At 32.1% G+C, this 72089-nt stretch overlaps 4 protein-coding genes across 6 annotated transcripts in view; 1 reads left to right on the top strand and 3 right to left on the bottom strand.

Moving 5' to 3' along the window:
- The window catches only part of LOC130825466 (phototropin-2), a 17178-nt gene extending 14484 nt beyond the window's left edge, over nucleotides 1-2694 (top strand). The window contains exons 20-24 of one of the 2 annotated variants that reach the window (XM_057690713.1): nucleotides 327-378; nucleotides 1340-1452; nucleotides 1594-1734; nucleotides 1841-1951; nucleotides 2439-2694. In XM_057690713.1, the coding sequence (XP_057546696.1) occupies nucleotides 327-378; nucleotides 1340-1452; nucleotides 1594-1734; nucleotides 1841-1951 (417 nt within the window). In that variant the 3' untranslated portion in view covers nucleotides 2439-2694. The remainder of the gene's footprint in view (nucleotides 1-326; nucleotides 379-1339; nucleotides 1453-1593; nucleotides 1735-1840; nucleotides 1952-2438) is intronic. The other variant, XM_057690721.1, reaches the window with a different exon arrangement.
- Nucleotides 2695-6202: 3508 nt separating this feature from the next.
- On the bottom strand, nucleotides 6203-11307 carry LOC130825481 (AP-1 complex subunit sigma-2-like). Its single transcript, XM_057690733.1, has 7 exons — nucleotides 11116-11307; nucleotides 10565-10651; nucleotides 10307-10398; nucleotides 7464-7572; nucleotides 7341-7376; nucleotides 7165-7251; nucleotides 6203-6529 (listed from the first exon to the last, which is right to left on the bottom strand). Exons 1-7 carry the CDS (start codon nucleotides 11116-11118, stop codon nucleotides 6458-6460), a joined length of 486 nt encoding a protein of 161 aa, XP_057546716.1. The 5' UTR covers nucleotides 11119-11307; the 3' UTR covers nucleotides 6203-6457.
- A 3342-nt stretch (nucleotides 11308-14649) lies between these two features.
- On the bottom strand, nucleotides 14650-23190 carry LOC130825488 (pentatricopeptide repeat-containing protein At4g38150-like). Of its 2 annotated transcripts, none has more exons than XM_057690745.1 (2): nucleotides 21794-23190; nucleotides 14650-19553 (listed from the first exon to the last, which is right to left on the bottom strand). In XM_057690745.1, the coding sequence occupies exon 1, from the start codon at nucleotides 23026-23028 to the stop codon at nucleotides 21805-21807; it is 1224 nt and encodes a 407-aa protein (XP_057546728.1). In that variant the 5' UTR covers nucleotides 23029-23190; the 3' UTR covers nucleotides 14650-19553; nucleotides 21794-21804. The 2 variants fall into 2 exon arrangements, with proteins under 2 accessions (XP_057546728.1, XP_057546736.1); XM_057690753.1 differs by lacking the exon at nucleotides 14650-19553 and having other exon boundaries at nucleotides 19565-22592; nucleotides 23010-23168.
- A 19983-nt stretch (nucleotides 23191-43173) lies between these two features.
- Nucleotides 43174-47604, bottom strand: LOC130825503 (protein FAR1-RELATED SEQUENCE 5). Its single transcript, XM_057690764.1, has 2 exons — nucleotides 45262-47604; nucleotides 43174-43791 (listed from the first exon to the last, which is right to left on the bottom strand). Exons 1-2 carry the CDS (start codon nucleotides 47329-47331, stop codon nucleotides 43618-43620), a joined length of 2244 nt encoding a protein of 747 aa, XP_057546747.1. The 5' UTR covers nucleotides 47332-47604; the 3' UTR covers nucleotides 43174-43617.
- Nucleotides 47605-72089: the final 24485 nt, after the last annotated feature.

Below are 72089 nucleotides of genomic sequence, written 5' to 3' on the forward strand. Positions count from 1 at the left end.
GGTCAATCAAAAATAATCTTTTTGTTTTTACGTGGGTAAGCATATATTCGCCCCCAAACCCTGTTGTGTTGGGAGCCACTTGTGGCATCGTGAAACTTGGGATAACGGAATTTAGCACCTTTTCTATAAAAGAAAATTAAGCAATCTGTCGTCGTTTGTTCTGTTATAATTTATACATGCTCGAATTGGTGGATGATGTTGAATCATCTACTAGTGATGTCGTCTACACTAATTTTCTGTTATAGCTTCAGGATGTTGCTTACACATTCTAATAGCCGACTTATTTTATTTCAAAAAGGAGCTCTTACACGTTTTCTGTATTTTAGGAAGTTATTACTGGAGCAAGCCATACTAGCGCTATCGACTGGTGGGCTTTAGGTGAGTAACTTCAACCTTGAGTAGTTTAATTTCCTATAAACAAACTATTATAAAACATCCTTCTACTTTTAATACACTCCAATTTGCGTCACCATGGAGCTCAACTCGGGTCTTCTAGGAAGGTTCGGTAGCATTCCACTCGTTCACAGGTTCTTGAATAGTTATAACCTCAGTGCACCTAAACCAAGAAAGCTTTCTCATTAATCAAGCTTAAACAGTATACCGACTGCTCGTATGATTCTATACATGATGAAATTTCTCCAAAATAAAACACAACTTGGATGTAGATATATTGACATGAAAGGAGACGTCTTGTGACCATTAGAGCTGGGATTCTTTGTTGAACCCTTGGTCATGTCAAGGTGCACCTTGTATGGTAGAGACGTCATATCTGTATAATGTTATTGTTGCTGTCATTTCTTCCCTGCCTTTGGCCATCAAATTTGATCTAGATGTATTAACCGAATAAACCAAGAAGACCACAGCTTTTGTGATTAACTCTGGAGGGGTCAGTGGGTCATTGCCAGTGGCGGTCTGGCGGATACAGGAAAAAAGAAGTGATGTCAAAAAAGTTTTCAAGTATAACGCACTTCATGGGTTTCGAACCCTGGTCACTCATGTGGAAAACAATAAACTAACAAATTCATCTATGATATATTTACATATACTGCTTGATTTTATTTTGGATTTAAGTGATGTCAATTGACCTCAATGACTACACACTAGATCCGCACATGGTCACTGCTGAGGCCTTGGCAAATTTGTCAAAGGTTTACATCTTGTGTTTGAAAGATTTCCGATTCACTTACCTTTATCATCCATCTACCTCTTTTGATAATTCATATCTGATGTACCACTGTCGGAGCCTATATTTTTGCGCTATTGCTTATTACTTTCAACTTTAGTGGCTTTTCTTTCTAAGGTGCTCGACCATAAATCTAGCTGTTTTTGCTCCTCTCAGGCATATTGTTGTATGAGATGCTTTATGGACGTACTCCTTTCCGAGGGAAGAACAGACAAAAGACATTTGCGAACATCTTGCACAAAGACCTCACTTTTCCAAGTAGCATTCCGGTAAAAAAAATTGTTCCAGGCTTGTTTGTCGTTATTCATGATTTCTTTGTCTTCAGCTATATTTCAGGGGGTGTTACTAGGACCAAAAATTAGAGGAAGCCAGATTCTTAAGACAACTTATGTTTTTTTTCGATATTTCAGGTAAGCCTCCAAGCAAGACAGTTAATCTATGCCCTATTAAGTAGGGATCCTGCTACCAGGTTGGGATCCCAAGGGGGAGCCACTGAAATAAAAGAGCATCCTTTTTTCCGTGGAATAAACTGGCCTCTGATTCGTTGCATGGTAACACTTTTCACATCACTTTTTTGATCTCGAAAATACTCTGTTCTTGCTCTTTAATGGTTGAAAGCTGAAGACTTGGTGTTAACATTTCATGTCTTGCTTATAGGATCCACCGTCCTTGGATGCGCCTCTTCAACTAATTAAAAAAGATCCAAATGCGAAGGAAGTTAAATGGGATGACGATGGAGTCCTTGCTTCTCCAATGGACTTATTCTAGGTATTTTTTCGTCAAGTAATGACTTCGTTATTACAAGGGTGAAACTGCGTACATATGACCTTCCCTAATTTCTCCTAGATGGAATTGATTTGCACCGAGCATTTGTTATTGTTAGAGTATATAACATCCTAGGGATTCAACTATAAGCTTAAGCTTTTGGTTGAGTTTGGTCCCTCGACAAGGTATCAGAAGCCAGCATGACAAATAAATCATGTGTTCAAATCTCAATTACCTCTCATTTAAAGTGGAATATTCAACATTAGGTTTGAGGAGGGCCTGTGTTGCATCCACAATTCTAGCCTAAAGGCTCTCGTGTGAGGGGGCATGTTAGAGTATATAATATATTCTGGAGCCTCAACCACAACTTTTGGTTGAGTTGGTTTCTTGACAGTTATATCCCTAATTGTATCTCATTCATCATTGCCCGCAATCGCATGTTGTGTAGACTTTATCGAAGTAGGTTGATGTGTGTTTCATATGTTTATAGCAGGCACATCGGAGAAGCTCATGTCATAGGAGAAGAAATCGTACGATTGAATAAAAGTTTTGAGATAATGTACATAGAGGAAGAGGTACATACTGAAGTAGGATGTTTAGTGTTGTTTTTATTTCCAGTTAATCATACTTTTGTATATGTATATTCATATTCATTTCTGTTCAAAAACAATCTAACATTGTAAACTCAAAGATCTCCTCTTCCAAGTTCCATGTAAGTTATGATGTAGAATTTTTTCATCTCCTAAGTTAGCTTGGCTTATATTCACCATCGACAAATGATTTATCATATGGATGAGTTGTGTTCCTCGGATCTTTTTTTAATCATTACATTTCTTTCTTTTATGTGAAAACATCCTGAGAGAACCGTAAGGATTAGAACAAAACAAAGAATAGTATCAGGATCCAACTCATGTCATAAGGTGTCTTTGCCTTTGCCTTCGCCTTTTACATATCATTAATTACGGTTTTTATCTAGTTATTTTTACATTATTTTATTTTATTTTATTTGTATATATTTTATTAATTTTTTTATTGTAAGTTTAAGGGCCAAGCTTGGTTTCAATTTCACTCAATATTTTTAGTTGGAAGATCCTGTCTTTCTGAGAATCTTTCTTGAGCCAATGGACTTTTTAGCCGCATTTTCCTTTATGGGTATGAGTTATCGCCTTCTTTTTCTACCCAATTTCCTATGAATGGGATACACATGGTACGATGATGATGATGATATGATTAACTAACCACAACCATGGATCTTAATATCTCAATATTGTGATCCTAAAGAGTATTATAAAAATTTCTTTCCAAAACAGAATAACCAACAAAAATATACATTTCCCCTTTTTTTCACTCCTCTTACAAAGCCTCCATTTTGATGCTTCTAAAATAAAAAAACATCATTACATTATACTGTAAAAGAGATGAATACTCGATCCTCAACCCAAACAATGTACTATAAACAAAGAATGATCTTCTTGTTCCTTCTCCTTGCCTTCATCAATGACGGCTATAGATGCAGCGCGAGGCGAACCGTTCATGTAACGGTCACAAATATGTTAAGATGTTATATGAACATTCGAATGCATTGCAAATGAAAGGATGATGATTTAGGGGACCAACTGATCCCTTATGAAGAATACTTTGGGTTTAAGTTTGTACCCAATATCTTCTTCACTACTTTATTTCATTGTGGATTATTTGTTTAATAAAAATTTTAATAATATTGAATTATGTAACATATAAAATATATAAATAAAATATATAAATAGTAATAGAGCTAATTAATAGGATAGATAGTGTGTATCATTTGTTTGCAACTTTTAATCTATGTGCATACTTTAGTTTTTAAGGCAACACCAAAAACTTAATGGGTATGTGTGCAAATAGTTGTTGGATGATTTTATTTAAGTCGGATTTTATCACGAGACAATCTTAAATTAGCCTAATAGTCCAACTAATTCAATTAATTAAAATTGACACTTTAAGTATAAAAAAGATGCTCTCAAATAAGGCGATGTCATAGTGTTACCATTCTTATTGGGCTAAACCAGTGTATTAAAGCGATTACTTATAACATGTGAGTGAGCGCTTACAATCTTAAAGTGACTAGTTATAACCTTAAAATAATCATTAACAATGTTAAAGTGATCACTTTTTTAAGTCATAAAGTGATCACCTATAAAGTAATTATTTACATTTTAAAAATGATCGATTAGAGAAATAAGTTGATCGTATGGGACCAGTCTCATGTTAAATCGATCCTCATAGTAATACAATCTCATACAAAATTTAGAGCATATTATACGATTCATTTTTTTTTTGAATTTGGGCCTATTTGTATGAATATATCTCACATGTGAGATAGTCTCACACAAAAATTGCTAAAAATAGTTGGCTTAGCTAACAAATTGACTAGAGGGTGTTCTGATATCTGGTAGCTGATAACTAGTTAGTGGTTGATTTGACCAGTTGATTTTATTAGATTGTTTGACTAACTGATTTTGAACCCGCTACTGTAAGCAGCTTGTTCCAAAACAGCTTATTCGTATCGATAAGCTGTTTCAATCAGCTAATTCACCAAACGCTACCATTAGTTGGTTTGATCACTTAATCCTCTATTTATATTAAAATAAGATAAAACTACTCAATAAACTAATTTGCCAAACACTCTATTCAACTACTATTTACCAAATAAATCGGAAGACATAAATTTTCACTCAAATTTTGCCACTGGACCGGTGGTGAGTATAAAAAATCATCATACCACCTCAGTGAAGCTTTTATTTTATTTATTTATTTATTTATTTTTAATCATTGTAGTATTTTTCGATAGAGTTAAAAGTCTTTAAGATGGTTAAATCCATCCAAACTGAATGCATTTTGAGGAGCATTTATCCAGCATTACGTATCCCATCCAACAACAAGTTTGCACTTTCTTTTCATGCTTCCAAAACCAACTCCAAAATTTCAAAACGAAACATCATTCCTTGGAACAACATTCATATATAACTTAAAATTTCATGTATTATTTAAGAACAACAAATGAACACCTATAAAATACATAAACGAGGCACACTCATCGTCTTCATCCTCGTCCTCTTCGCATTAATCCAACACACTATCAGGTGCCAAGCCCACAAAACGATTCATATAACAATAATAAATCATCTGAGTGAAAGAAAAAATCTCCAAATTCACTGCAAATCCAAAAACGACGATCTAGGAGTGCATATTCTCCAATACGATGAAGAATATAAATTCGGATTCAAGCCCAATTATTGGCTCACAACATTGTTTTACTGTGAATTTGTATGTATTGTAGAGCATATATTAAGTGCTGCCAGTGGAACCAGGACACTAGTAGTAGTCCTCCACGAATTGAAGGTTTTGGGAGCTATATCAACAATGACCCTATATGCTAAGTTCTTGCAGAACATGTTAAGAACAATTGTTATAATTTTATTGATTGACCAACTTAGGGTAAGTTTTAACTCATTTGTTGATATTGTAATGTTTTTTGGGTACATGGTAGACTTAAGGAAGGAAAGACATGAAAGGAAAAATGAGAATCAATCTGAGATTCCTCATAGAAAAACAATACATGTTCAATTGAAATAAAATTTGATTCTCGTTATTCTAATGTTTTGAATTTTTAAAAGTGTTAATTTTGTTAGTGATAAAATTCACCATAATATAAAGAATTTTTTTGCGATTTATGGACCTTTTAATAAATCAACAGTCAATTTTAAACATAATCAGTGAATCCAATCCTCTAAACAATTCATAATCTCATTTATAAATCAACAAATTTAAGGACCACCACCAATATTAAATATATGTCACAATTAAATAATACTCGTTCTGTTTCAAGATGTTGTTCACATAAGGAATATTCCCAAGAATTGAAAAAGATAAAATCTTTGTGATTAAAGTAATGATATAATGGATAATAGAAATATATTATATTAATTTAATTGTAATTGGAAAATATATAGGACCAGATAAATAAAATAAAATAGAATTAAAATAGATAAACATAAATACAATTCTTTGTAAATTAGATATTTCATATTGGTTTTAATTATAACATGTAGAAAAGGAAACCACTAGAATAGTATTTTGAGATTTATTAAAAAAAAAGGACAATTTTGTCCAACCAATGTAAAAAAAGAGTTAACTATGACCAAAAATATGAAATTAAAATAGAAAGTTTATTTTAATAGAAATAATAAATAAAACTGGCAATTGAGAACATGATTTAGAAAAGGAGGGAGTAGAACAGAAGCCAAACTGCCTCAAATTCGAAGCCAAAAGAACATTCTAAAAACAAATGAATAAATGACAAAGCAAATTATAATCACAAAGAAATCATCGACTCAGAGCAAAAAACAATAATTATTATTACAATTATACTCTAAAAAAAGGAGAAACTTTTAGAAATTGACAACTGCGCAGGAGATTAACCTTGGTATATCTGATCACATGATAATCAAACATAGAGGTGATTGCAACCTACTTGGTAGCCTGTGCAATTATATTACTGATTGAGCTTTCTTGTTCTTTAGCGGCCTCGACCAGTGAATCCTATAAATCAAATGCTCAATAATATCATTATATCACACATTGAAAAATCACCAACAATAATTCAATCTTTTCATGATTTTCCTACAATAATCTCATTTATTGATTAACCATGAATAATCTCAACTTTAGAGAATATTTGCATAGAGTGAACTTGGGTAATCTGATAATAGGTAATTCATCAAAAAAATAAACTAAAAATTAATTTAAAATTAGGAAAAAATTTTGAAAATTTACATTAAAATTTCTAAATAATTAAAAAAAATCATAAATTTTTTTTGAGCATTTTTTTCAATATCTTATTTTAAAAAAATAAAACTTGCTATAGCAAGTCATCCGATTTACTCTAGGAAAAATACTCCTCAAAGTTGAGATTTTTCATGGTTAATCAATAGGTGGGATTATTGTAGGGAAATTATGAATAGGTTGGATTATCCTAGATAATTTTTCCTCATATTTATCAACATTTTGCATTATACGGTCTTACCGTGAGACATTTCTCATAAATGGGTTGAACCTAACTAAGAGAATTATTAACATATGGACTCTTTATTTTGAGGTTATCTCATTGAGAAACAGCCTCTCACTAGTCACAAGAGTAGCTCATAGGAGTTCGTGCATAAAGGTAAAAATTGTACCTGTGCAGCAATTAACCGCGCAACTGTTTTCTTGCTTGATTCTTGCAGCTCACCAGCAATTAAAATTTCGTCAAGTATGTAGTATGCCTTTCATAGTCATAACAGAAAACATATCACAATAGTGTCTTTAAAAATAGAATACTATGGGAAAGATTATGTTTAGGACATTCTCTTACTTTGTGAAAATTGAAAATCAAATCCAATTCACAAACCTGAAATGGAATTCAATCAGCTCTTAGAGATATATCTGAAGGAACCGAAATGAAAAATGTTACCAAGAGATAAGTCAAATAACTTACACTGCCAAAATAGCGGTCTAGAACCTCAACAAAGTGATGAATGATTTCAAGGACCTCTAATTCATTGTCTACCTGATCAATGCACATGCAGAAGTACAAACTAGCATACCTGCATACGTAAGACAAATATAAACAAGAGTCTTAGTGCAGCTGAAGGATCCAAAGCTAGTATATGGGTTCATTAATAAGAAAATCAACACAATTGAGCATATTTAACATGTATTCAGATAGACGATACAAGATGGCAAGAGTAGATACTAGATACTAAACAGCTTCCGAAAGTCAAAAAGCACACGTATCAAATCTCAATGATAAGATGAAGATAACTTAATGATACGGGTTTTGTAAGCCGAAAGGAAACAAGAGATCAATTATGCCACCTATTCGAGAGTTTTTTTTTTTTTGTAGTGAAAGTTGAGCTTATTATTAAGTAGAATCGGCCAACACAAGGTCAGAATTCCAAACTGGACCTCCATCATCCCACCCATCGTCTCCAAAGACATTAATAGAGCCCACTTAACTAATCTATGGGCAACTGAGTTACATTCGGGAAAAGTTAAAAATCAAAACAGTTCTTTGAAGAAACAGTATTCTTAATGATGACTTGGAAGTGCAAGGACATTCTACTGTGGTTGTTGAGAGCCTCAATAACCATTATTATATCACCTTCACAAATGATTTTCTTCCAATTTCGGTGCTTTGCAAGTGACAATGACGGATCTAACTTAAGGATGAATGAGGCCCGGCCCCCTTAAATTTTTTCGGTCATTAGATAAAAGCAAAGTGTTGTATATTACCATTACAACAAAAATATGTGGCTTAGTGATTGAGACCTTAGTTTTTAAACTAGAGGTTGAGGGTCCAAATCTTAGCTCCCCTTTTTTTTTTGTTTAAATACTGATTTTAGCCCCCGCCCCGTTGACAAGTGACACAGCCCATTCAGCCACATGAGCTCCAGCAAGTTCAGAAGTACCATCTATGAAGCAAGTCAAAAATCACAACCCTGAGAATATGAGGTCAACTTGATTTTGACCCACACAACCCGTTTAAACTTTTCTAATTCTATTTTGGGAATTTTAACATTGACTACATCTTATTTTTTAGGCCTCAATGTTAAACTTTTAGTTTATGAGTTGTTTACTTTGTATTTACTATGAAAAATAGGAAAATGTTAAATGAATTAAGTTCATGTTATACTGATTTGACTTGAAATTAACTCGTTTAGTAAGTGGCTTGTACAAATTTGTTTAAGGTTTAAAATTTCAACCTTCACCTAACCCATTTAATAAACTTATTTCCATTTAATTAGTTAGGTAAAAAGTCTCAACCCAAACCCACTTATTTCGGGTTAGTTCAGTCGGATTAGCAGGTGTGGTCACTGCCTAATTGAAACATTCCCCCTTAGGTCTCTGGCTACAACACCCAATCCTCTTCTCTTTTCGAATAACATGCTGCATCAATTTAGTTTAACCCAACCCTCTTTTGGTGGCTGCAATAATAATAAGTAAACAACAGAAAAGAGGAATTTACCACTTGCAATAACAAAATGTTTTCATGATTTCATGAGGAGGCCACATCAAAGAATAGGTACATATGAATGAGATCCTATTCAACTTAAAGCAAGTTCCTACGTTTGGGAAATTTTAAATAAAAAGGCAAAGAAATGTGAAAATCACAGAACCAACGTTTTTTATCTCCAATTGCCAGGAGCATTGCCCTAATTGAGACCCTCATCAAAGGAAATGTACGTCTTTTTTGTATTCCTGAGTATAGTAGCACACTCAAGGTGATTTAAAAGATTTAGGACAAAACTGAGGGTTCAAATAAATCTAAACAGAAACAGAAGAGCTCCCTAAGCCAAACCGGTTCCCCAAAAAACTGATAAAATGATAGGCAAAAAGTGACAGGAGCTCAACTGCTCAAGGCTGGAATTTAATTCAGACGGAACTTTCAGCATATAGTTTGACCCTTATCTCCTTAAACTCAGTCACTCATGTATGACACATTCATGTATCTAGGATCAAAAATTAGCCATTTCAGTAAAAAAATATGTTATATGTCCAATTCAAAGTACTCAAACTCATGTCAACATGTAAAAAGGTTCAACACAAGTACTTATAATATGAAAAATCCAGACAAGGAAGGTCAAACCTAGAACAAAATCTTTGTAGTTCAAATAGAAAGGCAAAGACAAATGAAAATCACAGAATCAACGTATTTTGTCTCCAATTGCCAGGAACATTGCCCCAATGAGACCTAATAAACCTATCAGCCCCAAGAAATTACACAATTTATTCATAATTCTTTGATTCACCAGTATACCAAGGTGGGGGTAATTTCCATTGGTTCTGATGTCTTCCATTGGTTCTGATGCATCACAAAGTCATTTCCAAGTTTCAATGGACTCCTACAGCTTTGCAACTCTCCATAGAAGACTGTCACTTCACCATAAAAAACATTTCCTGAATGATTAATACCTAAATTTACGTGTCATGAGTAAAGTTTGGCAAGCATGAATGATCTATCAAACCCTCAAGGCCTCAACAGGCTATAAGTAACACGAAATTACAGTGTTCTACATGTCCACGCCAAACCAACAATATTTAAGTGAGATTATTCAGTTACTCTTCCAAAATTTTGCAAATGAATTTTGAAAAGACAAAGGTCTCATGCATTTCAGCAGGTGAAGTCAGATATGTAACAAATCACGGTCAATCGGTCATCACATTTTCTACGTAAGAACACTATCACAAGTGTTCATTGAGTGCAAAACAGAAACAAGAATACTTTCACATATATCACCATTTTGTTGTTTGCCACTACTTAAAACATACATGCATTACCTTCTGTAAACAACCTTTAATCCTCTCCATTCCACAAAGTTACAGAGTTTTGGACCTCGAGTTAGAACCAATCCACTCAGTTCACGGAGAACCTTCATAAATATTTGCAGAATTTCATTAAAACACTAATCCAAGAAACTAAATCCGTACCAACATTCATTTTACCAGCAATATTATTCATAACTATTAACTAAAAAAAAAAAAAAGGAACACGTAAAGGAAATTTTTTTAAAAAATGAATGAACTTGAAAAATGTACCTTTGTTCTTTCTTTTTGAGCATAAGGCGAATACCATTTTGTTAACCTAACTTTCCCTTGCCGATTAATTAGAACAGCAAACTGAATCTGAAAATCAAATTCGATATATTCACATTCCATAAATCAGTTTTGCAAAATGCAACAACCAATTAGATATGTCTTAAAATAAGAAGAATTTAACAATTGCAATTCATAAATCAACAATTATTCCCTAAAAATGACGAACAAGATTAGAATCAATCGAAAATAGGGTGAAATATTTGAATTCACCAATATCCTTGCAAAACGAGTAAAGTTTTGATAGAGTATATAAGTAATATATCCAGGTTAATCACTGTTTATGAAATAACGATCTAATTGATCATTTTCAATGACATTATAACAAAATGCATAAACTATGCTACATCATAGATCAAACTTGCAGCAAGTTCAAATCAAAGTAAATTAACGAGGAAACGCATCATTGAGCACAATCATATTACATAAATCGATTTGTTACTAAAAATAAATCGTTAGAGAAATCAACATGAAGGAGAGAGAAGGTGGCTGACCATTTTGACGAAGTCCTGTAACAAATCTGGGAGAAAAAAGAAACCGGGATCTGGAAGATTTTAAACTGCTTCACCTTGTTGAAGTGGAATTCTTAATTTTTACGATTTGGGGATCGCAATGCTCATTTGCTCAATGAATGTCCAATTCATGGTTAGAAGTCTTAGAACTTAGTATGTCATTTAGAAAGGGTTCAAAACAAATTCTAACTTAATATTTACTTGGACCGTCTTGAATAATAAAAATCCGACTTTGACTTTTAAAGTTGATTAGAGTAATATAAAGAATAAAAATTTATTATAGACATAAAATTTAATTTTAATTCGATCTGATAATATAATATGACTTAAAATCGATATAATAGTTTGGATGAAATACTTTATGTGACATCAAAGTATCATAAATTATAACCCGACTCGAGCTCAATATAAGACAATTTATGTTAATTTAATTTATGTTATTAATAAGAAAAAATTACTTAGAATAATTTAACCTATTTGTAATTTTCCTACAATAATCTAACCTATTGATTAATCATGAATAATTTCAATTTTAAGGGGTATTAGCCTAGAGTAAATTTGGGTAACCCGATGACCTGCTATAGTAAGTAATTCACTAAAAAAGTAAACTGAAAATTAATTTAAAATTAGAGAAAATTTTAAAATTTTACATAAAAAAATTCTAAATAATAAAAAAAATCATAAATTTTTTTGAACAACTTTTTAACATTTTATTTTAATTTATCTTTTTTTTTAAAAAATAAAACTTGCTATAACAAGTCATCCGGTTACTGGTTTACCCTTGGAAAATAGCCCTCAAAATTAGAATTATTCATGATTAATCAATAGGTGGGATTATTATCGAAAAATCACGAATATGTTGGATTATTTTAGGTAATTTTTCCTATTAATAATTAACATAGAAATTAATTCCAAGAAAAATTAATTCCTACAACGTGTAGAAATTTAATCACCTTAGAACCTCTTGGTGATTATAATTCATGTGTCAATTTAAAATTTCTATGGCCAACCAACAATATTGTTCAACTATTAGTAAGGGAATTAAATTTTCGTACATTATGAATTTCAATTAAAATTTAATTCTAATGATAACTTAAAAAAATCCTAAATTTCAAATTTTTAAGAATTTAATTTCAGTACTATAATTTAAGAAAGTCTTAGTAAATAATAGTAATTTATGAAGAATTTCTATTAAAATGGAGAATATTATTACACAACAAGCAATGTTAAAAAAAAATTCAAATACTCCGTTTTATCCACTTTGCTTTGTTTATTTGTGGCATAAAGATTTATGAGTAGTGCATAATGAATTAAAAAGTGAAATATTTAGAAATATAAGAGAGAGAATATAAAAGTAAAATTAATGAGATTATATCTAAAAATGATTTTGGAAAATTTATTAGAAGAAACTAAAAATAGTGGGTTTTAAATGATCATTTGCTAACAAGAAAAAATCACTATTTTTTTTTTTAAAAAAAAAAATCAATTTAAGAAATGTTTTTGACATTGACACCAAAAATTTTGGAATAGAGAATCATCAATAGCTTTTTAGAGTAAAATTTTCTAAAGTATTAAAATGAGTAACAATGTCATTTTTTGCACACCAATGAGTGTCAATACGCTCATATTTATGTATGTAATTTGTATTGAGATAATGTTGCACAATGTATTTTGTCATTCAAGGCAATGTATCTTTGGCAAACATACACAATTAAGTATCCTAAATGGATGTAAAATATTAAAAAGATGATTAAAATAAGTACTAATATAATTTTTTTTCTAAAAATACACTTTATGGCAATCTTAATACAAATTGAAATAAAAGTATTACAAAATAATAGAAAGTCAAGACTATTACATGCTAAAAAGTCCACTCCAAACTAAAAGCAAAATTGCAACAAATTCTCTAAGATTTTATCAAGACAACACCATAGAATTATTCCATGTATATATACCATGTGTTGACATACCACACAAAAAATCTTATACTTCTATATACATAAAAAAATGTATTGAAGAATTGCATGTGCCATCTACTTATCATGGATTAATTAGACATTATGTATGTATCTCTCATACACTTATTCTTAGCATGTGGCTTCTACTCTAAAACCCAAGTCAAACCCATTTTAATGCAAACAAAAATTGATAGTTGACGCTGCATGAATGCATGATGTTATTTGCCTCTCACTTGCCACACAATTCTTATAGTGCATAATTCTTTTCACTTAAAAGTAAAAATAATATTAATAATTTAATTTTTTATCTATCTGTTGTGAATAATCTCAAATTTAAATTAATTATTTTTTAATAACTCAACCTTTGCATTTAGTTTGTTGTTAGTATACTAATATGATATGCTTAATAACAAACTAAGGACAAATGTTAAATTATTAGAAAATAAAAAAATATGGTGACAACAAACTAAAGACAAAAGTTGATTCATTAAATTAATCTAAAAGTGAAATTAACTACAACGAACGAATAAAATGTTGAATTATTAATATCAACTTTTTCTTCATTTAATCATATTTACTTCAAGTATAGGTAATTAGTCCACATAGGAGTATATTTTATGTTTCTTGCAGGGAGAAATATCTAATATGTGAAAATTCATCTATGTTTTTCTCGTGCCTTTAAAAAGTCAATATGTTTATAGTTATCAAAAGCTATTTTTAAAAATATAATTTGGACATGGTCAATTCTCAATATATATCCATCTATTGATCATTCTTTAGAAAAAGTCAACATTATAACACAAAAACAATAATGAATGTATGAATCACAACTTTATAGATTTTTATAATGCTAACATATATCCTCTCCAATACCGTCGGTGTAGCATCTAATTTGATACTCAATCTGTTTCACTGAAATCACACCATTTGACTTAAATATATAACAATTTTTTGAGTTAAATGGTGCTTTTTCAAACGAACATAAAAAATATCATAAAAAAAAACAAAGAAAGAAAGAATTAATTGACAAACCAACCTAAAAAGAAAAAAAAAAGAAAATGTATTGTTTTTCCCTAAATATCATTTGACCTATCTAGCTAGAAATGCAAGAAAACGTGCTATTGCAAGTTGCATGGCTATTGCTTCCATGCATACTCAATAAAGAAGACCTACAAAGAGGACATGTAAATTGGTTCCTTTCCACCCATTTCTCAATACATACCATATGAAAAATATGACCACATTTAGAAAGTTGGCTCACAAAATCTTCATCCTCAAACTCAACCAAACAAACCGAGCAAGATAATTCATCACAATCTCCATCTACACCCTCATCTTTGCTAGTATTGATCAACTCCCTATACCGGCTCATCGGAAGATCAATCGAGCACATTTCCCATGAATCAATCACCAATGATCCATCAGATCGTTCTAAATCAGGTTGTTGTTGTTGTAGACAAAGAAAAAACCCTAGAATAGTATAAAGAGCATGTTTAATTTGTAACAATGGAAAGTAGAAACATGTATAGAAAACAAGGGTAGCCACACATAATTTTGACTCATATAGACAAAAAATCATTTTGATTTATTGATATAAAACTTTGAAATATTTTTTGTGTAACAATCTTATAAACTATTGTGAATACACACATATATATATATATGAAAGGGTGTGGGGTCATTTATATATATATATATGAAAGGGTGTGGGGTCATTTATATATAAGATTAGAGAGGCTAATTAGCAAGAAGTCATTGACATTAATCTCCTTAATTAAGAAGTGAAGTTTGACTTTTTGGGGTGGTGAGAAGGCTATTTAATTAAATAATTTATAATATTATTATAATAATGTTTGAAAAATAGTATAGACTTAGCTTGTTGCTAGAATATGGTAGTCTCATGTCAAGGTCATATGGGGTTAGCATTTTTATTTTAAAATAATGGGGTCATCATAAACAAATATTAAATCCGGAGGACCCGGCGGCCGGCGCCGACCCCACATCCTTCCTAGTACTTTTGATCACAGTCATTAATTAAGAAGCTGCTAACTATAATTAACAATTAATTAATAATTTTAACACTCAAGATTGCCACTATTACTTAGCATTAATGGGGCTACTAATATGATGATTTGCTGATCTATCACCTTAATTATGTACTTATTAACTAACCTAATTTTTGCACTTATCTATTCATATACTCCTTTATTGCAGTGAGATTGCTGTATATTTTCTATTTTATATGAGAGCTTTTTAATAGGAATGTAACATTAATGAAAGCGGTTGGGTAGTTTAATTGATGAATATTAAGTAGACCTGTCCAATTGGTCGAATTTGAGCTAATGGTTTAAACTGTTTAATTTAGCTCAAGTAATAGAGCTATTGGTTTAAACAATCAAACTATTTATTCCCATATATATGTACCAAAACAAAATAAGAATATGATCTTATTTCGATTGGAGCTAAATTCAATTCACACATAATTAACCATTCCATTCCTTAAAAAAACAAAAAAAAGCAAAGTATTTGGAAAAATAATAGGGTATGCTAATAATTATAATAATGTGTGGAAAGCCTTGCAAGTTGAATTAGTTAATGAAGGAAATAAGGAGATTTTATATGATTAGCACAATGGTTTATGATCATTGATCTCTATTTTTGTGATACACATGGATAATAGTCTAATACCGATGGTGAGTGAACATGGCTTTTATGATCGTTAGTGCATGATCATGATCATGATCATGATGATAAGTTTTAGTCTGACATAACTGGTTAACTACCACAATAATCAGATCAAATGAAGTAGTGATCAATATCCATTGGTGAGTGAACACGGCAAATCTTGATATGCTTAGTTCTGACATCTGCCCTTTGGGATTTTTGGAAGGATAAGTTGGACATATTCCTTTTTTCTCATTAAATCAACTAAGTGTTCACAAATTATGGTGTTTTTTTTTTGCTCTTTAAATGTGTAATCACACCCAAATGGAGAACACAAATTCTTAAATGTGCTGGTTTTGTGATAGATCATTTTTATTGAACGGGCTCATGTACATTTAGTGTCTTAAAGTAATCACGTATAATTTTAAAGGTAATCAATTATAAAAATAGGCTAACCATATGAATCTATCTCACAGTGAAATGATCTCATACAAGACAAACTAGATGGAGAAACACCATCAACCCAAGGTCTTCGATTGTTTGCTCACAATAGGCTTTTTCCACTTAGATTCATAACCGTGGACTTAATTCACGCGAGACTTTTTTCAAAGCAAAATCCGATCGGATATAATACTTAATGTTATAATTGGATATAATATCCAATTCTTATTTGTAAAATAACAAAAATCCACCAATGAACCCAAGAATCTTGATAAACCATCCACATGAAGACCTTACCAAATAGAAGTACCTAACTTGAAATCTCAACTTCTTCCCTCCAGGCTTCTTCCATTAAATAGCCACCACAAACCTGATGGCAATATTCTTCTAAGCTTTTCTCCTATAACTAACACTAATAACTAAAAATCTCATGCTAATCATTAAGTGCTCTTCTGTACCCTATCATTGGATTCTGTGGAGCCAAGTGCACAACTGATCCAATATTGACTAAAATATAAGTTTTTGCAAAATAATGCTTCTTTCAGTTAGAGGTGTTGATTCAGATCATTGATTTGATTTGGAATTTGGTATTTCGAGTAGGTTTGAAATCGAGTTTGCGTCCATATTATTTTTAACATAATTATAAATTATTTTTGAAGTTGGATCTAATTGAATTCGATTACAAGGTTTTGTAAATATTGAGTTATTAGGTCTATTTTAAACACCTCAAATCTCATTGCAAGTACTTTCTTATTTAGAAAATTATTCGTAATTTGTATTGCACCGCACAAAATTCTATTTTAGGTTCGGTACCTTATTCACAAGGTGCAAATTACCCTATGTAGACTCGAGTTTAACGACATACATTCTAACTTCATCTTCCTATCTATTTTTTTTCACGATTTCGATAGCAGTTCTCACAATTACTAAAAGTTCGATAAAAGAAATTGATTCAATAGCAAAAGGCTAATACAACTAATAATATAATAGAAACTGATTTTGAAAGGTCAAGAAGCCGGATTAAAGAAACCAAATTTGAATGGATCCATCCTATGTCTACCATTGACTTCATAGATGGAGAAGAGGTGTGAAATGTAGCGACAATGAAACTCACATCAGGTGCAACGAGCTACCATGTACTATATACATACATAAACAACAAAGAAAGAACTACACCTATTACAATTTAATCCAACGTCATATTAGAAATTAGTTGGTCATAACTTGAAAATTTTGACTTGTAACCAGTGTTATTTCTGGCATATTATAGGCCCTAGGAAAAATAAAAAAATAAGTCCTCTCTATAAAAAGTTGATTGTGATTTTTGAATGGGTATTTGGCAAAATAACAAAAATTCTTAACCCGTTGCGTCGATCCAAATCCGATGCAAAGCTAATCAAACCCAAAATTAACACGATTTAAAAATGACTCAATTCAAAATCCGCCCTCCCGACCATTTTGGCTAGTATAGAAAGAACTAATCTCCTTTCTTTCTAATTTTTGACCGGGTCTCTTAGTCTTAAGATATTACGAGCAGTTGACATAATAATGTAGTAACAAATGATCAAACAGGTAGCTTCGATCCAAAACACCAATGTTTGATCATAACAAAATTAAAGGTCAAATGGTGCACCTAAGCTTTTGTAACATATAATAAAATAACATCTTTGGGCTGTAATTACATATTCTAACAGGAAGTGGTATTTTAAACTTCAGAAGGTTACAACACTCTTATCCTAATACCATTATATCAATAAACCTACCTTGGCCGCTACACAGAGTCTCGAATGTACACTATTTTGCCCTTGATTTCGATTGACTCTTGAACCGGCCAGAAGTTGAGCAACATAGAATAAAAACGAGGCCGTTATGTTACAAATAGCCGCTTTATAAGAATTTTGACCCTATCATTCAGCAAAATTCTATTACATAATTTGTGATCTAGAATCATGGTGTAACAACCATTATATGTTGTTCTTCTAACTATTAGTCATTAAAATAAAATATATATTTAATTTAAAAGTAGTAGGTTTGCTTTTATGGACATTTCCTTTGTAGGGATCTCATATGTCAGGCAATAATCGAGTTAATAGACTCCTCATAATGAGGGCATTGGTTTGCCTTCTTTCTTACACTCTCCAAATTATGCCTTGGGCGAGACTCACTGGAATGATGATTTTACAAAGTGATGCAGCCCATATCATTTGCACTTTGCCAGTCGTCTATCTCTAATACTCATTTCTCATTAGAAAGTGTTGGCGAATATTTTCAGGTGGAGAGTTGAATGGATGACAACATTAGAATAATTATCATAAAAATTTAAAAGAGAAGCTAAGAATATTTAAGAATTTCTGCTGCCATAATGATAAGGAATCTGCTTGATAGTTGTTAATTGTTAACATAGATAATGATAATTACACACACTAATAACAAGATGCAGCTACAGAAAGTCATTAACTCTTAGGAATAAACTAATGGAGTATCATATAATAATAATAATATAAATTAAATGAATAGAAAATTAAGGAATATACTTATGATCATTTATTAAAATAAGAGAGCTGAGTAGAAAACCGCCCAGCCACCACTTCTTGAGGAAAATAAAAGCATTATAATTCAAGTTGGGAGTAACTTAAACTATAAGGGTGTTTTGAAAAGGGGACCGACCAAATCACAAAGATTTTCTGCAGGCTTAAACAATTCTTAGACAGATGGTAAGAAAGTCTATATTAATGGGATGACTTCTTGTGTCAAACATCCCTATTAGAGAGATGTATCTCTCTTGTAATGACATACCACGTGCTTTACAATTTTCAAAAATTAACGAAATCTAGGCTCGATTACTGTCAAATGATTCACTGATCTTCTTGCGAATCGCAAATCTAAATAAAAAAATATGGTCATTTTTGGCTATTTTAGGGTCATTTTGATGAATTACGAATTTAAAAAGTAAATTAACTGGCAAATTATGTTACACTGGGCCCGACCTTGTTTAGGCTATGTCGCAAGTCATTTGGTTAAAAACCTATTAATTTAAATTGTATAACATCTTACACAAAAAATGGCAACCAAGTTGGTTTAATATACAGGTGAAAATGAGTATTCGGTCCACTTTATACTAGTATTTAAGATTCTTCTCCTGAAAACCCATCTCTCTACTTGTCTTTTCTAAATCAAGACTAGTCTCAAATTTTATTCATCAGTTGCAGTAAAGAGTGAGGTGAATGTGGGAGATATAATTTACCTGAGATATCTGCAAAACCATGTGAGTTGGAATAGATAAAAGTGGAAAAACTTGCTTGTAAATAGTCAACAAGCAACCAAACTACGAAAGATAGATCAGGCCAATGTGCAAACCTGTAAAAAAACTATTAGATATCAGCAAAAGGGGGAGATCAGTTAGTAAATTAACAGATATAATTATGAATTGTCTACAACTGGTCATAGGATCTACTATTTATCTACACATTTTTGATCTCATTTATTTTGGTGCGGGGTTGCATACAACCAATTGGATTCGCCCTTGGCATGGTGCAAAAATGTTATAACGGTCACGATCGAAGTGACGCGGTAATTGCATCCTTTGACACGGCTCCAACACAGTTTTTTTTACCCCTGTAGATGCGGCCTTTTTTAGCACTATGGCCCTTGGGTATTGTTCTATCGTGAAACGAAGAAGCAAGAACATGTATTTTCTCATGGGTGATTAAGAAAGAAATTCAAGGTGCAGTCGATATTTTGATAAATGCTAAAGATAAACTTTCATGGGCTTGATCTAGCGAGTGGGCGGTGGCAAACAAGATCTTGAGTAGTGAAGTGAAAGGAAAAGCTAGATAACAAGGGAAAATGTGAAACCAATAACCAATTTCAAAAATAAGCGTCTTCATGTTCGAGCCTAAGGTCAGGTTAGTTTACAGTTACTAACAGTGAACAAAAAATTGGTCAAAAAAAGTCAAAATTGGTTGTTCGCATTATTAACTGCGAACAAAAGGGAGACAATGTCATAACATTAGAAGGGACATAATTTCCACTTTTTTGTCTCTTCTAACAGTATGACATTGTCTACATTTTGTTCGCAGTTAATAACTGCGAACAACCAATTTTGACTTTTTTTGACCAATTTTTTGTTTGCTTTTAGTAACTACGAACTAACCTGACCTTAGGCTTGGACATGAAGACGCTTATTTTTTAAATTAAGTTTACCCGAAGCTCTTTTTTTATTTTTTTTTTGTTACTTTTGCTTATTTGTTTCACATTTTCGATAACTAGAAGGAAAAACAAAAGTCCGATTTTGCGTCATCTATCATTCAAAGGGATAGCAGTCACTTATATGCATACTATACTCCACAAGAAGATGATGAGAAAATATTAGCAATCACTACTAGTTGTTTCCTATGGATAGCAGACACATCCATACGGAACAACATTCACAAGCCAAGAAGTTCTCCGCAGTGATCACAAGAAAGACAGACAAAAGACGAGAAGCTGGGAAGGGGGCAAGATGTAAATCTTGCAAGCACATAAACAGAGTGCAGAAAGGAAGAAATTGAACTATTTAGAAAGCAAATCTACACGACTTAATCACCGTCTCATTTGTTCACACATTTACAAACCTCTCTTTAGCTGTATGTAAATCCTCATTCACAAATAGGCTCATGTACGTGGTAACTAACTTGCTGGTAGGATACTAGCGTTTTAGTGCAAAAAAGAGAAATTGTACAAACAAGAGTTCCGGCCTTATGGGCAAGACCGAAATGTGACGTTAAACGTAAAACAGTATTATGAGCCATTATATCAGTATATCCTCAGTTTTATCACATACTAACAGCGATGAAAATTAAACATCAACACCCCAAATATAAGAAAGTGCTCATGACGTTAAAACCAAGGTACATCTGCCCAAACACTATATATGGATTAGAGGTGTTCATGGGCGGGTTTGGGCGGGTAGCAGACCGGGTTTGCCCTTAGAAACCTACATACATATAAAGCAAATGTGACAAGGGAAAATGATCTTCTTACATTTCATCAAAATTCACAACTCAATCAGTGGAAGATAAACCTTCTAAACAAAAAAATTAACAAAAAATTCAAATTCATCATTTGCTCGACGAATATTACATGATTCACAAATTGAAAAAAAGCAAATTATGGTGGGTTTGGGCTAGTTTTGGTGGGTTTGGGCTAGTTTTGGGTCATATTAAGCAAATCGCAAATTCAAAAAGCGAATTATGTAACATTGTGCTAGATGCGTGGAACTAGAACTCACAATGTTCATGGTGTTTGAAAGGATCATTACAAAACCAAAAACTACAACAATGCAATTTGTTTCTTCTATAATAGCATTTCTCTATTTTGGGTGATGGGGAAGGGTCCCGAAAACCAGAATAACACTTCGAAAAACTAATTTTATCAACCAAAAAAAGAAATCATCTTTAGCTCCATGTAAATAATTAGAATACAGATGATAGCTGGTGATTCATGGTTCTTCAAAAACTACCAAATGAGTGACATAAGTAGAACATTATTGAAACCCAAAAGAAATCTAACTGCCAATAACATAGAGAAACAAAATAAGACTTCACAGACATGCTTACAAAATCAAAGATCAAAATGGGTACTCGTTCTTTGCAGGCTTCTTAGTCCCAAAGATAGCTTCCCTGATCATTGGAGACAATAAACCATTCTTATCCAAGTATCTTCTAACTTCCTTCTCATCTAAAAGCAAGCCCTTGTGCTTCAACATAAGAATCGTGTTTCGTGCTTCTTCAACTCCCTTCTCCGTGCACAACCCATGAACCAGACCTGTGAATATTACTACATTCATTAAGTGCCCGTTCTCCAGCATCTCCACACTATACTCAACTGCATCATCCAATCTCTTACCATTGCAAAGGCCTCCGATCAAGACACTATAACTATAAGCATTTGGCACAACCCCATCATTCTGCATTTTTCTAAAAATCCCCTTAGCCTTATCAAACTGTTGTGCTAGGCAAAACCCTTCAAACACAGCCGTATACACAACTACTTCCGGTATAGCACCCTTTTCGCGCATAAGCCTGAATAGGTTCATTGCTTCTTGAATCAAACCATCATTGCAAAGCCCATTAATCATCGCCACCGCATTTGGAACTAAACCACTTTGTTTCATTTTCCTAAAAATCTCATCAGCATTTGCTGGCGCCTCCCTATTATTTTCTTCAGGCGATTGCATAGGTGTCGCCTCATCTAACTTAATCCCCACCTTATCAACAGCCCCAAGCTTAAACTTCTCAAGAAATTCATTCCCTCCTTTTCCTATACATTGTTCATCTTTCGGGGTTTTATTCGACAGTTTATCAGCCGAAGGCTGCGAATCCTTCATCTCCTTGTAATCGCCGACCAAATCAACACCTGCACTCCCTTCATCGTTTCCATCAAACTTACAAAAATCATCATCCAATTTTATATTAGCATTACTACCCTCCCCACAATATGGAATCCTAAACCCAACATCAATACCTTGGGGCCTATAATTACGGTCAGAAGAGTTATAGTCTCCCTGAAATTGGGGGTTTTGCCTCTCATTATCACCCCTATTATTCCCAGAAAAATTTCCATTGTCATTAGTATAATTATTATTCCTACGATCATTGGAGCCACAATCAGAATACTTTCTAAACTGCCCATTTTCAATAAGACCAAGCATAGAATTAAACAATTGAAAATTCATTAAAATGGGGAAAGTTGAAGATTTTGCATTATGGGACTGTGATAAATATGAGACAGAATCAATAAATTTGAAAATTAAAGCAAAATCAAAAGACTTACCACTCCTAAAAGCTCTCATATTGATCTTCAATTTCAAAATGTGATTAAAACCCAATTAAATTTGATGCAAATGAGAATAGACTTGTGCACTGTTAGGTTGGATTTGGGGATTTTGGGGGGTGTTTCGTTTTCTAGGGATTTAGGTATACAAGGTTAAAATAGTCATATGCACAAATTTTTGTGTATATCGGCTGTATCCACAATCCACAATTTTACAGCAGGCCTTTTACCCTTCCTTGGTCCTATTGTAATTTTCAAACAGATACTCTCTGGTGAGACGGCTTTACCCGCGTAATTAGTCTAAATTCAATAATTTTTTAAAATTATTCTGATATATTAAATTTAAGATTTAAAAGGACAATTTTAAAACTTAAAAATCTAATTTCAAGACTTAAAAGATTAATTTCAAAGTTTTTTTAATAAACTTTAATGTTTGAGTCATTCTACTTTAAAGTTGAAATGAGAATTTTAAGTGTTAAAACTGTCAAATTTGATGACTTAAAATGTCAATTTCAAATCTTTAAAATTAGTCTTTTAAAATTCCGAATTGATCTTTTAACTCTTAAAATTGACATTTTAATTTGTGAAATTAGTAAAAAATATATACCATTGGGTTGGCCCAATAAGACGCGTCTTACAAGTGAGACGGTCTCACCTAAGTTGTGATTTTCAAATCCTTTTATGAAACAGTCTCATCGTCAGATATTTCTTATACTTGCGTTAAATAACCCAACAATAGAAACTTTTAACTTATAGACTTCTTGTTTTGAGATCGTCTCACTATAAGACGATCTCATATAAGAGGGGTTTTAAAATTTTATAACTTTTATAATTCCTAGAGTTATAAATGTGAAAGTTAATAAAACATGTATAATGAAACCGAGCAAATATATTGCCAAGTGGGAAAGTATTAACTTGTATTAGGGTCCGCAAATTACCCCTTCAACTAACTTGAAGTTCCTTTTATTCTTTGTATAATTACAATTAATTAGTGTAGATTTTAATATCCAGTTATCTTGTATGTGATCGTCTCATTATATGAAAAATTTATATTAATAATTTATTTACTAGTTTTTTTTAAAAGACACTATATAACTAAATGTATTTTTAATGAAAAAAAATTCGTTTAAAATAAGCTACATCATTCTCTAACCACGATTGTTGGCGCACCACCCTCATTCAACAAGCAATCTTTTAATCCATCTTTCAAAGATCGTCCTTAGTTCAAGCCTTGTCTTAATCAAATTTGAATTTTATTTACTAGCTTTCAATTGTTTGTATTTGAGTCGAACCTTTTATGTTTAAGTTAAATGTTAACTGTTTTAGTAAAACGTCATTTTACTTTTAAGTATTTTAGAAGTCTTTAGGCAAGTATGAAAACACAAGATCATAAAGCAAGACGAAGATCAAGCAAAGGCGCGCAAACACACGAGGATTTTCAGTCCACATTTGATCCACTTGTGATGCCAAAGTGAAGAATTAATTGTTTAATCATGCACGAAAAGGGGATCGAAAAATCCTAGTCAAGCTTCAAGCATCTTGGCGTGTGGAATATTTTCTCAAAACCGTCATCTTCAATGTCCTTGTTTAGTCTATTTTAGCTAGGTAATTATTTTATGTAAGTTATTTTCAATAGTGGTAGTTACTAGAAGTTAAAGGTAGTTTTCTAGTAGTTACTTTTGATTTTTATAAGTAGGAAATCATGGGACGGAAGTTACGAAAGGAGTTACTCTTTAGGGAAAGTTATTTCCCACAAATGGGGCACATGGGAGGCGGTTACCAAGTGGTTACCAACCAGCCACTTTTGGTAACCACCAAACGGTTGTGGCTGGCTCTCCCTCACGATTTCCTTAGTAGTTTTTAGTAGTTGGTTTTCGTTTTTGCTTTTCTATATATACAACTAAGCTTGTGCTCCATTTTAGTCAGTGAATTAATGATAAAGAAAAACCTGAAACAACTTTGTTTCAAAACCTCGTTGTTTGTATGATTCTTGGATTAGAGTCGTATTTGCAAAAGTTCTTATGCTTAGTGTAAGTGGTAAATACACTTGTGCCTTAAGAGCCTCCTTACTTGCTACATGAATTTATAGTGAGTATTGAGTTAGCCATTTATCTTGCTTTTGTCTTTGTTTTTGAAATCAACACAAAAACAACAAAAATCTTGTTCTTTTCCTTTCGACATTTTATCCCTCTCATTTCTTCCATTGTTCTTTCCTTTATTCTTTGTTGAAAGCTTATAAGAACTCCTAAAACAACTATTATTTTAAGTTTTCTACAATCTTAATCTTACAAAGTACTATCAAACAAAATAGTTGAAGATTGTGAAATGAATGTAAAAATTTTAAATTTATTTTGAAGAAACACTTTTACTTTCATGTCATCCTCAATCTTAATCTTAATATGTGATCTATGTTTAGTACTTGTGCTAATTATAAGTCCAAAAGAGCAACATATTTTGTTAAGAAAAGCACACAATATTAGATGAATTGTCTAGAAATAAATAACCCTAATTCTTAAATGAGACGGTTTCATGGTGAGATCATCTTTATTGGGCTTGCCCAATATACATTTTTATCTTAAAATGATCACTTATAACGTAAATGTGATCACTTATAATTTCAATATAATTACTTTTTATTGTTTTAGAATGATTACTTATAACCTTAAAACTATTACTTATGATCTTAAAGTAATCAATTGAAGAAATGGGTTATTATATGAATCCATCTCATGATGAGACAGTCTTATACAAAGTGAGCTGAATAAAGAAATAACATTAGCAATTTTTTTTCGAATGGGCTTTACCAAATGCCAGCCCAGGCTAGTTACCTTTGTTAATTTGGTTGAGATATTTAAATATCTTCAGCCACCTTCAATTATTTTCAATTTTATTCAACATTAAGGATCTGAATCGAGAATAGAGGTGTTTAATGAGCCGGATTAGTGTCAGGCCGGGCTCAAATAAAAATGGGGGGCCAGACTGGGCCTTTATTAAAAATAAAATGGACGCAAACAAGCCGACCCCTCTCGACCCGATCCGACCCTTTTAATAAATCTGTCTTCATGAATTTTTATTAAAATAAACATGTTTGAATGAAATAAATGTCCTATAATTATATTATTTGCATTTGTCCATTATAATTAAATTATAAACTATTATATATTAATAATATTGTATCATAACTAAAGCAAATTAAAAAATAACAAAGGCCCATTTAAAGCAATGTAAAGCCTTTTTAGCCCAATCCATTTTCAAAACAAAAGGCTCATTTAAAACCCGGCCCATTTAAATCCCGATTCATTTAAAGCCTACTTTTTTAAGGGTTGGATTAGGGCCTCCAAAGGACCTCCAGCCCATTGCACAACCCTATTAAGAATCAGTCGGTCTCCTGAAAGATCGCTTTTTTAGAAATGTCTCTCAGCCCAACCCATTAAAGCTTAATTAAACTAAAAATGATAATGGACTCACCAAATAATGAATGGTCTCCAAAAGAAACCGTCTCTCACAAAAAGTTGTGACTAAGAATAACCTTTTATTTACCTTTACACATGGATAATTCTATTTGGACAAACAAGTAATAATACTCATCCTTCAACAATAAAAATTTTACAGCTCCTCTTGTATAAAATCGTCTCACTGTGAGACGATTCCACACAAAATGTCTTTTATGCTAAATTTTTTTAATATTGGGTTATTTAACCCAAGTATGGAAAACGTCTCACGATAAGACCGTCTCATATAAGAAGTTGTAAAATTATAATTATATTTCAACCAAAACAATCATATTCAAATTTCAATTATCTTATGTTATTTTACAACAACAATAACAATTTTAAATTCCAAACCAAAATCCCAACATTATTTTGTTAACACAATTCATAAAAATAGGCAAATACCCCATCAATTACACAAGTTGTTTATTCCACTTATAACATTTATAGGTAACACTATCTTCAAAAAAGTGTTGTTTAGGAGTAATAACATAAACTTTACAAGGACCATCTTCCTTAATAATCCACCAACAAAATAGAGAGCAATCAAGTTTATCTCTTTTCTCTATATAAATATCAAACCAATGAAGCTTATTATCCCACACAAAACCACAAAAGAAGAGTGTTGTACCTAAGAAGTTGAGATCAATTTGAAATTCATATAAACCTCCATTGGGTATCACATGAACTCCAAGATCTTTTTCTTTTGATTTGCAATGAATTTGTAGGTCCATTTTACTACCCAATCCATTACTTACCCTTTCTTCTACTGCCCATAAGCCTCCTTCACTTTGGGAAACTAATATTATAATTGCAATGATGGTGAAGAGGAGGATTTTAGGATTATTTTGCATGATGTGATTGTTTTTATTATAAAAGAAATTTAGGGTTTTATAGAGCACTATTTATTATTTTTGGGTTTGCATTGGTGGTTAAATCTTTTGAGATGATTACTCTTTTTATAATTTTGATTGATCATATTTGTTTTATTAAATTAAGATATGTTTGTATTAGATTAATTGGAAAGACATTCAACGGCATAATTAATTCATAATGAAGAGGGGTTGTATTTCCTTAAAATGATTATTTGCTTCTATTTATGCATATCTAGGGGTCAAAACAATTAATGTGAATAAATATGTCTAGGGGTTAAAAATAATTATTGTGAATTAATCAAAGATGGTAAACATATTACCAAATATTATTATTTCAATTTATTCCAACCATAACAATGAGAACTAATTAAAAAAATATATATACTTCTAGCTAATTTAAGGAGTACATGATGAGAAGTATTAGTTTTTGGACCTAAAAATAAAAATAAAAATAAGAGGTTAATTAAGTTTATACTCGTTCAAGCTTAACGAACAATACAAAAGATATATGCTTTTGTGCTATAACTTGATAAAGCAGAATATCACAACTGATGGCAATGACATCCATGGCACAATCGTAAGAAAAAGGATAAATATTTTTATATTTTCGGAGTTCCTCAGAAACCCTCATTTGTATGTCTTCATTATTAGGCCGTGACAGTTCGTTATATAATCTCACAGTCACACAAGGCCCCCCGTGGGCTCATGCCCACAAACGCATGGGTTAAGAGTTTTTGACTTACACATACACTTGGTGAGATTCATTATTTCCCAAAACCATATGGTAGTAGGAGGATTAGCTCACCCAATATATTTGTAAGTTTACAACCCACTATTTTATCGATGTGGGATATTAATTGAAATAATATTATGTATATTTGGTCTATAAATTACATTTAAAATAAAGATGAGAGCTTTTTAATGGCATTACAGCACTGAAGCTTGAGCATATCCAAGCTCAAAAAGTAAAACAACAATTCGATCACGAACTACTCACACATTTTTAAGGTAATTATAATTACATGATTAAGGGTTTTGGGATTGGCTGACGGCAAGGGGTTAGATTTTAGAAAATAACTTTAAAATAAATTTTTAAAAGCAAATATAGGTAAAAGGTTAGATCGTTTTTATTCAATTTCTCCTATTTTAAAAGTAGTTAAAGTTGAATTGAGAAATACTATTCAAATGGTTTTATTTTCAAATTCTTTATATATGATTATATAATTAAAAATCTATAATTTAAAATGTATTATTGCAAATAAAACGTAGCCTATATATACAAACATAGTACATGGAATTGCTTTCTTACAAGTAATGCAAGGATAATATGAAGATCACCAAAGAGGTTTTGCATAAAATTCACCCACAACACAAGCTAAAGTTATAGCACTCACAAACTCCATTAGATTGCGTAGGATTCAATTAACATGGTATTGGGTTAACCTATTGCATGAATATAAATGCAATTTTAACATTCGTAAGGGATGTGCCTTAACAACTTCTGACCTTGATATCTAGCTAATTCATCCAATTTACAAGAAATGCCCTTTCCAAGTCTACAATTATCCTCTTAAGGCGATTTAAAGGCTATATGTTGCTGCATGCCATGAATTCATGGGCAGATCTAATGTGCAGTTATTGAGGTTAGTTGACATCATTTAAATACAAAATAAATTCCAGTTGTGTAAGTAAATATACCCTGAATGAGTTGATTAGTGTATTGTTTTTAACATGAGTGGCCAGAATTTAAAACTGATAAAGTGCAATTTTACTTAATATTTTTTTCTTGAGATCACTTGTTTTATTTCTATGTCCGTCGCTGGCCATGGTGATACACAAATTCAAGGGTTTGTGTACCATTATTGTAACAACATAGCTAGTGTGGGTTTGATTTTGATCCTTACCTAAAGTTTTGAATGATGGGGATCATAATCATTACTTGTATTACAAGTTTTCGTGGTCGTGCAATTGTTGTCGTCGGAAAGGGAAAGCTTGGGGTTATGCTTCTAAGTGTGAGAAGTGTAATCACTATGTATCCTGTCTTCAAAAATTGCTTCAGGAGATATTTTGGCCGGAGGCATAGCACTTAGAATCTTTATGAGAAGGTTAGCCTTCGACATTATTTTGAGTGTATGGGTCATAAATTAAGATTATTTTGAGTGTATGGGTCATAAATTAAATGAGATTAGATTGACAAATATTTTAAATATTTAATTAATCATGATCACGATTATTGTTTAAGCAAGTGCCAATATTCATAACAATGACGTTAACTTTGAACACTTAATCGAACATGCTTTGTCTTGTACTTTGGAGAGGAACGATAGGGATGTTCATATGTGAATGGTTTAAGGTTTGAAACGATCGATGAGATGCTTAATGTAGGGAAAATGAGGCTTAACTAAAGGGTGGAACCATGTCTTGAATAAAGTAAGGCATAATATGAAGTTTGCTCGAATAAGGCACCTGAAAACCAAGTCAAAAGTAGGCTGGAGAGGTGTACTCGTTCAAGACACTTCAAGTGCTCGTTCACGCACATTGTGCAGTGGGTTTTGAACTGAGTGCTCGCTCGAGCACATGGGGTGCTCGTTCCAGCACTTTGCCTAGGATTCTTTTTGGGACGTTTGAGCTACGGTATGGCATTGATAGAGCATAATATTCCTTGTTTAATTGCTATATTTATTGTTGGTTATTGTCATAATTATTGTGATGGTTAATGTTGGTGTTAAATGTGTGGCTTAATAGTGACTTATGATGTAGTTCTAGAAAGATGTACTCCTTGCCTATAAAGGATACATAATTCATAGAACAAAATACACCACAAACACATATATTGAGAGTAGTCTATTGCATTGTTAGAAACTTGAGAGTGTTCATACTTTACTCTAGTATTTGTAATCTTGAGAGAATTGTTCTCAAGATAAGGTGAATTTATTATACTTGTATTGTTGAATCATTTATAATAAAACTACATTTGAGGGGGAGGTATCCAATATACCTTATTAATAAACACTTATGTTTATTTTTAATTTGATTTTCATAGTTGAATCTCTTTGAGGCTTGCAGAGTATGTACAAAAAGTATTTAGAAAAAATAAGTTTGTATAAAGGATTATAAATTTAACTAAATTCATATAATACTTAATAAGTTTAAATCAATTTACATATAGAAGGGAGTAAGTATAATGTAGTCTTAAATTAACCCTAGTAAAGAATTGATACAATGATCAAGTTTTCTTAAATGTAATCTTAAAATCCTGATTGATCCGTATGTACGGGCAAACAAATAGAAAGAAAAGGGGGAAATAAGTATTAATACTCCGCAAATTTTTTCAACCACTGTATGCGAAATATAAAAATTCAAAACGGTAATCAAAATTGTAATTTAATTTTATTTGCATAATTTGATAATTTTATTTGAATAATTGCATTTATAAATTATAATTGCAATTGTTTAAAAACAACGAACAACCTTCTAAATTTCAAAGGATGCAGAGGTTTCAATTCAAGTAATTGCGTATTTGCATTATGTATTATTGAAATGCAAAATTGTATTTATAAATTATAAAATTAGGTCTTTTGTATTATTAATAAATGATATAAATCATAATTCATTCATTATGTGAATTGTGTAATGGTATAGAATGGGAAATGAAATGTAATTCAACACATGCATTATAGTTTTAATTGTGTATTTTATGTTGTAATGTTTGTTGACATATTGCCCTTATAATTGTGTTTTAAATTCACGTTTTGTAATTAATTTTTGTAATTGGGTTTTAAAATATATATTTGAAAATTTGTGCATAACCCATTCCTAAAATCTTAGGTCCATCCCTATAGGTCCTGAATAAAACAATAACCCATTTTCTTAAAAATATTTATTAAACAATAAAAAGTCTAACACATCTAAAATTATTTAATTACAAATCAAATTTACAATTGTTGATTACTTAAAATAAAATGAAGAAAAAAAAATTAAATTAGTTGGAAAAAGTCATGCCTTAATAACTAAGAATGAATTCTTATTTAAATAATTTCATATTAAAAAGAATAAAACAACTTTTAACATAAGTTAGTTAGCTAAATTCACTACAAAAAATGGAGTCAATCGTGATATTTAAGGTATTTATATCATGTCATTCATGAATGTCGTCAAAATATTTGGTGACACTTGTAGAAGTGTCACATATTACTTCCCTTCTTCAAATCTTGCACCATAAATCAATATATTTTAATTGTTAATATCTCTATTTATGTTTATCAAAAAATTATGAAAACTATAAATCAATATATTTTAAGTTGAGACGATTCAAACAAGATATCATATTACTATGTTTATAGAAAAGTCAAACTTTGTTGATGAGTAGTGCACGGTGGTCAAATGCAGCAATTTTTTTGTGTAATGATACTTATGAAAAAAAGATACTTTACTATTCCGAAAAATAAGTTATATTCAAACTAAACGGAGAAAACAAAGCCTTGACTAAGTAAAATCATATTTAAAATTTTAATAAAAAAAAAAAAAGAAAAACAAAATTTAATCCCTCCCAAAAATATTTAAATACAGTGCATCGTGCATGTATGATGCATTGTTATTATTAAATTGCTTCAAAGAAAAGCAAAACCCTAGAATAATTAGTTTACCTCTCAATTCTCACTCCCTAATAAAATTCTCTTTCACTTACATACATCCAACGTACGTAAAATCGCTACATCTATGGATTTCGATAAGCTGATGATCGACGGAGTCGGCGTGCTAGAAAGTGTATCGAACGATGATGATGGAATTTTCGCACAATCTTGGCCAGCCGTGCCGGCAGATTCAATATCAGACGACAACGATGAAACGAAGACCGTCGTCGAGGACAAATGCTTTAAGGTGTACGTGTGTTACAAAGATTATCGCGAGGTCGAAAATAATAAGACTTTTTCTTTCAATTTAAATAAAAAGCTTGATTTTGGAGACATACAAATGAAGGTTTTTGAGGAACTACAAAAACATAAAAATATTAATCCTTTTTCTTACGATTGTACCATGGATGTCATTGCCATCAGTTGTGATATTCTGCTTCATCAAGTTCTAACACATAAGCGTACATCTCTTGTATTGCTTGTTAAGCTTGAACGAGTATAAACTAATTATCTTTCAAATAAATCTTTCGTTTTCATCGTGAAATGTAGGATTAAGTATATGTTTTTTAGTTTTTATTAAATTTCCTTTATTTTATATAATCAAGGCATGGTTATAGTTTTCCTACATCTTTCGATATCATGTATTTCATAATTTTAATAAAGGTAATTGGTTAATTAATTGTTTTGTTTCTCATTTATTATTGTTGTAGACACTTATTCGGATGATAATCACTGCAAAAAGGGAATCTTTTTGGATTTTTTTTTTATTTTTATATATTTTTTATAATGATTTGATATCTAGAAACCCTAATGTAATATTTTGAATATAATGGTAGAATAAACTCTATCACAAAATTTTATTTGTGCAACGGTTGCATAGGTGCAACCACCCACAAATAGAACAAACAGTCTGTGCCAAATTTTAGTTTTTTTTAAAAAAATTTTTAAAAAACTTTTATACCTCTTTAAGAGAAAGATTGAATAAAATAAGCTTTTTATAAAATATTTCTAAAATAAGTTTCAGAAAATTTTAATTATCAAAATAAGCGTATTGATGTTTGAGCCTAATATAAGGTTCGTTCGCTGTTAAGATTTGTTCGCTATTAAGTAACAACGAACAAATCTATCGACATTAAGCTCCTTCATGGCTATGATTTAAAAATAAAGCTGTATCTTTTGTTCTTCTAAGTTATTGATTATTTCATCATTACTTAAATCTTATAGCCTATAGGATCTGCTGATAATCATGTTATATTGATTGTTATGATTATGATTTTTGAAAACTTTTATTCATTGTAGTGTCATGCATGAGTAGTTGCATTTGATATTGGATTAAAGCAATGATGAACTAATCATCTATTCTTCTAAAAATTTGGCACAAAAATGCAAATAGGGACGAAAAGAGACACTAAAAAGCGTACTAATTGAAGAGAATTGTGACGCTTTTTGAAGTGTCGATAAATAGCAACATAAAAAAACAAGGTCGCTAATTTATATTGCATCATAAAATGTTAATAAAAGTGTCACAAAACACCTTGTTTTCTTTTAGTGTTCTCAGCGAACTTGTCAAGATCCAGCAACTCAGTTATCTTCTTGCGTCTTATTTGTTGGATGAAAATTGTAAAGGCACAATATTAGACATGTAAGACAGTCAATCGGGGCAAGTTTTGAGCTCGGTAATTTTCTATTGAATTATTTTTGAGTCTGATTATTTATTTCAGGTTGGATTGTATATCTGTATTGGATCAATGATTATTTCATACCGCGCGCACACTAAATACATAGCATATTTTTTTAAGAGATGTATCTATTAACATATAATTATATATGTCTAATTTTGAGATTGCTTGTATTTTAACTACTTGATTGTATGTAATGAAGATAAATTATTTATAAAAATATAATGAATGAAGATTACAAATCTAAATGAATGCATGCCTTTGTTTCATATTACATTAATTCCTTTATACATCATAATAATTAAAACATTTGAATCTAGACTATAAAAGGTTTAAATATAAAATCAATATATAATGTTTCTATATATATATATATATATATATATATATATATATATATATATATATATATATATATATATATATATATATATATATATATATATATATATATATGTGAATCGATTGAATAATGTCAACAATATTGTACCTTTTTTGCCTGATCTTCAAATTCAATTCTTTTTTTAAAACAAATCTTAGTAGTACTTCCTCTGTTCTTTTTTGATCTTCCACAATGCTATAACGAGTAGTTTCAAAAATTCTTCCACTTTAGAATACTTTCTATTTTTAGAAAGTTTTTTACCCCTTTTCTTTTATTTATAATTATTTTTTCTCTCATACTTTCCATACAATCATTACTTCACACTACTATTTAATTAAAATAATACCCACTACAACCTCATACTTTCAATACAATCATTACTTCACACTACTATTTAATTAAAATAATACCCACTACAATCCAAAGATTTTATCTTCCTTAATATGTGTGAAAAATCCAAAGTGGAAGATTAAAAAAGAACGAAGGGAGTAATAATACCATGTCACAATTAATATTCTTTTTTTTTTTTTTAGTTTTTTAAATTTTGACTTTCTATCATTTAATCAGTTTATCAACACCTCATTATTATCTTATTCTCAATATTCACATAATATTCCCATATTTATTGAGATAAAATAACAATTATTGACATTGGAATTGGAAAGAAGTAAATTCCAAAAATTATTAATTAATTAATAACTTGTTAGCATATGATAAAATATTTAATTACATAGGAATAATATGTGAATATTCTCTTTGCAATTAAGTCTAGAATATACTCCATATAAAAATATACATTACCACCATGGATTATGTTGCACACCATCCCATTTACTATCACCCCCATACATAGATGTACTAAATCATCCCAAATAAACCCAAACAAAACGGCCTATTTCCCAATATAGCAAATTATTATCAACATGAACATGATGAATAAAAAAACATTTCTATATATAGTAGTTGTAGTTGTGGTGTTGCAAGCATATTTTACAAGGACAAGCAAGGCATCAAGAGCTCATGTAAGAATCACAAACATGTTAGGGAAAGGAATCGATGCTCGAATTCGATGTTTAGACAAACATGGAGGTGGAGATGTAGAAGTAAAGAATGTTCCATATGAAGGATTGTATGAGTTTGGATTTACACCAAACATTTTTGGCATTACAAAGTATAATTGTGAGTTTTTGTTTAATAACATTTCACATTGGTTTCAAATTTATAATGAACATAGAGATCATAATGGCTCTACTTTTCAATGTTATGCTTGGAACAAATAGTTGGTTCTTTTAATTATAGCAATCTATTATATATTGAATAAAATTTATTTTGCTAAATTTTAATATTAAGTTTTATTTTTTGTATATAGTCTATATACTCCCCCCGTTCCTTAAAGAGTTTCTACTTATCATTTTGAGGTGTTTTATTTGTTGTTCCCATTAAGAATCTTTCTATTCATATCATAAATTTTGCACAAAAATAACTTTGTCTATTCTCATTTTAATATTTTAATAATGTTTGTGGCTTTATTTTTACATTTTTATACTCCTTTTATTTTCATTTGTTCTTCCCATTCACTTTTAACACAGATCCCAATGCACACTTAGAAGTCAAATACTTTTAATTGTGAGTTTTTAAAAATTCTAAAAAGTTGATATTTAGAAAATTTAAATTGCGACGAACTTATGAAGATCCACATGAATATGTTTTTTCAACTAGATTAATGAAAAATCATAATCAAAGTTTGAAACTAAAGTTCGTAAATTTTATTTGAGAAAAACATATGAAAGTCGGAGGGAGTATTTTTTTATGGTCCCCACATGTTTCCACTAACTTTAAAATTTTTTTTTTATTAGTTTTGATCTTCATGTGTTTTACACTAACTTTCTTTTAATATTTATTTTTAATATATATGGTCCTCACTTATCTTTTATTAAATTTATTATTCAATAAAATATAATATATTCACTATCTAAACGATTTTATTTTTTAATTCTCGTAAACATTTGTTTCAGAACTTTATTCATAAATAGAGAGTAAAAGATTTTTATTTTTATAATATTTTTCTCCTTATGGCAATTCTACCATATAGGAAAACAAAATTGAATTAACTCATGACAAAATGTCACTACTAAAATACGCAGAAATAGCAACGGTAAAATTGGCATTGATTGGTCGGTAAAAGGCTTAGCGACAAACTAGTGAATAATTTTGCCAATCACTACGTAGTCATTCGTCACTAAGATATAATATTTGTCACTAAGTGATCACTAAAATCAGAGTGTGTATCATTTAATTGTTGCTAATTTCGTCGCTCAGTGATCTTTTTAAACAAAAATGGTAAAAAGTTGTTATAATGTGATCACTATTTTAAATTTCTAATGGCAATAATGAATTTAGTGATATTTATTATATTTTTTAACAGTATAATAATATATCATAGTAATTAAGATTTTCGCAATATTGTATCTAGTTACATTTTTCATAAATGCCAATATAGACTATAGGGATAAATACATATGTCACTTAAGACCAAATAAAGTATCGCTAATTAATTTTATAATTAAATTCACTATAAAAATAAATAATTATTATACTAAAAATTATAGATTATTGACTTTTTTTTCAATGTCACTAACTAATAAAATGCCACTAAAAATGAATTTTGTTGTGGTATGTACACAAGTTTGATACCAAGCCAAAAGGACGATTCAAAAACCTAAACGTTGCACAAAAGAATAAAACAAAAAGGAGGAAGCTAAAAATGTAAATGTCATTGCATTTATACATCCAACAAAAAATTTAAGTTTGTGCGTGTACCGTTTCTCAATGAGGACCTCAAAACAAAAAATATGTGCTAATATTTGCATAAAATAGGATCATTAAATGAATGGTGCACAACAAAACAATTCAATCAAAGAAGTTGCACACAAACGGCTATCTTATTGAAAAAAAGGAATAATTACCTATTAGAATAATTCAACATTTTTTTATTACCAACAATGATTTTACCTATTGATTAACCATTAATATTCTCAATTTTAGGGAATATTTGCCTAGAGTAAACTCGAGTAATCGAATGATCCGCTATAATAGGTAATTTACCAAAAAAAGAAAACTGAAAAATTATGTAAAATTAGAGAAAAAGTTTGAAAACTTATATAAAAAAAATTCTGAAAAATAAAATTGGAAAGAAATTTTAACATTTTTTTTACATTTTATTCAACATTTTATTTTAATTTATTTTTTTAAAAAATAAAAACAGTTATAGCAAGTCATCCGGTTACCAGATTTACTCTAGGTGAATATCCCTAAAGTTGAGATTATTTATTGGTTAATCAATAGGTGAGATTATTATAAGAAAATTATGAAAATTTTGAATTATTCTAGATAATTTTTCTTTGAAAAAATGAGTTGGAAATATAAATTATTATCATTACTAACACTTATCAATATAATTTGACTAATTAAAAAATCGTCTAAACCGATTCTGTAAACTCAAATTGGATAAACTAAAAATTAATTAATCCCTCCCAAAAATATTTAAATACATTGCATGTATAATGCATTCTTATTATTAAATTGCTTCAAAAAAAAAAAAACCCTAGAAATATTAGTTTACCTCTCAAGTAGTGTTACACCTCCTTAATCAATGGATTTCGACAATCTCATGATCGACGGAATCGGCGTGTTAGAAAGTGTGTCGAACGAAAATGACGGAATTTTTGCCATCGGTTGTGATATTCTGCTTCATCAAGTTGTAACACATAAGTGTACAATTGCTTGTTAAGCTTCAACAAGTATAAACATAACCTTTTGTTTTTATTTTTAGGTCGAAAAACTAATATCATGTATTAGCTAGAAGTATATTGTTTTTCAATTAGTTTTTATTAAATTTCCTTTTATATTTCAAGATATTATTATTGTTTTCCATCTTAATTAGGTTGTAATCAAATACATCTTTTGGTATTATGAATTTCATAATTATGATAAAGCTTGGTTAATTAGTTGTTTTGTTTCTCATTTGTTATTGTTGAATGGAAATCAGAGATTAGTTGTGATCACCATGGAAAGGGAAACTTTTTGGATTTCTTTTAAATTTATATATCTTTTTGTAATAATTTGGTATTTAGAAACCCTAATGTAATATTTGAATGATTTTGTTTTGATTGGAATATGGGAGAGCAAAATTTATCACAAAATCTTGTATGCAACAGTTGTACGGATCTAATGATTAATCATAAATACGTGCCAAATAATCCATGGCATATTTTTTTTTTTTTTAATTTTTTGAAATACTTTTATGTTAAATTTAAGACCTAAAAAGATCAAATTGAAAACCTAAATTGTCAAATTTGAGACTTAAAAGACCAATCCCAAGTCTTAAGTGGATTTAGTTTAATTCTTAAATTAATTAAGTGTGATAAACTTTTTTACTAAAATCAATTGGAAAGCCCAATTCACATCATCATCGTTCGACTCACTTTTCATTATGTGGACGCCGTCGTCCAAATCCACCATGGTTTAATTTTATAGTGATCATCAACAACTTAACCAAATTACTAAATACTCTTTTTGTTTCATTTTAGATGTAGTATTTACTTTTTGCACGTTTGTCATGTATTAATTTAATACTTAATAACGATAATTGTATATAATTAAAAATTATAAAAACTAGATATTAATAAACTTTATGTTGAGACGAATCAAACAGGATCTCATTTGACTATGTTTTAATGAATTAAGAATAAAATACAAATTAAGAGTGATTGATAAATAGTAACCCAAAAGCAAATAGGACATTTAGAAAGAAATAGGAGAGTAAGATATTAAGAGCTCTTGAAATTATTGTCTTAGAATGTTAGAATGTTTAGTTGTATGTTCGGTAGGACCTATTTATAAGTTAAACTTCAAACAACTGTATTTCTTTTCAGGCTTTTAAGCGGTTTAAATTGTGTTTAAATTCTTCCTCTTTTGTGAAAAAAAGCAGCAAATTAAACAACTACTTTCTCCGTTCTTTTTTAATCTTCCACTTTGAGTTTTTCACACATATTAAGGAAGATAGAATCTTTGGGTTGTAGTGGGTATTATTTTAATTAAATAGTAGTGTGAAGTAATAATTTTATTGGAAGTATGAGGTTGTAGTGGGTATTATTTAATTAAATAGTAGTATGAAGTAATGATTGTATTGAAAGTAGGAGAGGGAAAATAATTATAAATAAAAGAAACGGAGTACATTAAAAGAAAAGGGGGTTTAAAGGAGTAAAAGTGGGATAAAAACTTTCTAAAAATAGAAAGTATTCTAAAGTGGAAGAACTTTCGAAACTAACTCAAATATATTGAATTTATAGCCATATGTTTTAAATGGGGGTTAAAATATGATATATTAAAAATAACAAAGAAGCTAGAAAAGTGGCTTGAAAATAGTTATTGAAGATTTCTTCAATATTTTAACTTTCCCTAACAGAGTGAAACAAAAATATTATATATAATATAATCTAAATTTAGTCCATTATACTACAATTCGATCATTCAGATAACTTGTTGTTTCTTATTATTAAATTGCTTCAAAATAAAAAGCTTGATTTTGGAGACATACGAATGAAGGTTTTAGGGGAACTCTAAAAACATAAAAATATTGATCCTTTTTCTTACCATTGTGCCATAGATGTCATTGCCATCAGTTGTGATATTCTGTTTCATCAAGTTCTAACACATAAGCGTACATCTCTTTTATTACTCGTTAAGTTTGAACGAGTATAAACGTATTAACCTTTTAATTTTAATTTTAATTTTATTTTTATTTCTATTTCTTATTTTTACGTCAAAAAACCAATATCATGTATTAGCTAGAAGTATATTGTTTTTTAATTAGTTCTTATTAAATTTCCTTTTATATTTTAAGACATTAATATTGTTTTCCATCTTAATTAATTACTAAATTGTAATCAAATATATCTTTTGGCATTATGAATTTCATAATTATGATAAAGCTTGGTTAATTAATTGTTTCGTTTCTCATTTGTTATTGTTGAAGGGAAACCAAAGATTAGTTATGATGAAACTATTTGGTTTTTTTTTGTATTTTTATATATTTTTGGTAAGGATTTGATATCTAGAAACCCTAATGTAATATTTGAATGATGTTGTTTTGATTGGATATATGGGAGAATAAAATCTAACACAAAATCTTGTATGTAACGGTTGTATGGGTGCAATCATGCACAAATGCGCCAAATAGTCCGCGACACCTTTTTTTTTCTTCTATGTCAAATTTAAGACTTAAATAGATCAAATTCAAGATCTATAAGGCCAAATCTAAGACTTAAAACACCAATTTTAGAATCTAAAGTCGATTTAATTTTAATTCTTGAATTAATTAAATAATAATTTTTTTCACTAAAGTTAATTGGAAAGCCCAATTCACATCATCTTGGTTCGGCACACTTTCATCACCAGTGTCGTTCCTGGCTTTGTATGGGCCCTAGGCAAACTGAAAGAAATATGTCCTCTCTATAAAGGGTTGATTCTGAACATAAACGGGTGTTTGAAAAAATAACAGAGACGGACCCTATATATTATAATTAGCGTCAAAAACGTAGACGTGTCATATAATTCTTAAATGATAAAAGAACTCATAAATTGAAAATTTTTAAGTGTCTACTTCATTAACTAGGATTTTCTAATTTTAAGACACTTTTTAATTTTGGGCTCTAGACAAATGTATATTTTGCCTATGGTCAGGAACGACCCTGTTCATCACGTGGACGCCCTCGATCATCAACTTATCAAAATCCACCATGATTTATTTGAGTGATCATCAACAACTTAAACAAATTACTAAATACTCGGTTTCATTTCAAATGTCTTATTTAATTTTTGCACGTTTGTTAATGTATTATTACAATATTTAATAGCAATAATTATATATAATTAAAATTATATAAAGACAAGATATTAATAAACTTCATGTTAAGACGAATCAAATAGAATCTATTTATAAGTTAAACTTTAAACAACTATATTTTTTTTTAGGTTTTTAAGCGGTTTAAATTGTGTTGGAATTCTTCTTCTTTGTGAAAAAGCTGCAAATTAAACAACTGTTAAATTATTCAAATGTTTTAACAATTAAATCAAATATTTAACCAATTTAATTTTAGACTAAATCAAATTTACTAGTTGAAGTTATAGCCATATGTTTCAAAATGGGGTTAAAATATGATATATTAAAAAATAAAAAAGCTGGAAAAGTGGCTTGAAAATAGTTATTGAAGATTCCTTCAATATTTTTACTTTCTCTAACAGAGTGAAACCAATATATATATATATATATATATATATATATATATATATATATATATATATATATATATCCAATTTGAGTTTTCAGAACCGGTTCAGTCTATTTTTTAATTAGTCAAATTATATTGATAAGTGTTAGTAATGATAATAATTTATATTTTCAACTCATTTTTTCAAAGAAAAATTATCTAGAATAATCCAAATTTTTCATAATTTTCCTATAATAATCTCACCTATTGATTAACCAATAAATAATCTCAACTTTGGGGATATTTACCTAGAGTAAATCTGGTAACCGGATGACTTGCTATAACTGTTTTTATTTTTTAAAAAAAATAAATTAAAATAAAATGTCGAATAAAATGTAAAAAAAATGTTAAAATTTCTTTCCAATTTTATTTTTCAGAATTTTTTATTTTGTTACTCCTTATGAACTAATGAATACTCTTTTTACTTGTTTGTTTGATGTGGAAAGTAATGACATCGGTTATCATAGGGTATTAAAATATATTACTTTGTTACTTCTTATGAACTACTGAAAATAAAAGCTCATCATCTCCCTCGATCGAAAAAGCTCGTAAATACCCTTTCTACAACAATAATAATTAAAAGGATTTGTTTCCATTACTTATCAAAACCAAACAACTTTTTAAAATCAGTTTCCTTTCTATCTTCTTATTAAATTCCTTTTACTTTTCACGCACTAAAAATAAATATACCAATATCCTCCTGAATGTTTTTGTTAATATGATTTGTTTCGTGTAAAAAATGAATTGCAAAATGTAGAGGAAGTCTTGCACCAAACAACAATGTTCACCATTTTTATTTGTTTCTCCCAACAATTAGAATTCCTTTTTTTGTTATCAAGCATTTCATCAAACTATATGAGAGATAATCTCGAATCTTCAATGGAATTAATTCGTCTGAATCTCCCATCATGAAACGGACTCATATAATTAGTCAATTTTTTTAATTAATCACTTTAAAATTATAAGTGTTAGAGTAATGCTGACTTGAGTGCACTAATTGAACTGTGTATTGATGTGCGCACAATGATATGGAATCCTATGTATGAGTTAAGTGTGGTGTTACTATGTATTTAAATTGATGATAAATGCATAAAACTCTGGGAGCATTTAGAAATGACTTAAACATGGTTGTAATGATTATTATTATTATTATTGTTTGGTTGTTGTTGGTAGCAACCCTTGATCTTTCTAGAGGTTGTACATCAGTTCTCTATGACACTAGTCCAACTAAGTGGATGCTATTATTTACCATTCCTTTTGCCTTAGCTTTCTCTTTGTCCTAAATCGATCCTTCAAAGTCCATTCATGATCATAGGCGGATCCACAATGTAGTTAATAAGTTCAATTGATATTATTTAAATTAAAAATAAACTAATTAAATTGATTACTTATATAGTTTTAAATTGATCACTTATAACTTTAAAAGAATCACTTATAATTTTAAAATATTCAAATAAAAATAGACTAATTATATCCCAAGAATAGAGTCTCATGCAAGACTTGTTGTAACACAAAAGAAAAATTAGTAATTGTCTTCAATCAGTTTTCAAGATTTCTGAGTGACGTAAGTGTTACAAACCAATCTTCAATTCTATCCAATATTCATTAAGCAAGGAGACCATTACCATACACAAGAAAGAATACGAACATAATCTATATTTGGTAGTACACCTATACGTATTATTACTTCTAGAATAATTTGCGTATTACAGTCTTAAAGTTTAATACTTTTGTGAATTACAACCTCAATGTTTATTTTTTGTGAATTACAACCTCAATGTTTATTTTTTGTGAATTACAGCCACCAAAGTATCATAGTTTGCAAGTTCAGGTTAAAATACAGAATTCCAATTATTTTAGTGGTTGAAATTTCAAGTTAAGTGGTTGAAAATTTGTGTTTTTAGCCTGACCCTGTAAATTTTAATACTTTGGCGACTGTAATTCGAAAAAAATAAACATGTAATTCGAGAATTATTCTTATATCTAACAGAAATATCAACGAGGGGAAAGAAAGGGATTTATTAGTGATATAATTTGTTAATTACAAATATTGATGATGTTAAATAACTCACACGGTCACAAACTCAAAATGTAATCTATGTCAGAGGCTAATTAACACTACTTTTCTTTACTATCCATATTTTGTACATGGCAAAAAGAATGCTCAGTTTGATTAGGCTTCCCATAATAAACTTAAAGGCAACTGCACAACACCCTTAGATAGAGTCTTTTAGGCTAAGCACCACATTATGAACTTTCACTGCAAGCTGTTGTTTATCATCCTCAAAATCCTTCAATACAGATAGTAACTTGATTCGATAAACATCACACTTTCTATTAGCCGAGACTAGTTCCTCGCTAAGTTCTCTGATTTTCTGGTCCATATAATCCTAACCAAAATATGAAGCGAACAGGTTAGATAGTTTTTCAAAGTTTTTGATCGACTTAATTAACAGCTATACAAACACATTTTTATTTGAGAGAAGATCGACAAACTGAAAAACAACCATTAACACAGAAATGAGAAATGCTCGTTTACTATTAGGAAAATATGCCATGTTTCTCGAAATAATCAGAGCTTAAATAAAAAGCACCAAAATTTGACAAGTTGAAATGATAATCCAAATCTCCGATAAACCAGTACTTAGTCTTAGTAATAATCTCGGTGCCCCAAAGCAAGTTTCAATCAACTGTAGGAATATTTTTGCCTATACTCCTACCGTTCGATATACGATATTTCTTACAGGCTATAGCCCATGTCATATAGAACTGTGAAACAATTAATTCATCAAACAGCAGCACAAGTGCTACAAAGTTCAAAAGTAGTTCCAAACCAAAAATTAAGCACATTATAGTTTTTACTAGATACAGGAAATGACAGGAGAGAGAGCTTCAATCAGAATGACCTGAGATTAACCAGAAAAAAAATCGAAAGCCAGACGAGAGTCCAACGCAAAAAGACAGACTACTGAGGGACTGATAAGTACAACAGTTTCTATAAATTAAAAATCGTGTCTTTAACAATAAGATAAGATAAGAGTTAAAGGTTAATTGGAATTGTTTTCTCCTCCCCTCGCTCTCAATCCCTCCCCTCTTAAGTCTCATCCCATCCACTAAAAGTCCAAACAAGCGATTAGTATCAAACACCCGCCTCATGCAGCCCTAAACAATAAAAATTTCCTGAAATTATATTAGGTTTTAGTTGAAATCACTGTCACATGATTCACTAATCTCCTTACGAATTGCGAATAAAAAAAACGAATTATGGTCGGTTTTGGGCTAATTTAGGGTCATTTTGAGAGAATCACGAATTCAAAAACAAATTAACTGGCGAATCATATTACACTGGTTGAAATTTCAAGTTATTACACTAAAAGACATCCTACCAAATTCACGGAAACCAGACACTAGTTACAATTACAAAAGCGAGGAGACAAAAGGCTACCACATCGACAAACTAATACTAGTTTTCTCTAATTCGATATATGAAATCCCAATTCACTACCAGACTCTCCTATACCGTTAAAAAGATCCTCTTGTTAGCACAAAACAAGGTCTCAAATCTTTTCACATAAATCCCTATACAACCAAACAGCGTATTCTTTTAAAAAAGTCATCCACCAATCACACGTAACAGATGCAGGACATTGTGAAAAATCGGTATTATCCACATATACAATGTCGGATGTTCTCCCCAAAACCACATCTAAATAGAAAAGATCAAAGCTACCAAGTAACTCATATCTGTAACAAAAGGAAATAAGCGAGAACAATATCCAAAAGTTAATGAGAAAACAAACATGATCAAGCATAACCAAAAGCAAGACATCATCTATATGGTAATAGAGTTTTCCGCATACCTCAGACACTTGCTCACTAAGGCTCGCACAACCATCATCGATAGCTTTATGACTCAGGCCTCCGTCTCTGGCTGAGTCCTTTACCATCCCATTCACCGCAGATGCTCTTCCCATATTCTTTAGAGCCTCAGATACCTTTTCTGCAGCATGTTGTAACGCAGCCATCGCCACATCATATGTCTCTAAACTACTAGCCCCTTCATCGACAAATTTGAAAACTTCATGGCGTAGGGTATTATATCGGACTGTATGTGACTCTAGATAACAAGTCGCAATAGTGCCACATTGAGTATCCAATATAAGACTGCTCTTGGCATTTCTCGTCCATCTTTTTAAAATGTAATGAGAAGGGAGCGTAAGGATGTTAGTCACTCTAAACACAGCCAATACGTGTCTGCAAAGAAGTCCTGAGAACTCGAACATATGACAACTACAAGTTGCTTTCATCTCCAAAACATTGAATCTTACAGAAAACGACTTATGATCCTCTCCATACTTCGATACATGGTAAGTAATGGCCTCCCCAACATCCTCAACTTTAGTAGCCATGAAAGTCAAAGTCCCCACTAACTCCTCTTGAAACCTCATAAATATCTTCCTTGTGTAAAGCTCACTAGCCTGTTTCTCCATCGGAGAAGGCGTCTTTAGCAAAGGAGGACAGCTCATAGTCTCAAAATCAGCCTTAACTTCTTTCTCATTTCGACTCTCGATAGCTTTCTCATAAAGCTTAAAAAACTGATTAAGATTTGTGGACGCATTCACATACCCATCAAAGTACGAATTCATACTATCACTACATTGTGTACTCGACATCTCAGCAAAAAACGAATCCCTCAAATACACAGGGACCCACTGCCTCCTAGCTGAATATACTGACTGAAGCCACTCATTATCCCTTAAAAAATACTTATCTAAAAGAGATAACCAACAAGACTCAAACTCATCAACAGACTCACACAAATCAACACACTTATGAAACTCTGCCTCAAAACCAGGATGCTCAAGCATAACATGAGACAACTTTTCTTGACACTTCTTATAAATATGCCACTTACAAAACCGGTGACGCGTCCCCAGAAAAACCTGCATTACAGCATTCCTAATAGTAGCATCATAATGAGTAGTAATTGACACAGGGTGTTTCCCTAACATTGCCTCCAACCATGTATTAAACAACCAAACAAACGACGATTCGGACTCATTAATCAAAAATGCACATCCAAACAACACAGGTTGTCCATGATGATTCACACCAGTGAAAGGCACAAAGGGTAATCTATATCTATTACTCCTAAAAGTAGTATCAAAATAAACAGTATCACCAAAATAATTATAATTCAATTTACCATTAACATCAACCCAAAATACATTACCTGTAGTTTCACATTGATTGAAATAAAACCCAGAATTATCTTCTTCCATCTTCTTCAAATAATCTATTAATAACTGAAAATCTCCCTCCATATTTCTCAATTTATTATTCCTCATATAATTCCTACAATCAACTTCAGTAAAACCCACTTTACTAATCCCACCATACTCCTTAATCAAAGCACACATTATCCTTCTTGGGCCTAACCCAGCAGCTTGTAAAGTATCAATCAACGTCTTCGCCGGGCCTGAAATGTGTCTATGAGAACGTAAACAATGGACTTGATCAGGTCCAACAAGTTCATGATTATGCTCTTTGAAAAAACCACTAACAACCCATTTACCAGAAGTTTGAATTTTTACAGATAGCATTGCTTTACACCCAACTCTTGTAACCATTCTTGGACGTTTAATTTCTCGATTCTTCGTTCTCTTTTCGTTTTGATTACGAAACCCTTCTTTCGCACAAACAAATGAACGTTGAATTATTGCGCCGTCTTTTCTAGAACGTCTTGATGAGCTAACACGGGTGCTGAAACCAATTCTTCGTGCGTATGAATTGTAGAAGGCTTTTGCTGCTTCTTCTGACTCGAACTCCATTCCTTCAAATGGTTCGAGTATTTGGGTCGGGTTTGGGTCGAATGAAATTGGTGTTTCGGGTCCTAATTCTATATCGAAATTTATTACTTGGTTTTCCATTTTTTTTTAGTTGGGGAAAATGGGACTGAATTTAGGGTTTCTTCATTGAAAAAGATGCGTATATTGCTGATTTTGCAATTTATTTTTGAAAATGAAAAGGGGTTTTATTATTGCATGGTTTAATTCATGGGATTTTTTATGTCAACGGAGAAGAGAAGACGAAGAACAGTTGAAAATGGAGGAGAGAGAAAAGTGAAATTGATTTTGTGATGGGTAGAGTTCAAGTGTTTTTGTTTTAGTTTGGAGTATCAGATTGGTATGGAAGAGATAGAATCATGGCCGTGTGATGTGATGAAAAAGCCATCAGCCGTTGATTTGATTCGCTGTGTTTCATGTCAGTTTTATGGGTCATAGTGAAAATTAGGGGCGTTTAAAACCGGGTACCGGATCAATCCGGATCCGGAAATCCGGATACCCGCTTTTTTGGGTACCTAAAATTGTGATTCGGTTCCGACCCAGTTTAAACTGGGTACCCGGTTTTCTTAGAATGTTTTTTTTTTGTCTTTTTTTCGTTCAACTATGCATTTTTATCTCTATTTTTATTTAAAATATTTTTTTATATAAAATTCAAATACTAACTCTTTAAAAATATTTAGGTTAATTAGTCATAAAAGAAAAATTAAGAAAATTAAAGGATAATATTGTTACACATTGGTTTACGTAAGAACAATTATACAAAAAAATTTCTCTACGGGAAAAAAATTATATTAAGATTCAACCCAAAATTAGCTTAATAGATACCATCATTATTTTATTTATGAAAAATTTCTTTTTTAAAAAAAAAAGGATACCGGGTACCCGGTTTCCAAAAATATGTGACTCAGATCCGCATTATCCGCTTTACAAAAATCGGATAAATTATTCGGTTTTGAAAACCGGATATCGGATATTTCGGATCGGGTTTTTTCACACCCCTAATGAAAATGGGGGGTTAAGAAATCCTAGTTTGGGCCCAACTATGATAAGTTGACCACAAGCTTACAAACCATCCTGATAATTCATTTAAAATTTGAAGAAAATAAGCTTTATTTTAAAAACAATTTCAGGAATAAGCTCCATGAAAAAATATTTTTCAAACTAAATGTCAAGTAAAAACATATCTAGGACAACGATTTCAAGGTTTATTGGGTTGTTCATTGGGATTCAAGTGCAAGAGGAAACCGATACTTGAGATCAGTGTTTTACGCTAAACTATAAAATATGCAAAGTATGAAATATGTTGATATGTTTTAGTGGGAAATTAGTTTAATGAAATTATGATGAAGATTATAGTAAGTATTTGTATGCAAAAAGTATTTTTAATATATTAATTTAATAATCTTTGAACAAGTTTAGGAAGTTGGGTGCAAAATTATATTCTAGTGATATTAAGTATGATTTATATTATAAACTAGTGCTAGTATGTTTATGAGTTAAGTGTTACATTAGGAATGTTATTATTTTTTTTTTATGTTAGAATTTTTATTAATATGTTTATGTTAGCCTTCAAACTAGTTTATAAGGTAGTAAGTTATTTTTATGAACGTATTTTACTAAGTATGATTATATTAAGAATATTGTTATTATAATTTATTTTGAGATTTAAGTTTATCCTTAAAGTTATAGTAAAATTCTATGTTATTGCGTAAAGTTTTTATTTTTGTAAGTGGTTATGTTAATTATTTAAATCTAGGATTTAGTATGATAAATTAAATTAAATCGTTCTTTTTAAGTGAAAAGGGCTCAAAATACTCATAGGTCATTCGACCACTATCATATAATAATAAAAAAAAAAAGAGTTTGATTTACTATTGCAAATTATTACAACTATTTTTGTGATAATAATAAGATAACAATTTAAAAAGATATTTTTGAGAAATTTTTACAAGTTATTAAATATTGAAGAGTTTTTCTTGAATACATGACATTTCATAATAAAAGAAACTTTTAATCACTATTTAGTATAAAATATTTTATTTGCTAACTATTTGACCAAAATTTATGTAAAATGATGTAAAAGTATTTTAAGTAAACTTGCCATTCAAACTATGTGTGATATACTGATTTTGTGAAATTAAAATTTTTACTTGTTTTATAATTAGAAATATTGATTTTTGTGAAAATTATAAGTTTGACTTGTTTTTTAAACTAGAAATATTGATTTTTGTGAAATTATAAGTTTTATTTGTTTTACAACTAGAATGTGGTTTTTGCAAACCTAGTAAGTTTACTTATTTTTCTAAACTTGAAATATTGATTTTTGGTGAATTTGTAGAATTTTGGAAACCTATCAAATGATGCAATTTTAACTTGAATTTTAATTAGAATATTTGATTTTTTTGAAGAGAATAAAGTTTTATTTATTGTAAAGTTGAAAATGTTGATTTTGGGAACTTAGTTAAAGACAAATAGATGTTAGTAGCTACTTGTGAAAAATATTAATTTGGAGATTATTGATATAATATTAAGTTGTTAGTGTGAATTTGGCGAGCTATTAAAAATAAAGTTATAAATAAAATTTAATGTGTAAAACTTTAATAATGAGTGTATAAAGACATAAAGGTTAATTCTATGTTATAATTTAGAATTTTATTAGATAAAAGAGTTATCACCTAAGTTGATCAAAGTCAAAGTCAATGTCAAATTCTAGTAATAAAAATGTGATGTACTTGTGTGAATGGATATTGATTGAATGACCCTGATAGTAAGGTAATGTCGAACAATGGACCGGCATGTAAAATCCCAGCGCTCGTGTTGGCCGGCATGTAAAATGCGGTGTAAGACAGGGGGTTAGCTACCTATCCTGTAGAGCTCGAACATAAATTGTATTGGAGGGTGACGACTCTCACCACAGTTAGGGTTTAGGACTACGGTCCTCACCTAACCAGACCCTTACATATATTAGGTGTCATACTGATGTGCTTGTTGATCAGTGATAAACTTGATTAGTGTTGATGCTATGATGCATGGTACGGTTATGAGTATTAACCAAATGAACTTACTTAAGTGTTAAGATTACCGAATTGTATAAGTGGCAGTAACGTACTTCTATCAGGATTGAGAATGGTATCTTAATGACTTAAAAGTATGAAACAAAAAAAGAATATGGTAAAAGTATACGGTGATGTCAATTAATTATAAGTTCGTACTTAAATTATTATTTCGTAAATGTAGTGTATAATTTTCGTATTTTGAGCGGATAGGAAGTTATGCTCGGCGTTAAGCGCTGACCGATTCAATCGGTTGTCATCCGTATCATGGATGGCAGCATTTTGTAGGAGTTTGTTCAGGTTCCAATCCAGGCCGCAACAATTACTATTTATCGAGAACTTAGCTGTTTTTTGTTTCTTTATTGATGACTTGATGATGCTGTATTTTTTTTTTCATTTTTAGCAAACAATATTATATTTACTTTTGTTTTAAACAGTTTCAGTTTTTATGATTTAAAGTTTTTTTAATAGTTCGGCATTTTGAGACTTCCGCAATATTCTTGTATTAAACATTATTATTAAATGTTAATTATGTATCGAGATTGCCGCTCCTGTTACAAAAAGAATATTATTATTCCTCCATATGTCATTGGTATTAAATCGATTCCCACATCGGACATTACTTATGACGCTGTTCAAAACAATGTTGATGGAGAACCTCCCAGAGAACAAACTCTCGCTCCTCAAGAAGTTGTGCCATTAAGAAGATCCACTAGAGAGAGAAGAAGTGTATTGCCAAATGATTACATAACATATCTTCAAGAACATGAAAGTTCTACCTCTCCAGAGTGGATAGATGTCGAAAAAGACGAGTTTGAACACATGGTAATGCAAGATGACCCAATCAACTTTCATCAAGCTATAAAAAGTGCAAATTCTCAGCAGTGGCTTGAAGCCATGGTTGAGGAAATGCAATCTATGAAGGAAAATGATGTTTGGGATCTTATCGCATTGCCAAAAGGTACAAAATCTATTGGTAATCTATGGATATTTAAAACCAAAAAGGATTTAAATAACAATGTAGAGAGATTTAAAGCTCGTCTGGTAGTGCAAGGTTTTACACAAAAGGAACGCATTGATTACAAAGAGACTTTCTCTCCGGTTTCTTCGAAAGACTCTTTGAGGATTATAATGGCATTGGTAGCACATTTTGATCTTGAGTTACATCAGATGGATGTAAAGACAACGATTCTCAATGGTAATATTGATGAGACAATTTATATGAAACAACCTAAAAACTTTGCTGTGGGTGAGCCAAAGAAGATGATTTGTAAACTTAAGAAATCCATCTATGGACTCAAGCAGGCGTCTTGTCAATGGTATTTGAAGTGTTATCAGGTGATTCTCTCATTTCATTTTGAGATGAATTTTCTTGATGAATGCATTTACCACACGTTTAGTGAAAGGAAATACATTTTTCTGATTTTGTATGTTGATGACATATTGATTGACAGCAACGATATAAGCTTTTTGCGTGAAACTAAAAACTTTTTATCAAAGAATTTTTAGATGAAAGATCTTGGTAGCGCCGCATTTGTATTAGGTATTAAAATACATCCAGATCGTTCTCGAGGTATTCTTGGATTATCACAAGAAAGTTATATCGAAAAACTGTTAAAAATGTATGGCATGCAAAACTGCACACCAGGAGATACCCCTGTGGCTAAGGGAGACATATTCAATCTTGATTAGTTCCCCGAGAATGAATTTGAGAAAAAGGAAATGAAAAGTATTCCTTATGCTTCGGTAATAAGGAGTTTAATGTATACTCAAGTTTGCACTCGTTCTAGATATGGCATATATAATAGGGATGTTGTGAAGTTATTATTTAAGTAATCCAAAATTAGAACATTAAAGAGCAATAAAAAGGTGCCTTATAGTAAATACAGAGGACAAAGAAATACATGCTCACGTATTGAAGGTCAAATAAGCTTGGGATCATTAAGTATTTTGAATTCGATTTTTCAAAATTTTGTCATGAGGCTGCGTATAGTGGATTCTATACAAAGAGCACTTAAGTTATTTTGTGACAACGATTCCGCTGTGAAATTTTCTAACAACAATAAGAGTTCGAGGAAGTTTAAGTTTGTGGCTCTCAAATTCTTGATTGTAAAGGAAAGAGTTCAAGGTAAAGAATTGTCAATTACACGTATTGGTACAAACTCTATGATTGAGGATCCGGTTTCCAAGGCGTTACCACCCAAGCGGTTTCTTGAGCTTTTAGCTCGTATGGGTGTTGTTTCTGCTATGGAGGATGTTTAGTTTTAGTGGGAATTTGTAAATTCAATTTATTGAACATGTGTTGACATATTAGTTATAAAGTTTTCTGCAGAAATAAAGTTATGATAAAGTTTTGTTTTATACCCTGATTATGTTTTTGGTAATAGTTTGATCTCACTATTAAAGTGGACCAGTTGGATACGGAGATGTTAAGATCACATTGCATGTTGTTTCCATGCTACACATCCACTACATGATGTATGTCATTCTTTTGTGTTGGTATTTATGATCATTGAGATCTAGTTACGACAAATGTAACAAAGGCAGCTTTGGTCTATGTTGATATAATTGATAAACGAGATTGGTTTCTGATACATTTTAGTTTTTGATAGTATGGTTGAGCTCAAATTTGGTTTTATAATGATACAAGTTTATACAATTTTTACATATAGTCCAATTGGGAGATTGTTGGACCAAAGTCCAATGTTGGCCTTATATGTAAATTTTTATATGTCATTATAATTAATTAAAACTGTCTTAATGCCCTACTTAAAGTGATCTAATTAGAGTTAGAGGGTTTGGGTCTAAATGTATCAATATGTTGTGGGCCTTAAATGTGTAGAGACTTATTTTCTGACTGGGTTCTATGATGGGCTGAATACTAGTCACAAGTTATTCTATATATAGCAGTTATGGTCCCTAGGTTATACATATTCCTTTTCTCTTGCCATCCCATTATCAGAGGGAATCAAAAGTGATAACATTAAGGGTCGTCACTTTAGTGAATACGTATTAATCTAGAAAATCTAATCGCTCTCGTTTTCCAAGGTATTCTTCAGTTTTGTCATTTTAGTTTGTTCTTCTACTTCAACATAATCTATTCTGTTTGTCAGAAATGGTTTCACCATTTTTGTCTCGATAGGGCCAACAAAAATATTCAATTTGAAATATTGATTAAGTGATTTGTTAAACTAGATATTCTATCTATTTTAAAATTCGAAAACGAATCGAGATATTTAAAATTTGGATACCCGAATTATAATTATTAGTATATTTATTTTGAAAAAAGGTATTTCTACGTTTGCCTAAATTTGACTCTTGGTAAATAATGGAGCAGAATTGATATTATATTTTTTTAACCTACTATAGTTGTTACAAAAGTATTTTTTCTAATTCGGCTTAGTTTGAATTGGATAAAAAATTTAACTTGAATTGTTGGTTTAGAGTTAATTGCCAGTAGAAAAAACCAAGAAAAATCAAATTAAATTGTACTATGGATCCCTTATGTTAACAACATATGCCAAAAGAAAAGAAAAATACTTTAGGTATTGTTTGTATTAATTAAAAATTTGTTTGAATGCTTTAAACTTTAAATTATTTGGTACATCAAACTTTTGTTCATTTATGTGATATTTACTTAATTTTTCATTTTTTAATATTTGGATAAGTTATAGTAGTATTTTATTGTATAATTTGTATTGTTAAATTAGTGTAATTCGATTTTTTTTATAGTTTGGTAAATATTGAATTTAAATTGAAAAAAAATAAAAAATAGAATAATTTATTTTGATTTGATTTTGAATCAAAACTAAAATAATAACCGAAGTTACACTCCTAATTGAAAGTTATAGGTTTTGACAAAGTGTTTTCATATCCAAATCTTTTTCTAAATTGAAAAATTAAAAATAATCACTACTAATTACTTATTATTTTACACTACATTCAAATCTAATAATTAAAATAGCTCCTGAAAAAAAAAAAAAAGTAATATTCGGATTTTTTACTACCAACAAACTCCAGAGAAGAAAAAGGTAAAGATCTGTTTGATTAACGGTATTAATTAGTGGTAATGAAAATGATTTGTAATGTAAATTTTTATGTCATTCCCATGGTAATGAAGTTTATTTATTGCAAAAAAAATTTTATTTACAATTTTTCATTATCACCTAATATCATTTGTTCAAATGATAATATATTATAATGAATTTTATGAAGAAAATGAGATTGCGTTAAAGGAGAATAAGCATGATCATATATAAAATTTGTCAAGAGATATTTCTATTAAAATAACACTAATTTTCCTTTATAATTTCCATCATTTAGTATTGATTATCGAACGGGCCGTTAATATTTTTAATTGTGGATAATTTAAGTTTATAATAAGTTAGTATTAATAAAATTTATATCGAGGTATTAAATAAGATTTCAGCCAACTATGTTTTAATTTACAAATTTGAGAAAAATAAACAAATTATTTGATGGATAAATACTGACAAAACAAATAGAACACAGAAAAATGGTGGGAGTATGAGCTTATTGAGTTATGTTATAAACATATATTTCAACACTTATACAAGTTGTAATATATTAAAGATATTAACCATAAAAATTTGTAAAATTTAAAAATAAAAATTAAATTTTAAAAGATTTAAAGATAAGAGTATTATGAGAATAGTGTTAAAAATTATGATCTTGTTTGGTTATTGACCTTTTGACTAGCTTGTAGGTTTTTTTTTTTTTTATTGGTCAAACAGCCAAAAATCGTATTAAATATATATTTTTTCTATCGCTATTATTTTACACCAATTTTTAGTTTAATTTATCACATTAGTTTTGCACTCTTTCCTTTTTTGGCAAGGGTCTTACTCGTTTTCTTTTAATTTCATCCATAAACTTACAATCTCTTTTCATCTTAATCACTCATTATATCCTCTACTCTTCTTTTTGTCTTATTCCTCAATCTAATTTTTTCTTTCTACTAAAATGAGAAGGGCAAAGGAAGTAACTCTTCAGTAGGGATGGGCATGGGTAGGATCTGGGTCGAGTCCAACAAGACCCAGATTCAGACCCTAATTTTTTCATTAGACCCAAACTCGGACCCGAATTCGTAGGGTCTGAAAATTTTGAACCCGGACCAGGTCTAGGGTCTGCATCTGGGTCCAAAACAAAATTCTTTTCCAGAAAATTTTTAAAAATATATTATGAAGTAAATTTTCGACCATTTGCATAAAATTATTTAAACAATTTTGACTAACAAGTATTTCCTAATGCTTCATACTAATTGAGCGAAATATATGAAATTTTCCTAAATTCAAATTCTTATGACGAAATATTTATCAAGTCTTTAATTTTAAAGTATAGATACAACGACCACATTTTAAATCACATGAACCGACAAAGTTCAAATCACGTAATATTCAAAATATAACAAAATTTTAAATCAAACAATTAATAAACATGATAGCTAATATATAATTTTTTACAAAAAGATGTAAATGGGTCCAAGGGTTGGATCTGGGTCTCAAATGTATAGAACCGGACCCGAACACGAACCCTGAGGTCATGAACCCAGATTCAACTCAGATCCATAGGGTCCAAAAATAGGTGGATCTAGACCCTTAAAATTAGGGTCGGGTGGAGTCTAGACTCTTAGGGTCCAAGACCCATGCCCATCCCTACTCTTCAGTCAAAATGATAATAGTTGTAGCTATTTTCATTACAGTTACTCTCCTGTGAGACGGCCTTGGCCGTGCAACTGGCCCAGGCCCAATAAATTTTTTAAAATATTTCGACATACTAATTTTAAGACTTAAAAAGACAATTTCAAGACTTAAAAATACAATTTTAAGACTTAAAAGGTCAATTTCAAAGTTTTTAATATCAACTTTAATGTTTGAATCATATTCTAAAGTTGAAATGAGAATTTAATAACCTGCAATTGACCTTTTAAGTCTTAAAATTGGTTTTTTAAGTATTAATATAGACCTTTTAAGTCTTAAAACTGTTAGATTTCATGACTTAAAATGTCAATTTCAAATCCTTAAAATTGGTCTTTGAGTCTTAAAATTGACATTTTAATTTGTAAAATTAGTAAAATATATATATATATATATAATTGAATCGGCCCAATAAAATGCATCTCACAAATTTTTGTGTTTCCATTAACTTTTAATTTGTACTCGTTTTTACTTGTTTTATCAAATGATTCATCAACACAACTTGCTCATACAACTTACTTAAGGACTATAACAAAAACAAATGTATCAACATATCAAATCCGAGCCAAATTGTAAAAATAAAATGTGAAGATTGAAATGTACAGTATTTATTCTGTGTTAGACTGCACCAACAGTAAAATAGATTAGAACAAAGGTGTCCAGTGGGCCCAAAAATTGGGACAAAAAAAGTCGCAGAAAGAAAAAAAAGTGGTACTCAATAAGTAGGCCCCATTACATAATCAATTAGGCTAAGCCATCACCCCATCCTCAAATTAGCTATTACAATTCCATCCATTTTCTTTTTTCTTTTCAAGTATTGTATAACAACTTCACATATGTTTTATTAGACAGTTTCACCCTGACACATGTCTCATAATTAAATAAATAGTCCAATAATATAAATATTTAGCTTATGGACTTCTTATTTTAAGGTCGTCTCACTGTGAAACGGTCTCATACAAAACATGCTGAAACAACTTCTAATAACTAGACCAATCTATATAATTAATTTATTTTTTAATTGATCATATTAAAAATATAATTGATTATTTAAAGTTTATAAGTTATCATTTTAGAAATTATAAAGTGATTAATTAGAAATTATAAATATTTATTTTAAAACAATAAATATATATTAAGTCAATCCAATAAACATAGTCTCGCGGATCAAATCTTGAGATTTTGTGTTTTTCCTTTTTAAAAAATTCCTTCCTCATCTTTTACAAATAAAAACACTAGCTTTCGAAGATGCTCTTAACTTTTAACCAACTTTCTAAGGTCCATATATTAACAATTGGTCTCAGAGGGTTTCATCCTTCTATTTGCTTTTCAACTTTTCTGATAAGAGAACATCGCTTATACTCATAATTTACATTAATTAGACTATTTAATTTATATATAAATATTTTTATAATTATATTGCTTCATATAATATTTGTGTTTGAGTTTGTGCTTCTTATTCGTGAAAACAAATTAGGGTTCTATTCATGTCAATGTTATCAGTGGTGAATTTTGCCCAATAAATTCAAAGAGACAAAGTATATGATTGATTAAATTTATATTTTCCTAAGGAAATAGGAGTTCTCTAGTCTAACTTAAAAATAAATAAATAAATAAAAAAAACCCTTATAGTGGTGAAGGAAAAAATTAGTAAAAGATAAGAATTTGAATTTTTTGACCTCTTAATTATACATTACAAATATCAAACATTTACTATATATTAAAAAAAATTAGGAAGCGTCATATATTGCTTTAAAAATTTTTGGATTAAGTTTACTATGATATGATTGTTGGAACTTTAATTTATTTTTGTTTACAAAGTTCATTTTCATCCATAATCATTTAGAAATGTGATATTAGATGCTAATAGAATTTTGTAAAAAAGCACATATTTAAGGATGCAAATTTCATTAATACAGAAATGATATACTCCCTCTGAACCAATTTAGTTGTCCCATTTGCTTGGGCACGGTTATTAAGAATGGTGTGAGGTCCATTAAAAAGGATAAATAGTGAAGGGTAAGTGGTGAAGGGTAGTTGGATAAGTAAGGTATATGGGGGTATATTCGTAATTACGTGTGTGAACTAAGGATATTTAGGTAAAAAAAGATTGAAAAAAATAGAAATGTGACAGCTAAAAAGACTTTGCCAAATAAGAAAATGGGACAACTAAAATGATTCGGAGAGAGTAACAAATTTTATGAAAATTAACATTATAACATACTCATTACCATTACTATCATATAGTACAAACAGTCATCAATTTACGTTTGATTAAGACACAAGTTCTCATTTATAATTAGGTCATTGAAGTCTAATATAGACTTAGTGCACAATTATTATATACCATTTGTAAGAATATAGGCAGAATGTTTCTAAGTTTGGTAACATGTATATTTAGGCATAAAATTAGGCTATAATTATTTTGTTTCCGTAATTATGCTTTAGCTTCTTGTATTTAAACAGTCCATGGATTATCAAATGAATACACACAGAAATTTAAACCCTAATTTTCTTCTACGATCTTTAATTTATTATTTAACATGGTATTAGAGCCGTAAGGTGTTTTCTGGGACCGGCAACACTTTTCCCACATCATCATTTACCTTTAAACCTTTAAACCTTACTTGAGATGGTTGAATCAGAACAAAAACCAAACACAGACCAATAGATCATGAACATGGATCAATTGGAGAAAATGTTCCAACTTTTTCAACAGATGCAAAAAACCAATCAAAACACTGAACCTTCAACACCAGAATTAAAGGTGGCTAAAAAACTTAATTATCAAAACTACACAAAATGGTGTAGGCTAATGCACATCGCAATCGAAAGGAAAACGCGGCTCTATCACATCACCGCCGCCCCTCCACAACCAACAAATCCAACTTACTCGCAGTGGAAACAACGGGACACAATTGTTTTATCATGGATTATTTCCAATATCGAGACCGATCTCATAAATCAGTTCTTGGACTATACAACTTCATGGGATTTATGGAAGGGATAACAACACTATTAAGTAGTGGACGAGACGAACTGCAGATATTTGATCTGAGTTCCAAGGCAAGTGCACTCAAACAAAATCATAACTCCATTGAAGTGTATTTCAGCATCCTCAATAACTTGTGGATTGAGATAGATCGAAGGATGTCCAACCCTATGAAATGTGCGGATGATATAATCTTGTTCAATGGGTTCATTCATAAACAAAGGTTATATCAATTCCTGGCACGGATAAACGACACCTTTGACAAGGAAAGGAGAAATTTGTTAAATCAAGATCCACTACCTACCCTCGATGTAGCCTACGCTACGATCAGTCGGGAAATTTCTCGGCGTGGGATCATGTCCCACACTTCATCATCGGGTCTAAGGCCCTCAGAAATAGGTAATGGGTTGGTGATAAGAAACCAATCAAAAAATTCCTAATTCTGGCGAGACATAGAGGACAAAAGTCACCTAAAGTGCAGTCATTGTGGTGGATCTCGCCACACAAAGGAAGGTTGTTTTAAGCTCATCGGCTTCCCAGAGTGGTGGGAGCAACACCGGCAACGTAGAGCCGCCACCAAGGCTCTAATCAACAAAACCAGCGGCAAGGCTCATGTGGTCACCGGTACCATTACCATCGCAAATCAGTCACATGAATCACCAACCCACCATGAGAAAGGTGAACAGAGAAAGCCCAACAATGATTCAGAAACACATAAAAATAGAAGGGAGAGGGACAAAAGAGAGAGAAACGGGGATTGAAAAATGGGGAAACTTTCCTAAACCAATTATTTATACCTAAATTCAAATAAAAAACCCTAAAATTTCTCCACCTAACCCACGTGTACCCGGATCCCACAAAACTTAAAACCCAAATGTTATCCAAATGGGCCGTCCAAACCAAATAAGTGAGCAACCTATTCTTCCCACAAATTTTAATTCTCAAACCACACCTAGTAATGGCCTGTTATACAAACATTCGCCTGAGTGGATTTTTGACTGTGGAGCCACCGATACTATGATAAAAAATCCATGTGATCTCTTGTCCCTTGAACCTAAAACTCGAACCCATATACAAATAGCCAATGGGGAATGTGTGGAATTGGTACAAACTGGGCCTATTAATATCTCTCCTTCCTTGCACTTAAAAATTTGTCTCTTGATACCTATCTTGTCTCATAAACTGTTATATATTAGTCTATGAACCAACGAGCTTGATTGTACTGTTCTTATGTCTTCGTCTCATTGTGTTGTGCAGGATGCTCAGACATGGAAGATACTTGGGGCGTGGTACTGAGAGAGGAGGATTGTACTATGTGGATGAGGTAACCAAAAAGTGTCACCCTTTGCTTGCTCGTGGGTCTCTAGATTAACAGTTGTGGATGTGGCACAGACGTCTAGGCCACCTATCACTAGGGTACCTAAAATGTCTTATTCCATCAATTAGTAGTTGTAATGAAACTTTGCGTTGTGAAGCGTGTACGCTAGCTAAAAGTCATAAACATACTTATTCCCCTTGTTTAACTCATAGTAGTAAACCGTTTGTTTTGGTACATTCTAATGTTTGGGGCTCTGCTCCTGGATTTAATAATCATGGTTTATCTTATTTTGTTTCTTCTATGGATGATTGTACTCGCTTGTGCTAGGATTATTTTCTTAAACACAAATTTGATGTTTTTGATGTCTTTGTTAAGTTCTATAATATGCTTTTAACCTAATTCCAAACTAAACTCCAAATTCTTCGATTTGATAATGGAGGAGAGTACATAAATATTAAAATGAAAGAATTCATGTCTACTCATGGCCTAATCCACCAAACTAGCTGCCCTCATATCCCACAACAAAAATTGGACCCTCCTTGAAATCACCCGTGCTCTCATGTTCGAAGCCAAGTCCCTGCTCACTATTGGCCTGAAGTCATGCCACTGCTACATACCTAACCAATCGTCTTCCAACCAAAACCCTCAAATTTCGAACTCCACTAGTCACCCTTTAAACTTATGTCTTTATCCCTTCATCACATTCCCTACCTCCTCGGGTGTTTGGATGTGTTGTATACGTTCATCTCCCACAACACACTCGGCATAAACTTAAGCCTTGAGCAGTTAAATGTCTCTTCCTTAGGTATGGGGTGAATCAAAAAGGATATCGGTGTTTCGATCCTCTCCAAAATAAAATATACACAACTATGGATTGTGAGTTCTTTGAGGACATATATTACTATACCCAGCTTAGTCCTCAGGGGGAGACCGTAAGTGATTACTTAAACTGGCTAACACACCCAATTGTTATGGATCTTGACCCAAAAGAGGAAGTAGGTACACCCACCGTGGTTGGCACGGAAGATATGGTACTTTTCTCTCCCTAGACTACTCCTATCCTGTCTGACGCAACTGGAGAAAGTCCTGGAACAGAGGAACATCTAGAGGTACACCCAAACCAGAAACTGAGATTACAAATGATATACCTGTTGTTGATGAACCTTGTAGATATGAACTCTCTCTAAAGAGTACAAGGGGTGTTCCTCCCAAGAGATATGACCCAGAGTACGAGGCACAGAGATCCCGATATCCCATTACTCAGGATAAGAATGCAAACCTATCCAAAACTGCTATTTCCTTCAATGCCTCTTTGTACTCGAGTTCCATTCCCCGCAGCACCGAAGAAGCTTTTGAGAATCCAAAATGGCGGAGTGTCATGGAGGATGAGATTACTGCTCTTAAGAAAAATGATACATGGGAGAAATGTGTGGTTCCCGAAGGAAAGAAAACAATTGGGTGCAAATGGGTGTTCTCAATCAAGTAACATGTCGATCGGTCCATTGAAAGATATAAAGCTCGTCTTATGGCTAAAGGATACACTCAGACTTATGGAGTAGATTACTTAGAGACCTTCTCTCCAGTTGCCAAGATCAACACCATTAGAGTGCTATTCACAATAGCTGTAAATAAGGAGTGGCCATTGTACCAATTTGATGTCAAAAATGCTTTCCTCCATGGTGAAATCGAGGAAGAAGTTTTTATAAGAGCTCCCCCCGATTTCTCAGATTAATTTGCACCAGGAGAAAGATGCAGGTTAAACAAAGCTTTGTATGGGCTTAAGAAATCTCCTCGGGCATGGTTTATGGTTTGGAAGATTTACCACAGCAATGAAGAAGTTTGGATATGAGTAGAGCAATTATGATCATACATTGTTCTTGAAGAAGAAAGGAGACTAGATTACTTGCTTAATAATATATGTTGACGACTTGGTCATCACAGGGAATGATGAAAAGGAAATTAGTGATCTCAAGAAAAAACTATTTTTGGAGTTCAAAATGAAGGATTTGGAAAACTTGAAATATCTCTTGGGAATTGAAGTTTTGAGGTAAAAACAAGGGATCTTCTTAAATCAGAAGAAGTATATTCTCGATCTCTTGGCAGAAACTGGAATTGTAACGGCCCGGTTAAAGTGACCCGGAAAATCATGTGAAAACATGAATCCGGTTCACTTACGGACACAAATAAACACATCCTTACTCGGATCGTCAACGTTCCAACGGTAAAGGAATATGGTCAACAAAGAAAACAGCGCCAAACAAAACAAAACCAAACAAAACAGCGGAAGTCTTTACATACAACTCGAGAGCCCACCGGCCTCTAGACTAGCTAAAAGTTGTACGAAATAAAAAGAAAACATCATAAACTTTGTTTACATAAACTGAGATATTTAGACTCATTACAAAGTAAGTCTAGACTTGATAGTTACGGGTTCTAAGCTGAATCCTCACTCCAGCCCCCTCCTGCAGTTAACCTGCTGCACGTCATATGATAACACGTAGCAGGTTCCAAAGAACAACCAATACACGTCAGAGACTTCATACATATACAAAACAGGTTGAATACAAGCATTGTGTTTACCCTAGCATGCAAAGGCTCTATTATGTAATCTTTATTCATTATTTCCAAACCTTGTAACGTTGCCCGTCCTGTTCGGGTCGTACAAGTCATATTCCAAATTTGTTTTGGTGGAATACACTTGGGAGAGCAAATCCCAAGGCAACCACCTACCTAAGACGTTGCCCGTCCTGTTCGGGTCGCCAAAGGCTAAGTATGCATACCCCCATGGTGACCATAAAGATCCCTGAATGCCATGGGAAAAATAGTTGATAGTTTTCCAATTTATTTGTTAACCCTTCTGGGTAACATATCCATAAATTCTCAATTTCCACATAATCATTTCATATTATTTGAGGTGTCTAAACCTTATGTGATTACAATGCCTTGATTAGGAATAAAACAACATTACTTGCACAACCATATAAACAGTATGGTCTAAGCGTGTACCTTTAAACACTGCAAATCCAAACGACGTTTAAGCACGACAGGAATTTCACCCTCTTATGAATCGAGGTCCTAATTAACAAACACACAGAACGGCCACGTTTAATAACGGGTTTACACACACAATCCACTCCATACTACTAAAATATCACAAAAACTTGATAATTTCAAATGTTTTCATCCAACTCATGATTGCTCCAAAATTCCCATTCTGACCAGAAACTTTTATGGCCAAATCGGACAGTTTAGAAAATTCAAATTAAAAATCCGACTTCACCGCTGCGTCCGGAACGCATCAATTACCTTGGGTACCAATTTTCATAATTTCTAGCATCCGATTACTATTTTTAATTATTTTAAGCGTTTTAACGAGTTTTAAAGCGCATCGATTAGATAAAACAACAACGAAACACACCCAACACTCGGATCGGGGCGCCACTACCGAGGCAGCAGCTGCTGTCCGAAACTCCTTCTACTTAAATTATTTTTATTTTATATATATTTTTTTCTATTTAAATTATTTACTCCTTTTTAAATCTCCATACCAAAATACACCTAACCAAAAATCGAATTTACATTTTACTAAGATAAAACAAATAAAACCAAATCTCCTATCACACAATCCACTTGATATTTCCACACATCTAACAATACATCAAATCCCATCAACAATCTAAACCATCATCAAAACATAAAACTAACAACTTTAGTCATACTCATCCTCAAGATCTTCAAGAACATTTAAAATTTCATAACCATGATAAGTAAATTAAATATTTGATCCTCTTATCAAATTTAAATTTTGTAGAGAATCATAAACCAACATTTTTTTTTATTTTAAACCGAACATATATATATAAGGACAATCCTTTAAACAAATCAAATTTTGTTAAAGGATTTGTAAACTCATGGATACTTCCATCACTTAATCCACACACTTAAAATTTCATCTAACAAACTAAAATCTTGTTAGAGAAATATAAATCGTAAAATAAATTCAATTTAACATTTGAATAGACTTTATTCTTATAACAAATTTAAACTTTGTTAAAGAATGTAAATCAAGGAAAATTTTGCATAACAGAAATATGATTTAACCCTTTTAACAAATCAATTTTATCAAAGGATTATTAAAGAAAACTTATATAAAATACTCAATCCTCCTAATAAGTCATAGGATATCATCATATTGAAAGAAATATTATATAATCTCATACTAGAATTTCTTATAAATAAAATTTATAAATAACAACTCAACTTACTTACCCTTTGATTTGAAGATTGGATTGAACAAAGTTTTTTTTTTTTTTTTCTTGAATACCGAAACAAGAGCAAGAAAAGAGGAAAATTTTCTGAATTTTGTTCACTTTGAAAGCTTAGGAAAAGTGAGGAAACTCAAATGATGCTTAAGGATTAATAGGCACTTAAGAGGTGAGCTTAATGTGCCATAATACTCACTTATGAGAGGAGTTACAAATTCCTCCCATTCCTCCTCACCACAACCGGCCACCCCTTCACTCCCCTCTCAATCTTTATTTATTTATTTTTTATTTAATTTAATTAATTAATTAAGTCATTATTATATTATTGTTAAAATAGAAAGAACCGTTACGCGATAGCCTCGTACGCGATAAAACTCGTTACCGTTAAAATTTAACTCACTTTATTTCTTAAAATTATCTATGTGGAATAATATAATTTAATAATACGTATTTATTTTATTTTAATATATTATTTCTTAAACCCGATAAATTACGGGGTGTTACAGACTACTCCCCTTAAAAGAAGTTACGTCCTCGTAACTTATGTGACAACGGAAAACATAGAACACACATGCTATCACAATTAACTCCACATCATAACTCATGAGTAAAACACGACTACCAAAACAAAGATTTAACATTCCTCGCGCGATATTTCTATCGCCCTCTACCCCCCTTAAGAAGTTACGTCCCCGTAACGCTACTAACCTGAAAAAGGTGAGGGTACTTTTCTCGCATAGCGTCTTCTGTTTCCCAAGTAGCCGCTGCACGCTCGTGATTTGACCATAGGACTTTTACCATAATTATATCCTTCCGTCGAGTGCTACGGACCTTTTTATCCAAGATTCGAACCGGTTGTTCAGGGTACGACAAAGATGCATCCAAATCTAAAGGTTCAGGGTCTAATACATGAGTGGCTGCGGCATGATACCGTTTTAACTGAGACACATGAAATACATCATGTACCTTTTCTAAAGAGTTTGGAAGAGCTAACCGATAAGCCACTTTACCCACACGTTCCAAAACTTCATATGGCCCAATGAACCGAGGGCTCAACTTTCCCCTAGCACCAAAACGTACTACTCCGCGCATGGGTGATACGCGAAGTAATACCTGTTCTCCCACGGTGAACTCCTCTGGTCGTCGTTTCAAATCAGCATACGACTTTTGGCGATCCTTTGCCGCTTTCAAACGATCCCTTATCAATCGTACCTTCTCACTCATCTGAAACAACAATTCAGGTCCTAAGGTCACCGCTTCAGTAAAATCGTCCCAATAAACCGGACTACGACAACGACGCCCATACAAAGCCTCGAATGGAGCCATCTGTATAGAAGCTTGATAACTGTTGTTATAAGAAAACTCAACTAGATCCAAATGTTCATCCCATGACCCTTGCCACTCCATGGCAATAGCACGTAACATATCCTCCAATACCTGATTCGTTCGTTCTGTCTGTCTATCCGTCTGCGGATGAAACGACGTACTATAGAGCAACGTTGTACCCATGGCCTGTTGCAAGGTTTGCCAAAACTGTGACAGATATCGTGTGTCTCTATCTGACACAATAGTACGGGGTACACCGTGGAATCGTACAACATACTTAATGTAGGCTCGTGCCAATTGTTCCATCTCCCAGCGACAATTCATAGGGATGAAACGTGCCGATTTAGTTAAACGATCAACTATAACCCATAACGCATCATTACCTGCTTTTGTTCGAGGTAAACCCACAACGAAATCCATAGAGATATCATCCCACTTCCATAATGGTATCTCTAACGGTTGTAATAATCCTCCTGGTCTCTTATGTTCACTTTTAACTTTCTGACAGGTCAGGCAGCGTGAGACATATTCTGCAATATCCTTCTTCATCCCTGACCACCAAAACATTAACTTGAGGTCTTGGTACATCTTGTCACCACCCGGGTGTACTGAAAATTTCGTACAATGGGCTTCATCCAGGATACGTTCCTTCAAAGATTCCTCCCCTGTCGGTAAACACCAACGACCCTTGAACCTCAAGCTTCCATCTTCATGGACAAGGAATCCCTCTAATGTTCCTTCCCGTGCTTGGTCCTTTAATTTCAAGAGTTTCGGGTCTTTATCCTGAGAATTCAAAATTTCCTCAAAGAACGAAGGTCGTATAGCCAAGGCATTCAAACATCCCTGTAGTTCGCCTTTACGTACTACTTCCAAGTTCAGCCTAGCAAAATCCCGATGCAACTCTTCTACTCCGTCCAAGGCAGACAGCGAGTGACTAGACTTCCTACTTAAAGCATCGGCCACCAAATTCGCCCGCCCCTCATGATATACGAACTCCAGATCATAATCTGTCATCAACTCTAACCACCGACGTTGTCGCATGTTTAAGTCCGGTTGTGTATAGAGATATTTCAGACTCTGATGATCAGTGTAAATCCTACACTTAACGCCATACAAGTAATGCCGCCATATCTTGAGAGCGAAAACTATAGCGGCTAATTCCAGATCATGGGTCGGATAATTAACTTCATGTACCTTCAGTTGTCGTGATGCATAAGCAATCACCTTACGGTCCTGCATCAGAACACAACCCAACCCTTTCTTTGATGCGTCACTGTAAACAGTATAATCCAACTTAGGGTCATGTAGAGTAAGAACAGGGGCCGTAGTTAACCTTTCCTTCAAAGTCATGAAGGCCTGTTCACATTCATCCGTCCATTCGAACTTCTTCTCTTTCTTCATTAACGAGGTCATGGGCCGAGCAATACGCGAGAAATCCTTAACAAAACGACGGTAATACCCGGCCAAACTTAGGAAACTTCGTACCTCGGTGACGTTCTTAGGTGACGGCCAACTTCGAACTGCCTCCACCTTTACCGGATCCACCGAAATACCTTCCTTAGAGACAAAATGACCCAAAAACGATACCTTATCCAACCAAAATTCACACTTTGACAACTTCGCGTACAACTTATTTTCTCGCAGGGTTTGCAGGACAAATCGTAGATGTTCCTGATGTTCTTCTCGGTCTTTCGAATAGACCAATATATCATCGATAAAGATAACGACGAATTTATCCAAGTATGCACTAAACACTTGGTTCATTAAGCACATGAACGCGGCTGGAGCATTTGTCAACCCAAACGGCATCACTGTGAACTCATAATGCCCATATCGTGTTCTGAAAGCGGTTTTATGTATATCCCCTTCAGCTATTCTTAGCTGATGATAACCTGATCTTAAGTCAATCTTCGAAAAGATCCCGGCTCCTCTCAATTGATCAAACAAGTCATCTATCCGGGGCAACGGGTATTTATTCTTAACCGTTACCTTGTTTAACTCTCTGTAATCAATGCATAACCTTAAACTACCATCTTTCTTTCTCACAAACAGAACTGGAGCGCCCCAAGGTGAAACACTAGGTCGAATATAACCTTTATCCAACAATTCTTCAAGTTGAGACTTCAATTCCTCCATCTCCTTTGGAGCCATACGATAAGGGGCCTTAGAAATCGGTCCAGTCCCCGGTACCAAGTCGATCGTGAAATCAATTTCCCGTTGTGGTGGCATTCCGGGAATCTCGTCAGGAAAAACATCCAAAAATTCATTCACCACAGCAATATCCTGAGGATTCCCCTCTTTCTTATCCCCCTGGCTGATATGACATAAATACAAAGGGTGTCCTTGCCTCACAAGCCTTTGCAACTCTAAGGTCGACACTAAATTCGTCCTGGGTCCCTTGGGAAACTTCCTGTATCTAACGCTTTCACCTCTTGGTCCTTCCAACAAAACTCTCTGCTCTCTGCATTCAATAGTGGCCTTATACCTTCCCAGCCAATCCATCCCCAAAATTACTTCTAAACCTTCCATATCTAACACATACAAGTCGCTAGGAAAGACAACCTTTCCTATCCTTAAGGGTACATCCCTATACAGTTTTTCACAACTGTACAATTTTCCCGATGGTACAGCCACCGTATAAGAAACTTTTTCAAAGGTCTCCAAATTCAACTCGTTCACCTTACTCTTTGCAAGAAATGAGCATGTAGCTCCCGAATCAAACAATACATTCACAGCTATAGAATGAATGGCGAACGTACCTGTAACCACATCTGCTGCCTGGTCAGCTTCTCTTGCACTGACCGCAGATACCCTTCCGCTCGCCGGCTGTACATTATTTCCTCCCACGTGATTTCCCCCGCGCTGCATTTCTGACCCTTCTACTCGATTTCCATCTACCCGGCCTTGCCCGCCATAAAAAGGTCGCTGGAATCTCTGATCAGCATTACCACGATTTCCATTCCCGTGCTGTTGACTGGCTTGACTACCAGCGTTGTTTAAATTTTGTTGCCGGTTTTGACCACTCGGATGTTGACTTCTCCCCCCTTTCTTTATGTAGCATTCAAACTCTCTATGCCCTCTTTTGTGGCAAAAGTTACATTCGATCAGATTTCCTTCGCAATCTTTTGCCGGATGATTTTTCTTGCACCTCTTACAAAAATACTTCCTCTCATTGCCATCTCTGTCCAATAATGGCTTAGTAAGCTTCACGTTGTTCCTAATTCCTGAATTCGAATTAGACCCGCCTCCCTGAAAATTTCCAAAATTCCTTGCTTTCTTCTGATAAAAGCCCGACACATTCTCCAAAGCCTGGCCAGAAACTTCTTTCCTTTTCTCAGGGACATTACCCTTCTCTTTTTCCTTTTCTTTCCTCAAAATATTCCCTATTTGTGACGCTCGCTTATACATCTGCTCCAGTGTGTTATATCGGTCACTCTCAATATGCTTTTGAATATCGAAAGATAAACCTAGCTCAAAACGTTGCATCTTTTTCTCCTCAGTGGGTACATCATCAGGACAATACTTGAGGTATTCCATAAATTTGTGATAATATTCGTCTACCGTCATACTACCCATTTCCGATCGCGCAAACTCGTTCGATTTATCCTTTCTAACATGCAGCGGATAAAATTTCTCTCGCATAGCTCTTTTGAACAAATCCCAATCAAAGTCTCCCTCAGCTTGCTCTAATAACCCCGATCTACTGTTTGCCCACCAGTAGTCGGCTTCCCCCACCAAATAAAAGGCAGCTTGATTGACTTTTAATTCTTCTGGGCACTCAACAACATCGAAAAGTTTGTCAAATTCTCTTAACCAAAGTTCCAGTTCTGACGGTTCTCCCTTACCATCAAAGGTCGAGGGTTTGCTCTGACTAATCCTTTTGCTCATTTCAGAGGCTAACTCCGACGAAGACTTCTCTCGGGGTGCATTTACATTTGTTAACGCTTTCACCAGATTTCTTATCGTACGGTTAGCATCACTTTGAGACAGTCTCTTCCTAGAAATTGGAGGCATCTTCTGCAAGCGAAAGAAAGGTACAAATCAAAAGAAAGTCCTAAGATTCATAACCTTTGGAGAAAGAACAAGGTTTGCTGGGTAAACCTAACAGTCGCTTACTTGTTTGTTTATCCCTAAATATATATACATATATATATAGGTATTGTTATTTTCATTATTCGTTATTTTTACTGTTATTGTTATTAATATTATTATTATTATTTTTTTTTTTTTTTTTGAGTTGAATTGCTTACAAAAGGAGAATTACATGTATAATACACGAACTTACAACACCAAAAGAAACAGCAAACACACCTCAATATTTTATAGATATCTGTTGATACATCAAAAGTTGTCTCATACAAGAGTTTACATTATTACCTTATCGTTTATTTGATTAAAAAGATACAACTAAAAAGAAAAATAACTCAAGGAAAGATGCGAAAACAAAACAAAAGGAATAGAACATCTAGCGCCAAGCATCCCAAGTGTCAGCACCCTCATCGTAACTTGCTATATCGAAGTCCTCATCATCCCCGTCTTCTCCAGAATCAGAGCTGGAATCCAAATACGATTCTTCTGATTCACTACCACTATCTCTAGGGCTGCTTAATTGTAAATCTTCTACCTCTTCCTCAGGATCTTCCTCATCAGACCACCCCCTATCAAACCCAACCTCAAAGCCATATAAGTCGTAATGCGATCCCCAGTTCTCTCTCTCATCATCATCGCTGGAAATTTCTATATAAATAGGCGGTTCACGACTAGGCTCCCACATCTCAATATCACTCTCTGTCTGAGCCTCGGTTTCCACCAGTGGGGAATCAGGAAGGACCCGCTCTCTTAGTGGTTCCATGGTCCCATCGGTGCCGCCCGATATTGGAGGCTCGCCCTTCCTCTCAGGGGTTACACTCTTCCTAGATTCAGACAAACGGTGTAGCCTATTTAGGTCCAAATCTAAGTCGTAACATACTCTATCGGCTTTTTCCTTAACCATAAGCATCCTTTCCCTATAATCTTGGATACTTTCACCACTCCTTATTTTCCATATGTCAGCGTTGGAAACTTCCCTCCAGACAGATTCAGGGTCAAACCTCGGTACCTCTCTTGATTCACTGGGGGTGCGTGGGTCCATAGGTGTCTTTCCCGTATACATAATCCTGAACACATACACATAACGAAAAGGAATCAAGTAAGAAAATTGTTAACTAAGGACACCTAGACACTTTATAACCCTAATGGTCCAAAGCCAGCTACATCACAACAAACACATTCAATGTTTTTTTTTTTTTTTTTTTTTTTTTTTTTTTTTTTTTTTTATCACATTCGACCATTCCCCGTCTCTCATTCCTAAGGTCTGATATTCCTTTATCTCCTAGGGAACGTTGGCTCTGATACCAATTGTAACGGCCCGGTTAAAGTGACCCGGAAAATCATGTGAAAACATGAATCCGGTTCACTTACGGACACAAATAAACACATCCTTACTCGGATCGTCAACGTTCCAACGGTAAAGGAATATGGTCAACAAAGAAAACAGCGCCAAACAAAACAAAACCAAACAAAACAGCGGAAGTCTTTACATACAACTCGAGAGCCCACCGGCCTCTAGACTAGCTAAAAGTTGTACGAAATAAAAAGAAAACATCATAAACTTTGTTTACATAAACTGAGATATTTAGACTCATTACAAAGTAAGTCTAGACTTGATAGTTACGGGTTCTAAGCTGAATCCTCACTCCAGCCCCCTCCTGCAGTTAACCTGCTGCACGTCATATGATAACACGTAGCAGGTTCCAAAGAACAACCAATACACGTCAGAGACTTCATACATATACAAAACAGGTTGAATACAAGCATTGTGTTTACCCTAGCATGCAAAGGCTCTATTATGTAATCTTTATTCATTATTTCCAAACCTTGTAACGTTGCCCGTCCTGTTCGGGTCGTACAAGTCATATTCCAAATTTGTTTTGGTGGAATACACTTGGGAGAGCAAATCCCAAGGCAACCACCTACCTAAGACGTTGCCCGTCCTGTTCGGGTCGCCAAAGGCTAAGTATGCATACCCCCATGGTGACCATAAAGATCCCTGAATGCCATGGGAAAAATAGTTGATAGTTTTCCAATTTATTTGTTAACCCTTCTGGGTAACATATCCATAAATTCTCAATT

This window comes from Amaranthus tricolor, chromosome 1 (genome assembly GCF_026212465.1).
Source record: "Amaranthus tricolor cultivar Red isolate AtriRed21 chromosome 1, ASM2621246v1, whole genome shotgun sequence".
Classification (NCBI taxonomy): domain Eukaryota; kingdom Viridiplantae; phylum Streptophyta; class Magnoliopsida; order Caryophyllales; family Amaranthaceae; genus Amaranthus; species Amaranthus tricolor.

What these genes read in the sequence shown, in the direction of transcription:
- LOC130825481 (XM_057690733.1), bottom strand. An exon ending in TTAAAGGTTGTTTACAGAAG is followed by an intron (nt 7,573 to 10,306) that starts GTAATGCATGTA and finishes TTACGTATGCAG; the next exon opens with GTATGCTAGTTTGTACTTCT. An exon ending in TGATTTTCAATTTTCACAAA is followed by an intron (nt 7,252 to 7,340) that starts GTAAGAGAATGT and finishes TGACTATGAAAG; the next exon opens with GCATACTACATACTTGACGA.
- LOC130825488 (XM_057690745.1), bottom strand. Translation starts at nt 23,028, where the DNA reads ATGAGAGCTTTTAGGAGTGGTAAGTCTTTTGATTTTGCTTTAATTTTC.
- LOC130825503 (XM_057690764.1), bottom strand. Translation starts at nt 47,331, where the DNA reads ATGGAAAACCAAGTAATAAATTTCGATATAGAATTAGGACCCGAAACA. An exon ending in TTAGTGAGCAAGTGTCTGAG is followed by an intron (nt 43,792 to 45,261) that starts GTATGCGGAAAA and finishes TATTTTGGTTAG; the next exon opens with GATTATATGGACCAGAAAAT.